Raw genomic sequence first — 72089 nt, 5'->3', positions numbered from 1 at the left:
ATTCTGCGGTTATACTGTGATCAGACACAGCAAACTCACTACTGAAAGCCACAAACACTGATACACACAGCAGTTACATTGTAACCACAAAGCAGACGCCTGATTAACACTGAAATACATTGCAATCAGAACCACAGTGTAGAAGCAATGAATACTGAAGTACTCTACATTTACAATGTAATCTCACTGAAGCTCCTGTGATTGACACAGACATACACAGCACGTGGATGTATGTGGAAATCTCTGACTGTTTTAATGTGTGTGTTGTGACCCATTTTGGATGCTGATTAGGACATAATGGAAATATATAACATAGGGAATGGTATCCCAGGACTGGACAAGAAGTGAACCAATCTCTACTAACAGAGCATCAACGTGGGCATGAGGGTAGGGACGGTGCACCAGAGATGAAGTCAAAGGAAACTGTGAATGTATTCAAAATATCCTTTATTCCATAACTAATCTTAAAATTTGCACCACAGCCAACGCGTTTCGTTCATTCGAACTTCGTCAGGGATCTGTATTAACATGTGGATTAGATCATACAGCGAATCCCAGCATATATGCAAACAATCGTTAAGTATAAATATTCATTTCCCCTCCTCCGTCTAGATTTGGAGGTTTTGCTCAGTTCACCTCAACATATATATATGAGTGACTGTGCCGAAATGGTGATCTGTTATCCTCCAGAAGTATAATCATAGGTGTAGCTGTTTCCCCAGTATGTAGATAGCAATGGTGTGTGCCAAAATGATAGCCCACCGTCCTGTATAACGTGGACACGATCCAAAAACCGGTCATTCAAAAGAGCATCAACGTGGGCATGTTTCCAGCTATCTCCTCTTGAACCTGACCTATTTGATAACTGAGTGGCAGTCTCACAAGCCTCCTCCAGGAGAAGTGGCATCAGAATGCCCAATCTGCTATGTCTGGATTATTGTGATTTACTGATCTCTGCACTGAAAGCACCAAATGGACACCAAAAAGTAACAGTATCTTATTTTGCTCATGAACTCAACTTTATCAAAACTGAAGATTTGTGGGATTAACATGGGTATGAAAAGCAAATCATCATTATGAATAAAGAACATTCAAACTAGAAGAGATCGACATTTTTCATATCTAGACTTAAATTAGCAAGAACCATTGTTGGAAACCATATTAGTTATGTGTAAAAGATAACAAGAAGGAATATCCATTGCATTTCCAGGAGGAACAGATCAATGTGAAAGTTGCAAAATGAGGTACATTTACATTCTAATAATCAAAATGGAATTCTTTAATACAGTCAGTCTTTATCTTGCAAGTCTAGTCTAGATCTCACCATGCTGCACGTATGTTGAACACCATTGGTATAAAGAAACATGTCTATACTGCAGAGTATACTTTCGAAAGTTCTAAAAAGTGGCTTCATTTAAAAACAAATATTAAGATAGGCATCAACACTGTTGCTTACATCAACGAAACAAGAGCAAATGTGGAAAACTTTACATATATCATTTTACTAAAATGTGGGGTTGAGGCAAGCAAAATGTATTATATTCTGGAGCTACAATTTTGTCAGGCAGCATAGTCAGTTATCATTAAAGATGTTTGTGTATTGCATACCCCTAGAAGATTGGAAGTTAAATGCCCCATTACTACGCTACAAAGTGCCAGTTACACAATGACGAAAGCTTGACCTGTATATTATGGAAAGAATTTGTTAACTTCAGCAAAATTCTCAAAAATAAAAATCACATAGGAGGAAACAAATTCTTTAGGGGTGGATAAAGTTCTGCAATAACAGTTGGGAGCTGGCCTAAGAAAAAAAGTTGATAGACCTAGCAACCTTTGGCATGGTTTCCCCTTTCTTTTGACTTCTGACCTCTTGTTTTTGACTGAGTGCTGCACTTCGCTTTTGCTGGTTTTGGGATTCTGGGCACTTTATCACTGCTGACCAGTGCTAAAGTGCATGTGCTCTGTGTCTAAAATGTAATGGCATTTGGTTTCTCCATGATTGAAAAATTTGATTTACCAATATATCCATAGTAAAGCACACTGTCCATGTCTAGAGTCTGCAAATCAAATGCTACTAGTGGGTCTACAGCACTCATTGTGCCACCCACATGAGTACCCCTTCAAACCTGTCTCAGGTCTGGCACTGAGGAGACTGCATGTATAGTTATAAACTGCCATTTCACTACTTGCCAAGCACAAACCTTCCCTTTTATTACACGTAAGGCACCCCTGAGGTTGTCCTTAGTTAGCCCCATGGGCAGGGTACAGTGCATTTAGAAGGTAGCACACATGTTTTTAAGTATTACATGTCTTGGTAGTGAAAAACTGCAGAGTTAGTATTTCACTACAGCAAGGGCTATCTCTCGCATAGGTAAGCATTGGAGGTGCCTTGTAACATCTTACATGTTTCTCTTCCAATTGGGAGCAGATAGAAAATTGGAATTTGGTGTTTCTGGACTCACAATTTAAAAGAACATCTTCTAGTAAAGTTGTTTTTTAAATTGCAGGTCTGAAAATGCCTGTTTTAGATATCTCAGTCTGAATATAACTATTGAAGGTTTTTTAACCTATTGCAGTGGAAGTCAAGCGCTACACTTTCCCCCTTAGTGACCACTTGTGCCTTTATTAATTGTCCTATCCAGGTCCATGGGTGAATGGTTTGCCCCTTATTCCTTAAAATGTCCTCTTGTGGCATATGTCCACAAAATTATAAGGCTTCTGAAAAAATATTACTGTTTATACCAATAACTTTAGCAAATTTGAAATCCCCTTTCTGCAATATATATATATATATATCATATCAGGGGCCATATCCTTGACCAGGTATGGACAACCAATTTAGATATTTCCCCCCCACTGGTTTACCCCTGCACCTGGTCTGATCATTTCTTCATCTCTTTTTCTCTCAAACTCTCACTACCAACCCGTCCCCCATCAGTATCGAACTTCTCGGCACGCAACTGGAAGCATGCTGACACTTCCCTTTTCCACTCGACCCTTGCTACTACACTTTCCTATGACCACTCTGATCTGAACTCTCAAACTGCCACTCTGGACCAATGGTTGTCTCAAGCCAGTGATGTGGTTGCCCCTGTGAAAATTATCAAATCCAAACGCCCTCACGACGCCCAGCGTTGGTTTACTGACCAACTAAAGGCGGACAAACTACTTCTCAGAAAAGCTGAGCGCCGTTGGAGGCGAAATTATGACCCTTCACTAAAGCCCATCTTCACTGATCTACTAAAATCATACAAAAAATCCATTATTTTGGCCAAATCTTCCTACTATTCCCAGAAAATCATCAGCGCGGCATCAAAAACTAAAGAAATTTTTTCCATCGTGGCTGAACTTTCCCTCCCTGACCGTGTCACGCCTTAGCCTCAACCCTCGCAGGCTTTGTGTGACTCTCTAAACTCTTTTTTTTATCGACAAAATCTCTATCATCAAAAGTAATATTCCCCCCACCTAAGCATGGGCGGAAAATCCGTTTCGCTCGCGGATTTTGCGGATTTTCGGGAAATTCGCAATCCGCGAGATTCGCGAATCTCCCGCAAAATCCGCAAATCCGCGAGCAGCGGATTTTGCTCGCACTGCTCGCACTGTTCGCGTGAGTTCGCGGCTTCCCAGTACAACTTCGCGCCCCGCGAATAAGTGCTAAATTGCAGAAATACGATCTTAGCAAAACTGAAACTACTTACCAGGTTCAAAAGTTCAGGCTCATCATTAGTAGCCATTTCCTGTAGTGCTTCCTGAGGGGCCCCTCCAGAGTTCAGTTGCCAGTTGCAACTATTATGTGACCCTGCTCTGAACCTCAGAATAGTTACACATATGCCACAAAGGTCCTGAATTACAGCTAAGGGAGACAAGCAGGAGCCAGGGTGGAAGTTAAAATCCATTAATCAGCCCCTAATTCATTATTGTCAGTTGGGGCAGGGCAGGTGTTGTAACTAATTTTGCAACAATGAAAGCACTTAGCAAGTGCAAAAGATCACTAATCAGGGCGCACTAAGGAAGCAGGTGCCAGCTAAAAAAGTATTCTGTGACACATTAATCAGCCCCAAATTAATTCAGGTCACTTGAGGCAGGGAAGGTGTGCTTTGCTTTGCCGAAAATAATGTACACTGGACAACCAGAGGGTGTGGTGATGAAACAGAGGGTGGCATGGGTGGGCCAGAGGGTGGCATGAGTAGTCAGAGAGTGGCAGTGGTGACAGAGAGTGGCAGTGATGAAGAAGAGTGTCCCATACAGGCTGGACACGTAGAAACAACAAGTTCGCAAAACTTGCGACCCGACAGGTAAGTTCGCAAATTGCGAAATTGTAAAAACCCTCGCGAACTGGCAGAAACACGGGCGAACACAAAAAAAAAATCCGCAAATTCGCGGGAATTCACGGATTTTGCGGATTGCGAATTCGCAAATCCGCAAAATTCGCGAACGCGAGATTCGCAAAATTCGCCCATGCTTACCCCCACCACCCTGCCCCAGGTCAGTGCCCTCCCTTCTTCGAATCCTTGTTCTCTGCACGAATTTCCTCCTATTTCTCTGGATGTATTTTTCTCGATACTACAGGCTGTTGGCTCCGGTTCCCCCCACGACTGCTGCCCCCCCCCAAATTTTAAGGGACGCCTTTATGGCCTGTCCTGGTCCTCCTCTTGACCTGCTGAACCGTTCACTCGCCACAGGCTCTGTCCCCGATGCTTTAAAAAAAGCAGTGGTTATACCCATTTGGAAAAACCTGGATCTGACCCTACTGTCTTAGGTAATTATCGACCTATCTCCCTTCTCCCCTATTTGGGGAAGGTATTGGAGACTTACGTCACCCGTTGCCTGAGAGCTTTCATCCAGGAAACTCATTTTCTTGATGATCAGCAGGCAGGCTTCAGACCGGCCCATTCTACGGAGGCAGTGGTGGTAGCGGTCATAAACACGCTGAGACAGGGGGCTGACAAGAACTTGGCCCAGGCCCTGGTTTTATTAGATCTCTCGGCCGCTTTTGACACGGTCGATCATGTCATTCTCATCGACCGTGTCAGAAATGCGGGCATCCAGGGCCTGGCCCTGTCATGGATTGGGTCCTTCCTTCAACACCGCTCCCAATCGGTACAGCTGTCCACCTTTTCTGCTCCCCAAATTTTTACTCTCCTGTGGTGTCCCCCAGGGTTCCGCCTTGTCCCTTCTTTTGTTCAATCTATATATGCAACCCCTTCTTGCTTCTCTACGTCACTCTTCTGTCACTATCTTCAACTACGCAGATGATCTGCAACTAATCTTTCCCATCGACTCCTCCCCTCTCTCTTGCGCCAACTTTCAATCAGTAATGCTCACCATCTACGAGTGGATGAACTTCAGCCAGCTGAAGCTCAACCCCAGCAAGACAGAGTTGGTTTTGATCGGTGGGCCCACGCACCCTTATACTCCTAATTTTTGGCCCCCAGCCCTTGGTTCCCCCCCCCGCCCAGTTAACTCTGTGAAGAGCCTTGGAGTCATCATTTCTAATGATCTATCGATGCGGCCCCAAATCAACGCTGTCACCTCGGCCTGCTTCTATCACCTTCGCAGAATTGGGAAAATCCGAACGTTTTTATCATCAGAGGCTCTCATCCTTGTCATCATGGTCCTGGTCACCTCACGTATTGATTATGCCAACTGTCTGTGCGTGGGGATTCCCGCACACCACCTTCACTGGCTCCAACTGGTGCAAAACCAGGCAGCCAGACTGGTTTTTCAACAGCCCAAATTCCAACATGTCACGCCTACGTTGAAAAAACTACACTGGCTCCCGGTTGCGCACCGTTGCATCTTCAAAATGGGATGCACTGTTTTTAAATCTTTATCTGCTTCGGCCCCTGCCTTTATTTCTCTTAGCCTTCACCCCCACGTCCCCTCACGTCACCTTAGGTCCTCTGCCCACAATCTCTTAACCACTCCCAGGTTTAAACGTAAGAAGCAAGGTGGTGCTTGCTTTTCTTTTCTCGCCCCGTTCACCTGGAACTCCTTTCCCCTTTCAATTCGGCTCACTTCTGACTACATCACTTTCCGCAAACACTTGAAAACCTACCTGTTTCATCTTGCTCATGGTTAGCCGCCCTTACTCCCCTGCGCCCTCCTTCCACTTGTCTCTGAGCACCAAGAAACCAATTGGTGACCGTGTGCGGTAACAAGTATTTTTAACATAACATAACATAACATAACATAACATAACATATATATATATATTTATATTTATATTTATATTAAGCGTGGGCGTAAAATCCCTTCTGTTCGCGGAATTTGCGGATTTTTTGCAATTTCGCAGTCCGCGAATCTCCCAAAATTGCAGAAAAATCTGCGAAATCGCGAGCGGAACGGATTTTCAAAAACTGAAGTACATGAAGCACTTATAGGGTTACAGCAGGTGCCCAAGTTGAAGCTAATTTCTTTGTAACCATTTACAAAATGGTTACAAAGAAATTAACTTCAACTCGGGCACCTGCTGAAACCCTGTAAGTCCTTCCTGAGCGGCGCCTCCAGAGTTTGTTGCCTACTTGCAACTATTCTCTGACCCTCAAAGCAGGGTCAGAGAATAGTTATAAGTATGGCACAATGCTCCAGGCTGTCACAAAAATTAAACCACGATAGGAAGAACTTACAGATAAGGAAGCAGGTGCCGGACTTGAATCTCAAATTCAGTAACACATTAACCAGCCCCCGGTTGAGGCTGGGCAGGTGTGCTTTTTTCCCATAATCTACAGTGGTGAACCAGAGGGTGCAGTTGTGAACCAGAGTGTGGCAGTGATGAACCAGAGGGTGGCAGTGATGAACCAGAGGGTGGCAGGGTTGAGCCTGAGGGTGGCAGTGGTGAACCAGAGGGTGGCAGTGATGAACCAGAGGGTGGCAGTGGTGAACCAGAGGGTGGCAGTGTTGAACCAGAGGGTGACAGTGATGAACCAGAGGGAGGGTGACAGTGGTGAACCAGAGGGTGGCAGTGATGAACCAGAAGGTGGCAGTGGTGAACCAGATGTTGGCAGTGATAAACCAGAGGGTGGCAGGGGTGAAACCCTTGGGTGGCAGTGGTGAGCCTGAGGGTGGCAGTGGTGAACCAGAGGATGCTGTGATGAACGAGAGGGTGACAGTAAGGGACCTCAGAACCTTTTGGCATGGTGATGTGCCAAAAGGCTCCGAGGTCCCTTGAGTAAACTGTCCATCATAGTGGGGAAAGGGCGGGAATACATTTCATAGTGCTAGTGTGTGTGGTGGGGCCAAACGGATGGGGCTTCAATGCGAGTTCACATGCCTCTTGCTTATAAAGGGTCAGACTCCGAGCAGGGCAGCAGATAAGGAGAAAGCAGGCTCCTGGCCACAGGAACTGCACGGGGATGGCGCTCGGGAAACTCATGAATGCAGAGACCTCCTCAAGGTTACAGCTCATTTTCGGCAGCAGATATGGGGATAAAGGACACTTGCCCAGCCTCGACCTTGCTCACAATTTTTTAGGGCTGAATAATACTTCACTGAATTTGAGCTTCAACTCGAGGTTTAATTTTTGTGACAGGAGCATCGTGCCAGAATGAATCCTGCCCTGCGTATTTGCCCACGAAGATGCCACCGTTTTGTACAATACATCTACTTAACTGGAGTACTTTCTACTGGCTAATAAGTAAGTGCTCCCTCGTTGGGTAAATGTATAGTGCTTTTACTACACTGCAGCTGTGTAAATGGCCAGAAGATGTGTCTCCAGTGACCATGTGTGCCTGTAACAAACTGCGTGTTTAGCCAGTAGAAAGTACTCCAGTGCAAATCGCAAAAAAATCCGCATTTTTGCATGTTAATAAAGTTTTTCCATATGCATGGAAATCAAGGCGAAGGGCTAGCAATAACATGTTTTGTAGATATGTCATCCCCTACAGATTTGTACTATAGGGATAAAAACAGATCCACGGCTGAATAATGGAAAAGTAACCACTTTTGAGAACTCTTTCTGTTAATCCCTGATGTGATAAGGTTTTAACATGAGTGCGACTATGTATATGATAATACATTAAGGGTTGTACGCGAAAATAGGTGCTTCTGAAATTCAATATTGCAAAAAACACAGTTGATGGACAGAATGTAGAACAATGTCATACATTCACCCCAGTACAAGGATCAGGGCCTAAATCCATCGTTTTTTTGCACTCCACACCACCCTGGGTTAGACACTGGCTATATGCAAATCAGCTCTGACCCTGTGCCCCATGGGAACAGTCCAGTCCGAACTACTGTATGACATTGTTCTACATTCTGTCCATCAACTGTGTTTTTTGCAATTTTCACCCCGAGTGTGCTGGGTATACTCAGACGTGAGTCCCAGGCTCTCCACACCACTGGAGTCAAGCTATCCAGGCTGAATGAAGGCTGATAGCCAGAAACCGGTCCTTGGATGCTTGATTCCAGTCTGGGAAAGACATGGCTTGGTAGTTCGGACTGGACTGGTACGCGTACCGGTGAGCGCACCGGGAGCGTACCATGGGGAAAAAGAATGACAGTTTAAAAAAAAAAGTAGCTGTTTTTAAAAAAAAATCTTTTTTTTTTTTAAATTTTATTTAAGTACCTACATGTAGGTACCAATGCAGAGTCTTAAATTTAATGTACACCGTCTCCTCTGTAGATATCTTGCATGTTGGTATAGAAGTTATTGTGGTATATGGAAATCATACCATAGTGTGTCAGGAAAGCAGAAACAGATATTTTAAGCAATCCCTAAGAAGTCCTAGGGGATCATGGGTAATCTATCCTGTTCTCTTATGATGTAAAATACACATTGGAGATAATATAGTGGGAGAAAGGTAGTAACTATGAATAAACTTACTATGTAACACAAAAAAGTTACATAGTATACTATAAGTCTCACTTTATAATATAAACATTTTAGTACTACTTCATGAAATACATATTAAAATGAATAATGTCTCAAACTATTTTTAATTATTAAATATAAATTTATTCTTCTGATTCTTTTTCAAAATTTAATAAAACTCCTAACATAATATCGTCCGGAATTTCCTCATAATCATTAGTACATGATTCTATTTGTTCCAAAGATTCTAGTAACTGTTGGTCGAAAGAGTCATCCATGCAATTAAATTCATCTTTTTGTTCTTCTGTATTTTCCACCTTTACTTCAAAAGAAATAACAGTTGATTGTTTTTCTCCTTCCATTTTTTTGCTGTAAATTGCATAAAAAATAAATATATCAGTAGAGTTAGGGCACTGTTGGGTTTAAAGTTCAGACAGGTACTTCTGAGTTTTTAACAGTGAAGTTATCTTTGGGCAGTGTATGGTTTCAAGCAGGAAGTAGAACTATTAAAAAGTGCATGTGATGAAGCCTAAGTAAATTCATAATTATACCAGAGAAGCCTAACTCAATTCATAATAACAACAGAGAAGTCTATCTCAATCTCTAGTTCTTACAGAGGGACAGTATATAACTATCAGAAAACGTTTTCTCAAATTACCTTAAAGTACATAACATAGTTCTCCTTTCATATTAACAGCTTACCTTTTTCAAAGTAGTTGAAGTTTTCTGTCAAAATTCTTTCCAAATGTATCTTAGGTAGTATTAGTCAAAATGGCTGTGTTTCCCTCTCATTTTTCATACATATTCATGTACTTAACCAATCAAATGTCAGCAAAAAAAGTACAAAAATGTAAGTAACATTTTAATTGGTTGAAAATTCAAACAGTTTCATATGTGTTTTTGTCATGTAATTTACCTCAGGATATTTAGACAGGGCTACAGCCCAAATGGCTCAATGGAATACCACCAAATTTGGGTAGATGGTAGGGACTGCTATGTAGTAGGGCCTGTTCTATATTTTGTGTAAGTGTCTCCAGTGGTTTTTATGTAAATTACTTTCCCACATTTTTTTAGGGAGCGCTTACCGGTGCGCGCCCCGGTACGCGTACCGGGAGCGCTATGGGAGTCCGCCATTTTGTGTTTCGGTCGAATTGAGACACAAGATGGAGGACAAACAACGTTGGGAATGGGTAGAAGGGGTCACAGTAGACACTTCCTGACACTCTAGGTTTTCTGAGGGGGGTTTAGGAGGCCCATTTATGTCCCCCCAAAAAACATTTTTAAATTTTTCACGGGGGGAGCGCCCGGTAAGCTCACCGGGAAGCGTACCGGGGAGCGTACTTTGGTGAAAAATAGTGAAAAAAGTTAGAAAAAGAAAATCATTATGAGTGATCAGAGGTAGGGTAGCCCTGAAAAGAGCTTTTGAGTTCTGTGGCTGATTTAAGTACCTACAAGTAGGTTCCAATGCACAGTCTTAAATTCAGGAGGAATATTCTATTCCCCTCATCTGAGAAGTGCACACCATCTCCTCTGTAGATGTCTTGCATGTTGTAACGCAAGTTATTGTTGTATATTGAACCCATTCCATAGTCTCTCATGTAAGCAGAAACAGATTTATTCACATGTTTCCGTGCTTTCTCAAATTGTGGACAAAATTGGTTGGACCAGTTCCATTTCTGTCTTTGGCATATATTGGAATATACCAGGGCAGTTTGTGGAAAAAGTGTCATCAATTGATCAAAGGTGTCCTTTAAAAGCATTTCCAGACCAACCCCAGTCAAAGTGCCCAAGTCTTTTCCACCACAGTGCACTAGTAAGAGGTCAGGGTTTGGCAGATGCAAAAAGGTTTTCACCAATGGTATCAATTGGTGACATCTCAATCCTCTCTGGCCAATCCACTTGATTTCCATATTTGATAAATCAAGGTTGTGAAAATTTCTGCTAGCTGCATACCTTTGAGCCCAGCGGATGTAGCTATGTCCAATAATCCACACAGAATACATGATGAGAGAAGGTTCTGGTGCAGTCAGATGAAGTGTGGGAATGAAATGGCAGTTGGAACAGTAGGAGTTTACAAAAAAATAATTGTGGAGTTTCCCTGCTCTTGAATCACAAGCAATGATTGGTGGATTCAGATAGTTGAAAACTGAAAGTTAGGGTGCATGGTTGTGTTGTGTGAAAGAAGCGATTTGAATGGTTAAGAAAAAGTCAATTAAAGCAATAATGCCCTGGATAAGCTGGTGTATTGAGGGGTCAAACATCCTTGCTGACTTAATTTGCAACATTGTAGAATAAACTTTTGAACCTGAGAGTTCAGTTAGGAGGGAGTTGCTATGGTAACAGATAGAAAGGTCTGAGAGGGGGAAGGGTGTTGGTTTGAAAATAGTGAGGGAAGAGTTTTGATTGGTTGAAATGAGGCATATATGTGTAGAATTAGAGGTTTTCTGTGCCAGTCTTGGTTTCAGTGTATTGAGTGCATACCTTTTGCTCTGCTAAAGAAAAATTGGTGTGTGTGTCTGACACTGTTCTCAATCTCCCAAAGCATTTGTAAAGGTAAGTAATGATTCGTTTAATTTAGATAGAGACTTGTTTGCTCTATGGAGAAGATTTGGAAGCAGATAGTGAGGTTTCAGTAGTGAAATTGAATGCTTGTACATAGGACTTGTGATGTGTTTGTAAAAGGTTATTTAAAAAACGATTTTGGGGTAAAAGAATGGCTTTTATATTTTTGAGAAGCAATTAATAGTGTCTGCCTCTGTAAAGAAATATATTTGAACCTTTTAGAATTATGTCACCTGCGTTACCTCAAATTAGGAAGCAGATTGAGATTCTTTCTTGTTGGTTTGTGACATGTTTTTTTGGAAATGCTTGATATTAAAATATGCAAGATAGAGGAATTGTCTTTTGTGAAATAGTGAAGTATCAGTAGTGAAATTGAATGCTTGTACATAGGACCTGTGCTGTGTTTTTAAAATGTTATTTAAAAACGATTTTGGGGTAAATGGATGGCTTATATTTTTGAGAAGAAATTAATAGTGTTTGCCTCATTAAATAAATATATTTGAACCTTTTACAATGATGTCCCTTGCATTACCTCAGATATGGAAGCAGATTGAGATTCTTTCTTGTTAGTTTGTGGCATGTTTTTTGGAAATGCTTGATATTAACATATGCAAGATAGAGGAATTGTTTTTTGTGAAATAGTGAAGTTTCAGTAGTGAAATTGAATGCTTGTACATAGGACCTGCGCTGTGTTCCTGAAATGTTATTCAAAAAACGATTTTAGGGGCAAATCAATGGTATTTACATTTGGGCCTTATTTATGATTGCCTTGTGCCGCCGGTGTGTCACTTTTAACATGGGAAAAAGTGACGCACCGGTGGCGCAAGGCCTTCATAAATAAGGCCCTGAGTTTCTTTGCTTTTGGTTTGTGTCTTGCTTTTTAATAATGCTTGCTATCAACATTTGCAAGATAGAGGATTTGTATTTTGTGAAACAGTGAGGTTTCAGTAGTGAAATTGAATGCTTGTACATAGGACCTGCGCTGTGTTTCTAAAATGTTATTCAAAAAACGATTTTGGGGGCAAATCAATGGTATTTACATTTGGGCCTTATTTATGATTGCCTTGTGCCGCCGGTGCGTCACTTTTAACATGGGAAAAAAGTGACGCACCGGTGGCGCAAGGCCTTCATAAATAAGGCCCTGAGTTTCTTTGCTGTTGGCTTGTGTCTTGCTTTTTAATAATGCTTGCTATCAACATTTGCAAGATAGAGGATTTGTATTTTGTGAAACAGTGAGGTTTCAGTAGTGAAATTGAATGCTTGTACATAGGACCTGCGCTGTGTTTCTAAAATGTTATTCAAAAAACGATTTTGGGGGCAAATCAATGGTACTATCTAATCCTTGTCAATAATGTAAAACCAATTCATGTGCTGAAAATATTTTTTTTGAATAACATTTAAAAAACAGAGATAAGGTCATATGTATAAGCATTAAAGTGTTTATATTGTTTACTTATTGTCATTGCTTTGTTGTTTGGTAATAGTGGTCTATAATGTGTTTTTTTTTGTTTACCACAGATTTAAATCAACATTTCAATAGTAAGGAAATATGCCCTCAAGGCAGAGGAGAAGGAAAGATGCTATGCGAAGAAAAAAAAAACAGCAACGGAATTAAAGCAGTGTCCTACAACAAATACTACAAAAAACGCCAAAAAAGCTCCTGGTAAGACAACAAAGTCTTTTCTTCGGAACATATGTAGATAAAAAAAAATGATTATGTACATGTGAATTTACAGAAAGAGAGAGCAAATTTGAGGAGAAAGGAGAGGCCCCCCCCAAAATCTTACTACTGCAGCAGGAGACAATAATATGTATAGTAATAGAAGGCAAAATGAATTTAGGGACATTCGTAAACGAATGTTTCGCAATAGGGTAGTTTTAAATTTATTAAAAAACATTAAGAAAGGTACACAGAGAGCTGCTTTTTATAAGAAAAAGAAAAATGTAGAGAAGATTGTTGATCAAGCTTTTGAAGGTAAGAACAAATTATTTATTTTAGTTATCAATAGAATTAGGACACTTAACAAGGCTATTGATGTTTTCAAATCAAACAGTAGATCCAAAAGAGTAATTAATCGAACACATTTTTGTAAAGTTTTTTCTGGAGAATGGATGCATAGTTCAAGTTGTGAGCCATTTTTTAATGAGGAGAGTTACTTTCAGGAGAATGATTTGGCGCATGCACTTGACACCAGTGGTCGAATATCAGGTGAAAGACGGTTGTCCGATTGAAAAAGAGAAACTTGTGTCTAGAGATGTAGAAGAGGTATTAAGGGATGAAGTTTTAGGAAGACGTACTAAGGGTCCAGTGTACAATTGGAAGTGTAGTAGTATTTGTAGTGTGCAACAGGATTCCATCGATGTGCTTCGTAATTTCTTACCTACATATAGTAAGAAAAGTCTAAAACAAAAAATGAAGATGTTGCAAGACTTAGATCCTTGCAGAGTGAGAGAAAACACAGGTTTGCATGGACATTCATTGGCTTGTCTTTCTAGAAAAGTATGTCAGAGTGTTTTTCATCATTTTAGGATGTTAGCAGTACATCATAACAAAATGAGGAAATTAGTGAGAAGGTTGTGTTATGCAAAAAGTCCAGCACTTAAGCTTAAACAGATAAACAGTGCTCTTTTGCATGGAACCGAATTAGATGTGAAGAAGATTTGTGAAGAAATTGAGATTTGTTATTTTTGTGAAAAAGAGGACAGTGTAGAAATTGACACAGTAATAGAAGGTAATGTGGAAGACAATGTACAGATTTTCAAGTACAGAAAAGTTTGACCAGGAAATTAGCAAGTTTCAGTTGAAATCAAGTGAAAGGCCTAATTTTACTTGTGTGTGTTGTTGACTGACTCATTATAAGATTCAAACTAGGTTAGTTGATTTATATGCAAAAAGTGAAATGGAAAATAATAGTGAATGGAGGAATTTTGCAACTTATTTGTTGGTGGAGAATTCTTTTGATTTGAGTTTTGATCAGCGTATTTGTAAATATTGTTATAATAAATCAAATGAAAACAGAATGCCTGCTAGAGCTGTTTATAATAATCTGGAGTTGGTAGACATTCCTGCTGAACTGATGGATTTAAATACATATTAATCTATTTTGATTCAATGTGTCCATCCATTTCAGGCAATTGTTCGTATGGAGCCTAAGACAGGGAAATTGCCTCCTTCAGATTTACAGAGAGGATTAAAGGGAAGAGTTGTTTATTTGCCTCTAGATTTCAAGAAAAATATTGATATAATTGGTGTAGAAAAAGTGGAAGAGGAACCTTTAGTTATTCTAGTTAATGGGGTTCCGACAAAGAGTAAGAAAATCTGGCAAGATTTAGTGGATGTTAGGAAAGTCAAAAAGGCAACGTTGTATTTGGTCAAAAACAATGAGTACTACAAACATGTATGTGTTGAAGCAGAGGAAATAAATGCAGAAGAAGGCAGTGATTGTTCAGTCGGCCAAATTGAAAAAGTTGATGTGTCTAGAGGTGAACAAATATATGAAGGTTATACTGTTCATCCTTTGCATTCCAAAGAAGTAATGGGGAATGCAATTGACTTGTTTCAAATGAAAGCAGCAAAAGGAAGTCCCATTAGTGTATGGGAAGAAAGTTTGGAAGCTCGTTGTTTTCCACAGCTATTTCCAACAGGCCGAGGTAGACGATATGACGATCGGCCAGTTCAAATTCCTGCTTCTGAATACCAGACTTTAAGATTATATGCTGAAGATTCAAGGTTTCGTCAATGCATTCCATATTTGTTTCATCTACTGTATGAAAGTGACTTGTCTGGACTTTCATATGCAGTAAATCATATACTGAAAAGTGGAGCACATCTGCAAAATGTTTCGGCGAGGGACTTTATGGAGAAAGTCAATCTGCAAGATAATATTTTAGAATCTCATCTAATCAACCTCATGGCATGTCAGCGTGGTACAAACGAGTATTGGTACCGTCGTCATGGGGAATTGAAATGTATGCTAAGAAACTTAGGAACTCCTACATGGTTCCTCACTCTTAGCTGTGCTGAGTATGCATGGGACGACTTACTTGAATTTCTACGCGAGGCAAATGCTAATATACCAAAGATAGAATTGAAAACACCAGGAGAACTGTGTTCTTTGGATCCAGTGAATGTATGCAGATATTTCAATCATAGATTTGAAGCTATGATGTCTGTTATTACCAATAAAAAAAATATCCTGCTCTTGGAGAGCTTTTGGATTTCTTTTGGAGAAAGGAGTATCAAGTGAGAGGTGCTCCTCATATACATATGTTGTTGTGGATTAAAGATGCACCCAAATTTGGATCAGATTCGGATGAAACAGTGATGAGTTTCATTGAAGAGTATTCAACATGTGCTGTTCCGAAAACTACTGAAGAAAACAATTTAAGGCAACAAGTTTTACGCTTTCAATCACATCGTTGTGGGAAGTACTGTCGTCGAAAATTCAAAAACAAGGAAAAGTTTTACACAAAATGTCGTTTTGCGTTTCCATGACCAGTGATTTCTAAGGGAAGAGTAAATAATTTGATGTCATCTCTACGACATACTGTGACGAGGAAATCACCAAAAAATACATACAATGTAAAAAGAAACGAAGAGTCCAAGTACATCAACGACTACAACCCAGTGATTTTGTCCATGTGGAATGCTAACATGGATATTCAGTTCGTTGCTGACAACTCTATTGCTGTGGCTCGATATGTGACATCTTACATCACAAAAAAAGAAAAGACAGAACTAAAGGAAATGTGGGAGGACATTTCAGATGAAAAGAGTCTAAGCAAGAAATTATACAGTTACAGTCTGAAGATGCTGTCGCATCGAGAAATTGGAGCATATGAATGTTCTGATCGATTATCATCAGCAAGTCTCTATACCAAATCTAGAACAATAATTTGGGTGAGTCTAGGTCTTGCTGCAACACGAAACCGAGTTTTGAATTCTGTACTAGAAATTGAGTATTTGGCGGAGAAAGAACCAAATAGTACAGATATTTTGAAGACAAACATGTTGGATACATACTATCCAAATAGAAGTACTCACCTTGAGAACACTTGTTTGTATGAAGTTCTGCAAAACTATAGTTATAAAAGGAACATCACAGAAGATATTGATAATGGAAAATATGCTGTCATTGGAAATGAAGGATGTCTAGTGAAGCAGAAAAAAGGCCATTTGATTAATCATCGAAAATTGAGTTGTGAATCTCCAGACAAAAGAGAATTTTACTATTTAGCTCTTTTGCAACTCTTTAAGCCATGGCGTACAGAAGAGGAACTACTTGGAGATTTTCTCTGTTACGAAGATTCTTTTAATGCAACAAAGGATACCATAGAATGTCCTGTTTTTCTAAATTATCTGCAAATGTTGAACGAAGAAATAGAGCAAGAAGCCACAATTGCAGAAGAGATTGCCAGAGAAGGTTCTCAAGACAGTCAGAGTTCTACTTCATTGAGTCAGGATCCACTAGGAGGACCAATTATCCAAAATGAAGCTGCCACTGCCATGGATGGGGTGGAAAGAGCTATGGAACAAGCTCAAGAGGATGTAGTTAACTTAGAAGATTTGGTAAAGCAACTAAACGTTGAGCAGAAAAAGATATATGATGAAGTCACAGAACAGATTGAACATGGATTCAGACATGAGAAAAAAGAGTGCTCATGTACATCATTTAAGCCTGTCCGACTGTACGTAAGTGGAGAAGCGGGGACAGGTAAAAAATTTCTGATTAAAGCAATTGCAACTTATCTGCAGAAAAGGACTGAATCACCGCTGTCTTGTGTTGTAACCGCTTCAACTGGACTGGCATCTACATCTACGACTCTACATCGTTTACTGATGCTGCCAGTTGAGCATGATAATAAATTGCATTACAACAAGTTATCTGGAGATGCGTGTTCTGAAGTTTCCAGAGTCCTGAAGAAAATGAAACTTTTTATCATTGATGAAGTAAGCATGGTCTCAAATCTAATGCTTGCTTTTGTGCATTTGAGAATGCAAGAAATTCTTAGAACAGAGTATGATGTGTTATTTGGAGGAAAACACATTATTGTTTTTGGAGATCTATTGCAGTTGACTCCAGTAAAAGGACAACCAGTGTTTAAAATGCTTACACATGAAGATACCAGGAAGTCCCTTGGAAGCATTGGAAAAGTTAATATATGGTTAAATTTCAAATATGCAGAACTGCTTCAAAATATGCGCCAGGCAAAGGATGAAGATTATAAAAAAATTCTACAAGATATAAGAATCGGAAAAGTAAGCGAGCATGGGAAATAAGCTTTACATGCACGATTAATTTCAAATTTGTATCCAAATGAAAACATTCTTCCAGAGAATATTTTTAAGAAAATTACTGAGAACAAATCTGGAATATGTTTGATGCCAACTCTGCAAGAATGTTCCATCTTCACCAACAAAATGTTAAAGTTAGAAAATGAAGAGATTGTGAAACTAGAAGCAATAGATAAAATTGAGCATATGGGAGCAACAATTATTTTGTCAGAAAATTTGAAATCAAAATTAGATTCATTAGAGAAGAATATATCTAAAACAGCTGGTTTTGTAAAGACTCTGAATGTGTGTTTTAATTGTCGTATTATTTTGAGAAGGAATTTAAATGTTGAAAGAGGTCTGTTAAATGGAGCAATGGGTCATGTTGTTGATTTTATGAATTATAGAAATAGAGATGGAATTGAATTTTTAAAAATTAAATTTGATGGCATTGAGTAAGTACAACAAATCAGTCGTTGTTCTGCTAGATTTTTGCTTGTAAAAGACTTATATGTTCACCGAAAACAGTTTCCTGTTTGTTTGGCATATGCGGTGACAATTCATAAATCTCAAGGTTTAAGTGTAGATAGTGTTTTGGTGAATATTGGAAGTTCTGTGTTAAAGAGGGTATGGCATATGTGGCATTATCACGTGTCAGAACTTTATCAGGATTGTATTTGATTAAGTGTGATGACACAAAGATTTGTGCAGACATGGATTGTGTTAAAGAATACAATAGATTAAGAAGAGAGTATACTCCACATTTGCCACAATATCCTCTGTTTGAAAAACGTGTGGTAGGCCGAAAAAGAAGAAATGAGAGTAATTGCAGTGAGGTAGTAGCAAAAAGACAAAAAGTAGATGAAAATGTAATTGAAAACAAAAAGAAAAAGGATTCTGATGAAAATGTTGTTGGATTTCAGTTAGAAAAAAGTTCTGGTGTCAACTGCTATGCTAATGTAGTGGTTAATGTTGTTTTTTTTCTTCAAACTTTACAAGAACAGATTGTTGAAAATCGGGATCAAAGATTGTGCAGTTTATCGAATTCTGTGTTTGAGAAATGTAGCAGTGATAGAGCAAAAATAGAAAGTGTAACAGAAATTCGAAATATTTTAGACATGTGTTCTGGTCAAGAAAATTTTTCACAGAACATTCAGCAGGATTGTCAGGAATTTTTAATGTATATGTTTGGTGTTTTGGAAGATGAAGGTGTAGATGTAGAAAATCTTTTTAGCCTTTCTTATCAATGGCAGCATGACTGTGACAATTGTAGTTTATCAAGTACTACTGGAATAGACACTGAAAGATTTATATATTTGACTTTACCAGACTGCAAATCAGTGTCATTTAATAATCTAGTTAAAGCAGCTGATCATAATATGGTGTGTACCCAATGTAAGTGTCCAATGCTGTCCACATTATTTATACAAACTTATGGTCAGTATGTCATTTTAGTTTTCCAACGATGTAGACCTGATGGAACTAAATTGACAACTTGTATCAAAAATTTTGTGGCTTCTCAGTTATCAATTTCAGGAAGAACCTTTACAACTGTAGCTATTATTTATCATGACGGTCCTTCGACAACATCAGGACATTATACATGCTACTTAAAATGTCAAAAGGGTTGGAGTTACTGCAATGATTCTCATTGGACTTATAAACAACGTTTGCCTTTTGACTTAAAAAATTCTTACCTAGTGTTTTTAGATCCTAAATTTTAGTAAAGGTAATTGGCCTATGAAGACGGGTGCAGTTAATAAAAGTTAGTTATTTAGTTAGTCTAATGTTTAAAATTATTTATATCATATAGGTACTGTAAGTGGATCTCATAGTAAGTGATATCAGTATTATAGGAAATGTTGAACATGAGTGATCAAAAAAGGGAATATGAATTTTTAAACATTGTGAAAATGTTATATGAGCTTTTCTTTGAAAACTTCGGGTAAATGGTAATTTCAGAGTTTAATTAGAGAAATTTCAAAATATACTCATATATCTGACACTATTTGGCCTAAGGAAAGTTGAAGGTATGAGCAATAAGTTATAACTAAACACAAGGAGGAAAATGAAAACGTTGAGAATTATTTCAGATGTTCTTAGAGCTTTTTTTATAGAAAGTCGATGAAATGGAAATTTTAGAGAACAGCAGAGTATTTTCCAACGAAAAGGACCTTCACTATCTACTATTTGGCCTCAAGGAAAAGTAAGTGAATCAAAGATTAGTGTACATATATGATTTGTAAGTTTATATGGGTTTTTAAAAACACAATCTTTTAGATTGTGTTTTTTATTCCCCGCTGTTATATGATGAAGAGTTTGAACTCACTGTTTTTAGTGAAATTCAATATATTCTGAGAACAGCAAAAATAAACTATCTAACATGTTGTATAAGTTATTCTATAGTTTGCATTGTGTAATTTATATTGTATTCCCATTGTCTCACACTCTTTTTCTATTTTTCCACCCTTTTTCAGCTCTTTTTACTCACTTGCACTGCCTTTTTTTCACTTTGTTTCATCGCTGTTCCTTTACTCCACTTCTTTCACAACTCTTCAATCCAATTTCAACTGTCTGCATTTCCTCTCTCCCTTGCACCACTTTTCAGCTTTCTCACATTCTCTCAGTACCACTGCTTTAGTTCTCTTCCCCTCTCTTTCCTTGTTTTGCTCCTTTACTCTTTTTCCTTTCTTCACTCATTGTACTGCACTTCATTCAGTCCTTCCCTTAGTCTTTCTGTGTACTTACTTCCTCACTCCTTTTTCCTCTATTGTTCTATATTAACCTCATTCCCTTCATCCCTTCACTCTGTGACTCCCCTTCAGTCACTCTCAGTCATCTTCCATTCCTCTTTCTTGTAAATGGATCCTCATTTAGACTCCTTTCCCTTTCCCTCATTCTCCTTTTACTTACTTCTCTTTCCTGATTTCGTTTTGGTATCTCACATTCTTTTAGTATCTTACTTACCTTCAGTAATTAGCTCTCCTTCTATTTCTTTTTCCCTCTTTTTGTCCTTGTACATTACTTTATTTCCGTTTCTGTATCCTTAACTCTTGCTTTATTTATTAGTACATTTTTTTTATTTTTAACCTCTTGACCTGTTTCTTCTATTCTAAAATATATATTTTACTAATTATAACTTTTTTTTTCTTTTGTCTTTCACAGATACAAAATGTAGTTTAAACATGCAATTAAGTTTACATTAATTATATGGTAAGTGTGACTAAAAAATGTAGTTTGTGATCACCCTTTGTTTTAACCTCACTACTTTTCACTCACCCTACCTCACTCCTGTTTCCTTACTCTGCTTCCCTCACTTATTCTTATCCTCCATGTTTACTTCTCTTTTCCTTACTTTCCTACCACATTCAACTTCTTTCAGTGCCCCAGAAAATTGAAACAATCAACTCCTCTTTCCCCCTCCTCGTCACTCCACCCACAGATTTCGTCAACACAGGTAGCCCACCAGTTCTTCCCCAGGATCTGAACAGCTTTCCTCCTTTAGAATTTACTAATTTGGAGAGACTTATGGGACAGGTCAAATCTGGATCACCCGCCGACCCTGCTCCCCCCAGTACCCTCACACAGATCACACCTTTGATCTCGCCTATTATTCTAGACCTGCTCAATTCCTCACTCCGTACTGGGATCGTCCCTTCCCTAAGGAAAAAAGCAATGGTCAAAGCCCTTCTAAAAAAAAACAATCTCGGCCCATCTAACCCCGCCAACTACCGTCCCATCTCCCTCCTGCCATGGCTCAGTAAACTCCTCGAGAAGCATGTCAACTCCGTTCTCACCAACTTCTTAGAAGTCAATAACATCCTCCACTCTTCCCAGACCGGCTTTAGGCCCCGTCACGGAACTGAGACGGCATTGATTGCAGTGACGGAGGAGGCACGAAGGATCCTGGACGATGGTGGTTCTACGGCCATCGTCCTACTCGACCTAAGTGCCGCCTTCGACACTGTCAATCATAACATCCTACTCCATCGTCTCGGAGAAATAGGAGTGACCGGGACCGCCCTCAGTTGGATGCGTTCCTTTCTGACTGACAGATCCTTCAAGGTTTTTGAGAGAGACTTCTCCTCTACCAGTAGACCACTTAATTGTGGAGTGCCTCAGGGCTCGTCCCTGAGTCCCACCCTTTTTAATGTCTACCTGCGCCCCCTAGCTGATGTCGTCCGCCCATTTGGTGTAAAGATCATCTCCTATGGGGATGACACGCAGCTAGTGGTATCTCTGGACCCCCCCTAAACTCTCAACACAGCCTACACAAATGTCTGGAAGCAGTCGCCACCTGGATGTCCAGCTCTTGTCTTAGGCTTAATGGGGAAAAAACTGAGATAATGCTCCTGGGTAATAACATCGCCAAAACCATCGACCCCCATCTGGCCCTCCTGCTTAGGCAACCCCCCGCAACCCAAGGAGCAAATCAAAAGCCTGGGCATCTGGCTTGACCACACTCTGTCCTTCAACCATCAGGCCACTAAGCTAGCTGCGACCTGTTTTGGCCTGATGAGACTGCTCCGCAAAATTCTCCCTTTGCTTCCATTCCACTCGAGACGAATCGTGGTTCAAGGACTGATCCTCTCCCGCCTCGACTGTGGAAATGCCTTATATCTTGGAGCACCCCAATCCACAATCAACAGACTCCAGGTTATTCAAAATTGCGCAGCAAGAATTCTTCTGGATATCCCCCGCCGAACGTCAGTAAGAGCCAGACTGAGAGATCTTCACTGGCTCCCGGTGAGATCTAGAATCGAGTTTAAGAGCATGTGCATTGCACACCGCTCTTACTGGGGAACAGGCCCCCCCAATAACTCTCCCCTTGTGAAAACCTACCAGCCCACTCGTTCTCTCAGATCTGCGACCTCCTACCTCGCCTCAGTACCACGCATCAGGAAGGCCAGATGTGGTGGTCGTTCGCTCTCCTACAACCTGGCCAAGATCTGGAACTCCCTCCCTCTCAATCTCAGATCTGAACCCAACCTCCTCACCTTCCGAAAAACTCTCAAAACCTGGTTATTCAGCAAAACCTCTGTTTAAAACCAAACCTAGCCTCCCTCTTCCTACCCCTCCGGATTAGCTCAAGTTCCCTACAGCGCTGGGACGCCCCTGGGTAGCCATCGCGCTCTACAAATCCTCATTCCATTCCATTCCATTCCCCTGCTCACCCCCACTCCCTCACTTACCTTTTTTTTCTGGTTCACTTAGTGCCTTTCTGTCACTCCTTCCTTTACTCTCTCTGTTCTTTCTCTCTGTCACTCGCCATGTCTTACCCTTATTCACTTTTATCCACCCTCTTTCACCCCTCTTTACTTACACTCACTGCTCTTTTCCTTCCCTCCGTCACCGCTGTTCCTTTTCTCTGGTTCCGTCACTACCCGTCATTCCCCATCCTTTACTTTCCTTCCTTTTACTTTCATCACCCATTCACATTCTCCCAGAACCTCTGCTTTAGTCTTCTTCCTCTTTCTTCTCTTCTTTTGCTCCCTTATTCATTTTCCTTTTCTCAGTTACTTCCACTTATACCTTTTCTCTGTTTTTCTATCTATTACACAGTCCCTCTGTGTTCTTCCCTCTAGCACTCTTTCTCTTTACACCACTGTCTCTGTCCCCTTTTGGTCATGCTCACTCCTTCATTATTTTTTTTTCTTTTTTTTTTTGGGTGTGCTCCCGGGACGCCCCCTGGTACGCGCAGAGTGAAACATAATAAAATAAATTTTAAAAAATGAATATATTTTTTTAAAAAAGTATTATATTAATATACAATATAGGATTCATTTTTAGAAAAAAATGCCTTTCTTAGCTATAGACATTTGCTAATAAATAACCTTAGAAATTCAATAAAAAACACATAGGTATGAGGCCCTATATAAAGTTAGGAATTAGCATTTAAAAAACCTATGAAATTCACTGAAAAAACCATAGGTTTCACACCAGTTATAGTTAGGAATTAGCATTTAAAAAACCTAAGAAATTCACTGAAAAAACCATAGGTTTCACACCAGTTATAGTTAGGAATTAGCATTTAAAAAACCTATTAAATTCACTGAAAAAACTATAGGTTTGAAACCAGTTATAGTTAGCTGGAAATTTTACCGACATAAAACCATTGAAATTCCCACGTTATAGTTAGTTGGACTCACTATAACTTGTGCGTGTAATGCACTGCTGATGACATCACATATTACATCACTCATAACATGATCAGTGACATCACTCATGACATCACTGATGACACCATCCTTGTGACAGAGTGACAGACCTCCTTTCACTGTAAAGTAACCCTTGAAACACATATTCAAAAATAGAAACTAACATTTTCAAAAATGTGGAGATACCCATACCAGTTACAACAACCAATTCAGTAATTCCACCATTTATATACACATCCACTCATTCACCAACAGTTCTATATAGTCACTCATACATATCCTCACTCATCATATGTAGTGATACACCTATACATCCTGTAACACACCGACAGTCTTCCAAAAGTTGATCACACACATACTCACACATGCAAATAAACTATCAAACATCCATTTATTTGCATATACAGCTATACACACACTACCACCTTACTTCTAAGGAAACCTACACATACTTACTCTCTTAAACAATCACTTATAGAAACACATACTTATTAAAACAAGAACTCTTTCAATCTCTCACTCTCACATATACTCACTTATATACATCAATACTCACATATATTAGATTAAAACATATGTAGTTACTGATAAAGACAGTAGAGACAGTCATTCACTTACTAACACATACACATACACACTCATCCACCCATACAGTCCTGCACATATGCTGTCTTCAAAACACATACAAACAGTGAGTCAGTCATTGATGCATCTATGTGCTAAGTAACACCCCCACCAAACCATACAGACACTCATACTGATACTAAAAAAAACATCTAATAACCCATATACACACACATGTAGCTACTCACCAATCCATGCAGCCACTTATACACAAAGTAAAACACTGATACAAACATTTAAATATTTAAACAATACTTGCTAATATATGTATTCACTATGATACACTTAATAAGCCAGTTAACCAATCAATTTTTTTTTAAAAAAAACATCCATTGAGACACTTATTTAAACATTTATTCTTCCATCGACCTTTACATATACATATATAAAACATATTTATTTTTCAGAAAGACACACATTCACTGGATGGTGTCATCAGTGATGTCATGAGTGATGTCACTGACCATGTCATGAGTGATGTAATATGTGATGTCATCAGCAGTGCATTACACGTGCAAGTTATAGTAAGTCCAACTAACTATAACGTGGGAATTTCAATGGTTTTATGTCAGTAAAATTTCCAGCTAACTATAACTGGTGTCAAACCTATGGTTTTTTCAGTGAATAAATATATAAATATATATATATTGAAGCTCCTGTGTTCACAAAACACGCCACACTCACGGGGGTAAAAAAGAGACAGGCGTTTATTCTGCAGCAGCCTGCTGAATAGCGTCAGGGTCCATGAGAGAGCCTCCGAGGGTTCAGAGGCCGAGGGTTCGTGTCAAATTGTTCCGACGCGTTTCGAAGGTTCTGTTCCTTCTTCCTCAGGGAAATGACGAACAACACATATGGTGTCAGGTACGAGTCCAGCTTTAAATACATGACACGCCCTCAGCGGGCTGGGCTGATGCCGTGGTGTCTTCTGGAACAGGTATGCTCTCTTTAATATTGCACGTATTGCAGTCCTCGTCAGGGATCCTGTGCCGCTGCTGGTAAACACCCACTCCGCACCCCCTCGCCTGCCACAATAACATCTGAGCGTGGAGGAGGAGTGGTATATATCCGGTATCCTCAGAATCTGTATGATCCCCTGTCAAGGCTCCAAATCAGGCAAGTACTGTGGCGGTGCTAGGCATGTGCAGGGTCACTGCTACGCTCCAGTTTCCGCCTAGATGCCCATGCACTCTTAAAGGCGGGTGCGGTAAACGGTGGCGGAACCGTTGAAATATTGAAGCTCCTGTGTTCACAAAACACGCCACACTCACGGGGGTAAAAAAGAGACAGGCGTTATATATATATATATATATTTATTAACTGAAAAAACCATAGGTTTCAGCCACGGTATAGTTAAAAATTAGCATTTAAAAAACATTAGAAATTCACTGGAAAAACCATTGGTTTCAGCCATGTTACAGTTAAAAATTCGCATTTAAGAAACCTTAGAAATTCACTGAAAAAAACATAGGTTTCAGCCACGTTATAGTTAAAAATTAGCATTTAAAAAAACCTTCAAAATCCACTGAAAAAACCATAGGTTTCAGCCATGTTATAATTCAAAATTAGCATTTAAAAAACCTTAGAAATTCACTGAAAAGACCATGGGTTTTACACACGTTATAGTTAGGAATTAGCATTTAAAAAACCTTAGAAATTCACTGAAAAAACCATAGTTTTCACACATGTTATAGTTAGCTGGAAATTTCACTCATACAAAACCATTGAAATTCCCCTGCTATAGTTAATTCAGCTAACTATAACTCGAGCGCCCAAAATGCACTGCTGATGACGTCACATATTACATCACTCATGACATGGTCATTACATCACTGATGAAATCTCAAATTACATCACTGATGACATCACTGATGACATCATCCTTGTGAAAGAGTGGCAGACTTCCTCTCAGCATAATATATCCCTTGATACACACATTCAAAAATATAAACAAAAACTTTCAAAAAAATTGAGATACCAATTCCAGTTGGTAGTGGTCCCCGGGGCAGTGTGAGGGGGATTGGGGCCCCCGCCACACTTCTTTTTCACTATGCCCCTGGGATTTGGTCTCCCCGGGGGATAATTTGAAAAAAAGCAGACCGGGTTTAAAAAAAAAATTGGGGGGGCCTTGGGGGTACTTGTGGGACCACTGGAGCAGGCCTAGGAGTTCAGGGTGTTTCTACCCTGCCCCCTTTTTGCATTCTACACGTTTGTTTTTCTGCTTTCTTGTGCCCCGGTCTACCGAGCACAAGATGGCTGCCAACACTTCCTGGTTTGGAGTGTTCACAGCCAATGAGCATGCAGCTCGTGCTCGAAAAGGTACGCGTACAGTACTCGTACGGTACTCATACGGTACTCGTACGTACGCGTACCCCGCGATTTTTGTAAAAAAAAAAATTGGGGGGGACTTCAGGGTCCTTGTGGGATGCCCTGAGCAGGCCTAGGGGGTCAAGGTGTTTCTACCCTGCCCCCTTTTTTGCGTATTACACGTTTGTTTTTCTGCTTTCTTGTGCCTCAGTCTACCGAGCACAAGATGGCTGCCAACACTTCCTGGTTTGGAGTGTTCACAGCCAATCAGCATGCAGCTCATGCTCGGAAAGGTACACGTACGTACGCGTACGGTACTCGTGCAGTACTCGTACCGTAAGCACCTATAGATATACTTATGATTATACTTTTGATTTACTCAGGAACTACTTAACGGATTTACACCATTTAACAAAAAGCGTGATCTGGAAACCGAACTCTACCTTTTTGCCAAATTTGGTGCAATTCCGTTCAGCCGTTCGGGCTGTAGCCCTGGCTAAAGGACCTATGGAAAATTGCATGGGGAAAACACGTTTTGGGACCCCCCTTTTTTCTCACCCCCCGCTGCACGAATCACCCCCGAACTTGCAGGGAAGGAGCAGAGCGGAGCAGGCCATTTTCTTGGAGAAATTCGCGAAGACTTGGCCACTGGCGCCAAAGTTATTCCAAATAGAATGTTGAGCGCCAATGTCGCGAACGAAAACATGATCGTGACGTATTGCGTAGCCACGTCCGCGTGATACGCACGGCGCAAGCGCACCCGGAAGCACTCGAGCGAATACGATCGCGCAACGTAAACTTCCGACGCGCTTACGCGACGCGACCCGGGGTGCGCCCCCGGGCACATCACGTAATCGCGTCGGTCATGTGACCTGAAAATAACACTTTTAATTGGTGCAGAACAGTTTTACTTTCATAATGATGAAATCCCTGGTCTTGTGACCTGAAAATAACACTTCTCATTGGTTCAGTCCTTTTTTTTTCCAAATGATGAAAGACCCCACCTTTTTTCCTTATTCTGACTTTGTCCTTTGACTGAGGAAGACCTGTTTCAGTAATAGAGAGAGAACTATTTTGTACTTTCTAATGGCTACTGTAGCTGCAACAGCTGGAGTATCTGCACCACAACCACCAAGAGGACCACCACAACAGTACATTGGTGGTCAAGAAGAGGAGGAGGAGCAAGAGGAAGAGGAGGATGGGAGAAGATGGCTGCCTGAACAAAATACCCCATACAAGCCCAAGTCACACATTGTATGGGAGTTTTTTTCACTCCCAGAGGGCAAGAAAAAAGTGAATACGGCCAAGGTAACTTGCCTAATCTGTAACGAACAACTCTCAAGGGGCAACACAAACAAAAAGTATTCCTTTGGTAACAATACCATGATTCGACATATGATCCGTAAGCACCCTAACAACTATTCTCGTGCAGAGCTCAGGGAACTGGCCAGTAACCTCCCCCAGTTTTCAAGGACCACCTCCCAAAGAAACGAACCCACTTCATCGGGACCAGAAACATCAGAGATGATGCCTTGTATTCAGCAACGATTTGCTGATTTTAAAATCACTTGTACTGAATGTGGCAAGCTTATCGCCTATGGTGAAAATGGCGTAAAGCTCATCGTCCTTGCTGGTGACAATCACAAGTGCCCCAAAAAGAAGTATTTTTTTCCGTTTTTGTTTTTTTGCTCCAGTTGAGCCAGTATCAATTCTCTTTTTTTTGTTTCTCCCCCTAAAAAAATACAAAAAAAATATAAAACTGTTTTGAAAAGCCAAAAAAAGTACAAAATGTACAAAAAACATTAAAAAAATAAAAAACAACAAAAAGAAGAAAAAAACCAGTTCTTTTTAGGACTACCTCCAATTTATAAAAAAAGGCTTCATTTTTAAAAAACTCTGTCATTCTTTTTTCCTCATCGTCCTTGCTGGTGACAATCACAAGTGCCCCAAGAGGAAGATGGGAGAAGATGGCTGCCTGAACAAAATACCCCATACAAGCCCAAGTCACACATTGTATGGGAGTTTTTTTCACGCCCAGAGGGCAAGAAAAAAGTGAATGCGGCCAAGGTAACTTGCCTAATCTGTAGCGAACAACTCTCAAGGGGCAACACAAACAAAAAGTATTCCTTTGGTAACAATACCATGATTTGACATATGATCCGTAAGCACCCTAACAACTATTCTCGTGCAGAGCTCAGGGAACTGGCCAGTAACCTCCCCCAGTTTTCAAGGACCACCTCCCAAAGAAACGAACCCACTTCATCGGGACCAGAAACATCAGAGATGATGCCTTGTATTCAGCAACGATTTGCTGATTTTAAAATCACTTGTACTGAATGTGGCAAGCTTATCGCCTATGGTGAAAATGGCGTAAAGCTCATCGTCCTTGCTGGTGACAATCACAAGTGCCCCAAAAAGAAGTAGTTTTTTCCGTTTTTGTTTTTTTGCTCCAGTTGAGCCAGTATCAATTCTCTTTTTTTTGTTTCTCCCCCTAAAAAAATACAAAACAAATATAAAACTGTTTTGAAAAGCCAAAAAAAGTACAAAATGTACAAAAAACATTAAAAAAATATAAAACAACAAAAAGAAGAAAAAAAACAGTTCTTTTTAGGACTACCTCCAATTTATAAAAAAAGGCTTCATTTTTAAAAAACTCTGTCATTCTTCTTTCCTCATCGTCCTTGCTCGTGACAATCACAAGTGCCCCAAAAGAAGTAATTTTTTTCCGTTTTTGTTTTTTTGCTCCAGTTGAGCCAGTATCAATTCTCTTTTTTTTGTTTCTCCCCCTAAAAAAATACAAAAAAAATATAAAACTGTTTTGAAAAGCCAAAAAAAGTACAAAATGTACAAAAAACATTAAAAAAATATAAAACAACAAAAAGAAGAAAAAAAACAGTTCTTTTTAGGACTACCTCCAATTTATAAAAAAAGGCTTCATTTTTAAAAAACTCTGTCATTCTTTTTTCCCCCGCGCAAAACGAAAAAAAAAAATGTTTTTGCCCCGAAGGGCCCTTTTATAGCCCTATGGAAAGTAGATCCTAACTATAACTACCTATATATATTGCAATTTATATAAGGCAAACACAGCCCAAGGTCATTGGATCACTTTACATGAGCACCAGATTACAGTACATTGGATCAGATGCATTTTATTTTAAGCACAGTAGATTACGTGATTATCCCAGACCCGGCGCAGGACTTCAACCTGTTTCCTCACATCCAAACTTGGCAACTCTGGCCTTTAAATCACATCCATATTTCTCAATTTATGTTTGAAATTCATACACAAGTGGGATAATTGTGTATGATCATATATAGGGGCCGATTACGATGAGTGTCAGAAAGCCTCCTACCTCAGGTCGGAGGCTTTCCGACATTCATCGTCGGTTTTACCTCCGACCGCCAAATTACAATATAGGCAGTCGGATTGAAACCAGCAAGTCATTCCGGCTGGCTTCCGACAGGCTCAAGGAGCCTGTCGGCCAGTCGGAGACCAGCCAGTAATCCCAATGGACGGCGTTTCTGCGGTTGGGATTACGATGCTTGGTCTTCCACAGCCTTTCCATGCCAGGCTTTCTGAAATGGAAAGACTGTCAGAAAGCGAGTGTAGGGGCTCCTAGCATGGCCCCTTTTCCTTGTAGCCTCTGTTTAGGGGGTGAGGGGGCACTCTTTATCCCAGCAACGTGTGGCAGGCATCTTGAGGTGCCTGCCACGCAGTGCAGGGATAAACACAATCTACTATTTCTCTATGGGAGCTTGTGCTACAGCCGGTTTACAGCTGTAGCACAAGCTCCCATTGAGAAATGGGAGTATGCGACCGCACCATATGTGGTCGCATTGAATTACGGTGTCTGGACCACCGACCAGGGGTCAGTTGGTCCCAAGACCGCAAAGGTGTTAGTCGGAGGCAACTCCGACCAACATCGTAATAAGGCCCATAGTGTGCACATACTCTATTGAAATGGCTTTGTGAAGTAAAAAAAACAGCAACAAAGATTAGTGGAAGGTTCACCCAGATTCTTCCTTGAGAATACTTGCATGTTTTTGTTTGAAAGTTTGACTTAGGGACTTAGTTTAGCACCTTTGAATTTGTGGTGCTGGAACAATTTGCAGAGCGGGCATGTTGACATCCATTTTACATGACTGAAGTCACTGGGATTGTGAAAAATCCTAGCTTCATACAAAGTGTAGCAATTATATTCACAAGCAAGTGGTAAGGATGTGGTATGAAGCTGGTTGTGTATTTTGTAAAACATTGTTTCAAATCTATTACTAAAGCACCATGCAATAGCGCACTGTCATTTACAGATAACACATTTTCCATTAACCTTTCACAGACGTACAAGTTTACTGATAAAACTTTGTAGCACATAAAAGATAACAAGTAGAAATTGGGTTTCAGTAAATATTTATGAGTTGCGCATCACCATGTAAAGTGTCTTGACTTATTTTTGTCTTGTTAAAATCTTTGTTTCTATCACACTTCAGAATTGAAAAAAAGTGCTTAATTCTTTGCTTCCTAACTGTTGAAATATTCTGAAATATGTGTACAGTTAATTTGCAGGTATTTATAACTTGTCGTTTGTTACAGAAAAATGACATCCTACAGCCTTCATTTTCAGACTCCCTGTACTCCATCAGAATTGAAACATGGGGGTTATTACAATGGCAGAGGGAACGCCACTGACAGCCTGTCGGTGGTGGGCCCACGGCCATCGTTCTGATTACAATGGGGTTCTGACAGGCGGTCATTTTCCGACCGCCTGTTGCAGCAGCCGCATTGCTCAACATGGCAGCGAAGCCTCTCAGGCACTCACGTCGAGATTATGATATCCCTTTTTGCCTGTTGTTTCGCGGTGGGCAGACCCCCTTCATGTCTGGGCCTGGGCAAGAGCACTAGAGGCACCTATGGTGCACCCTACCTTTCCCTGTACCATGCAGCAGGCACCGCATGGTGCCTGCCATGTAGTGCAGGGATATATAAGTGCCATTATTTTTGTATTGTGGCGGGGTCTGTTAATCGCATCCCCACCGCAATACAAGAGAAAGGGTATGCAACCGCTGCGGTGGCAGTCACATTGTAATGCGGTAGGTGGATAGGCCGCCTCATAGGGTCACACTACTGCAATGATGGCAGTCGGAGAAATGTCCGACCGCCATCGTAATTAGGCCCATCGTTCTCATCAGTTCCACTTTGCAGTCAGAGAAAGATAAGTAAACACTAATCCCATATTAAAAGAGTAAGAAGTAATTTGTTAGAAGATGTAGCCTTTATTAAAGGATTTGGGGAGGGAGAGCTGTTTGTAGACGTTTTATTCGTGTCACTGGCAAAGTGTTTAAACAAAGGGTGAACCAAAGAGGAATCGGTCTTTAGACATAACATTGAGTCTTAAATATCGAGCTACACAAATATCGAGTTTTAAATATTGTGTCACATAAATATTGTGATGAAGTAATATTGTTGACAAAAACATCACTTTTCTAAGGTAGGTAATATCATTTTCAAGAATATCGCTGTTGTTAATATAGTTTTTAATAATGAAGATGCGAAAAAATATTTTTTTTTTAATTAGCAATGTGTTTTGAAAAATATTTTAATTTGATATGTTTTATATTGTTTGTATAATTGTTGTTAATGTTTTCAAATATAGTTTGTAATTCTAGCTTATTTATAATTTTTATTTAAATGTTAATAGTAATTTATAGAGTTGCAGTGGGTTGTGAAGTATGCAGTGGTACAGGATGGGATGTTAATTAAATATAATTAATTAGTAATTCGTTTTTAATTCATATTAATTAATTATGTTAATTGTGTAGTTATCATTTTATACGTTATATTTCAGGTTCAGATTGTTGAGTTTGTAATGGTAAAGGGTGGGAAGTGAATTAAGGAATAATTTACTAATAATTTATGATTACTTATTACCAATAATTTTTTTGATAAATAGTTAAGTAAATTGTGTGATTCTTATATCTGTAAATTATATTTTAAGTGTGGGTTTTTGCATTTGTAGGGATGTTGGGTGAAAGTTAATTAAATAATACTTGATTGGGGCATCAAGCCGAACATCAAGATGGCCGCCTGATCTGTCGGCTCCGCTGACCGAGCATTAAATCCGTCTACCATCCGTCCAGTTTTGCCTAAACTGGGGCTTACCTTGCTAAAACGGTAACCGGAAGGGTTGCGGAGTTCATTGATACCTCCTGTGGCCAGAAAGAAGGTGTGGGACGTCCGTGATGAGATCTACGCCATCAGAGATGAGGAACGACCGTGCGGTCCAGCAGCTGTGCGTGCTCTGGGCTGCAAGTGACCCTCGAGGAAACTGCCTCCTGCACCTGAACTGTTTAACATTTGCAGGCTGCATCCTGGTGAAGTTTGGCGGGGACCTTAGACGGCCATTTTCAACATCTGCAGACATGCGGCTCATTGTGGGCGTGCCACCGATGCCTCGGCGTGGGGACAAGCTGAGAGCCGCGTAAGTGTTGGAGCGCCCGCAAGGAGGCACAGAGCTATGTCACAGCGCTGCTGCGCTTGCAAAACAGCCACACATTAACGTGCCTGCATCGAGTGCCCACAACGAAGGCTGACTAAGGTTTGAAATATGTATCAGCACTTGTGACTTAACATATACAAGTCTGCTGGATCTGATGCTGTAAAGCCCCCTGTGGCTGCTTAGTAATATCGCACTGCGGCCCTGTTTTACTGGCCTCAGTGTCATTGCCAGGAGAAGCATTGACCTTTGCTGAACTGCTCCTGTGGGGCAGATCCTCTTTCCCCAAACGAGGACTCTGATGCCCTGCTGAGGAGCATTCTCTGAGCAGCCCTGACGCACACTTGGCACTACTCAAGCACTGGAGGATTCCACAAATATGTCACTGGGACGCCTGCTCCTGCTGTTCCACGGGCTGCATCTCGCCACAAGGTGGCCATTGGTGGATTACTTGCCTCTGCCACGTATAGTAACCGGTCCCAACCGCAAGTAGGCTCCATTGGAGGGATTTGCTGCAAAGGCAGTGCTCCAGGCCAGGCTGACAAAATACGCTTGGGAAGAGGGACCTGGTGCGAGTCCCAAGGGAGGACTGGCGACATCCGACAAGTCTGAGTCCAGGGGGAAACAAAAGGAACCAACACTGCAGAACATTCTAAAAGCCATCACTACCTTCCGCACATCCTTTGAAAAGTACATTAACACAGTGTCTACTGAGGTCTCCTCATCAGAGAAGATTTCCAATCAATGAACTTGTGCATAAAAGATGTTGAAATCAAGGCAACCTCCCTGGTTGACGACACATCAGCGTTGCAGAGGAAGGTGGATGACCTGCAGACGTGCGCTGCGAAGCTCGAAGCACATCTGGATGACTACGAAGGGCGCTCCAGGCGCAATAACGTCCGCATAATTGGGGTTCCGGAATGAGCAGAGGAGCCTTCAGCGGACCTTTTCATGGAAGAGCTGATCACTACTCACCTCAAGCCGCGGGGACTCTCCAACTTCTTCTTGGTGGAGCGGGTGCACCAGGTGCCGGGCGGTCGGCCGATGCCTGGGGCCTCCCACGACTGCTCCTTGCCAGGAGCTTCAACGACCGCGACAGAGATGTTGTTCTGCAATGTGCCCACTCTGCCCTGCCAGTGGAATTCCAAACCAGTTGCATCACTTTCTTCCCGGACTTCGCCCTCAAGGTACAGACACAACGACGGAGCTTCTTGGAAGTTAAAAAGGCGCTCCGCGACAAGGACTTGAAATATGCCATAATGTTCCTGGCCAAGTTGAGAGTGGAATCGGAGGTTCGATCCTGGTTCTTCACCAACCCGGAGGAGACCTGGGATTGGCTTGAGGGATGGCGCACGGCCAGCCGCCGCAACAATCAAGGCTGTAGCGTGAGGACGGACGGAGACGCCTGAGCTTCTGGTGGTGAGTTACTGCTGCAGGACTTGAGTGAAGTGGCGGGTGATGCCGAATGACTGGTCGGTATGTTTTTCCCTGGGGGAGAAGGAGCGGTCTGGATGGCTGGTGGGTGGTGAGGATAGATTTTCCTCTGCCATAAGTATCATACTTTGTTCCTCTGAGTTATTCTGTCATGTATGACTTGGCCGGACTGCCCCCCCAAATTTTGCTGCTCCCCACTTGGACAATTGGGCATTGTGGAATGTATCCTTGGCCCTAGCCTAAACACATTAGACATTTATTGTTATTGTTGACATAGCAACAATTTCTCAAAACTGTGTACTCAGTTCGGCTGCACAAGTGCTGAATAACTGATTTGTATATTTTCCCTTGGGGAAGTGAAATGTGTTCAGGTGGTCGGAGGACTGTGGGGAGGCAGTTGCCCCTGTCAATTGGTATAGACTTTTATTGCTTGGTGTTTGAATGTTGTAAATGACTTTGTCAACTCTATCTCCTTAACCTTGCCTGTTCCAGTGCCAACTCTCTGGGCAGTGTGGGGACTATACTGGGCCCTTGCCAAGGCTCTTAGCATAAATATGGTAAGCCTCAAAGTGCATACTGGTAAAACAAAATTTTTCAGGGACGAGTGCTCGGCTCAGCTGCACGAACCCATAAGTTCTTGGAAGGGTGGGCGAAAGGCACTCTGCTAGTTTGTGGGGCGAGAGGTTTTGTTACCGCCGAGCAGGGAGGCAGGGTGGGGGTTTGGGATGATTCATGTTGGGGTTGTGGGTTGGGAGGGAGGGAGGGGATTGGAGTTGGGGATTGATTTTAGGGTTCCTTTTGTTTCGGCATGTCACTTTTGATTGGTCTAGTGAGCAGGAGGCGACTGATGAGGCGCTTGTGGTGTTCTCATTGACAACAGTATTCAAGAATGCAAGGACATTCTTCCCTTTCTCCCCCTTGATGGGCTCTTCAGTGGGGTGCCTCGCATCTGTGACGTCGGGTGATGGGTACCATGCATAGACAGACACTCCAACTGTTATCCTGGATTGTGAATGGACTAGGTGACAAAATCAAAAGAGCGGTGGTACTGCAGTTCCAGAAGCGGCACTCACCACATATCGTTCTTTTGCAGGAGACCCACCTGTTGGGTAATGGTTGTAAGGCCCTGTCTCGGTGCGGATTCCAGATGGCAACCCATTCTGCCTTTGGCTCTGGTTCTCGGGAGTGGGCATTTTAGTTTGCAAGTCCTTCCCCTTGACTGCTAATAAGATCCACACGGACCGCCTGAGCAGGTTTGTGGTGGTATCCGGGGTGTGGGAGGGGGCTGCCCTCAACCTGGTATCTGTGTACTTTCTGCCAAGACTACACACAAGCATTTATAGACCTTGGTCATCTTCTCCTGAATCTGCCAGACAGAAGATTGTTGATTGACGGAGGCTGTGACTGGGTTTAAATATCTGGGAATCTGGGAATCTGGGTATCCAAAGATTTGTCTTGATTCTATGAGACTAACCTCCGGCCTCCGCTAACGCATCCTAAATCTGATGTCCAGCACAGGAAGTCGCTTCCCCTAACCCTCCTGGGGCGTGCAGCACTATTTAAAATAATGCCCTCCCCAACTTTTATATGCATTGCAGAACACACCAATTCCGGTAGCAGTGTTGATTTTCAAGGAAATAGAGTCTTTGGTGCAGGAATTTCAATGGGAGGGTAAATCCCCTCGCATTGCCACGCAGAAACTCACGTTGGGTTGGTTAAATGGTGGAATTGGACTTCCTGATATGAAACGGTATTATTGGGCTTCGCTGCTCGTTGCCCTCAATCAATGCCGATTTAGACGACACGATGATCCGGCCTTTCGGATAGACCGATGGCTCCTCCCAGGTGGCGGCTTCATAGGGGCGGTGTATAGTCAATCTCCGATATCCGTCCTGTCCCGTCTGACTAAACATGCTGTGCAAGTGTGGAAAGGCGCTACTAGAAGCCTGGGTTGGTATGGCAAGCTCACCAGGGCCACACCGCTCTGGCACTGTGACCAGTTGGGTCGATTGTCACCGTCCCAGGGATTCGACAAATAGGAAATCATTGGCATCTCCAGAATTAGGGACGTATGGAAATCGGGCGAGGTCATACCATTCTCCAACTTGCAGCAAGAATACGAAATGGCCAATTCTGAACAGTTTCGGTATCTCCAAAACAGGCATGCTTTGCTTGTAGTTCTCCCAAAAGGGGCTGACCTCCCAGAGTCCTCCCCGCTGGAGAACAGGATATTGAATGGTGATTTGCCTGAGAAGGTTATATCCCTTATATATATAGGAAGCTTATTAACAACGTGCCGGATCCCCTGATCTGCCTCAGATGTAAATGGGACCACAACGTGGCTGGGCTGGATGACGAGGGGTGGCTGGCTGCAGTGGCATCTCTGCGGGAGGTCGCCATTTCTTCTAGATTCCGATTGGTCCAACTCAAAATCCTTCACAGAACGTATTTGTTTGGACCCTCTTTGGTTCATATGGGCAACGCCCAAGACAGTAATTGTGTCCCGCACTGTGGGCAGGAGGGCACCTTTATTCACACACTGTGGGAATATGCAAAAATAAAGAAATATTAGGAGAGAGTGGTACGTATGATGGAGGAGGCGATGGGACAACAGATACCATGTAACATCAAATTGCTTTTGTTGAACAATTGGGACCCCACAGAGCTCAGTGTTAAGGAGAGAATTTGGGTGGCTCTGGGCTTCATGGTAGCCAAGCACAAAATTGCACGTCTATGGAGGGCCCCGAACCCACCCAATATTGCTGATTGGGCCAAGGACATGGACTGGTGTATAGTGACGGAAGACCCTGTTTATGTCTCTAGGGGGTGCCCGACAAAATGGTCGCAAATATGGGGGTCATGAAACACTTTTCAAATGGGATATATGTGAACCACCAGGGAGCATGGATGAGGGTGCTGCAGTAGTTATATAATATGTGATTTGTTTTACAACACTTGTAATGTACTGTGCCATGAGCTATTACTGCTGTATCAATGTGCTCTACGGACCATTTGCACATTATGGTGCTTTGATTGTTTACATGTCTTTATCAATAAAAAAGATTTAAAAAAATACTTGATAATTAATTATTAATTTATTATTGATTATTTATTAGACAATTAACTCTGTAAATTGTGCAAATACAATATTTTTAGAGTTATATTTTAGGAGTGGGCTTTTGGGTTTGTAAGGGTATTGGGTGGGAAGGTAATTAAGTAAATATTAAGTATTGTTTTTTAAATGTGTATATATATATATATATATATATATATATATATATATATATATATATATATATATATATATATATATATATATATATATATATATATATATATATATATATTTTCCAAAATGACGATGTCATGTACGGTACAAGCAATTTCTTTATTTTATCTTGCCGCTGCCAAACTGGACAGTGAAGTAACGGAAAGCTGCAATTTTAAACAATCATTAAAGTTACTATGAAACTACACATTAAAAGACATAAAAAACAGACTCGTAGTTCACATCCCCATTACACGGACACTATTGTAAAACATTACCAATTTTTACAATATACGTAGCGATCTTTGTAAATATTTTTTTTAAACAATGTTCTTTAAACAAGTATACACGTCATGCAGACACGGTTCAAATTTAAAACTGATTTCAGTGATAGACCAAACCGCAATATTAACACTCCCGAATTTCGCCCATGTGGGCAATTAATTAAAGGTGTAGTCACAAAGTTTTGCACAACAACAAAACGGTTGGTTTGATTCTTAAACTAACCAGTCTGCACAATTTCCGACATTTGTGTTTAAATATTTTGAACGCATGTGGGTCCTGTTCAATATCTCAAGCAGATGTCCCACATAGTTGCTCTGTGAACTACAGAGCCCGTGGCCCCCAACCTTAGTAGGGTGGTGCGTCTTTCGCGGCTGGGGGCCGCAACAGAGCAGCCCATCGAAGGGTGGAAAGCAGCCCGCCTGAGCCACGGAAAGTATTCCGGTGCCTCACAGCACTCCAGCAGCGACGGTGAAACACGCCGCTGAATATTGGCCAGGGGCTGGTTTGTTGGAGTATGAGATTGCTAGCGAGGATCTGAGCCATGCACCACAACCCACTGGAGATTTTAATCATTGACAATTTGCGCAGGCATTGCTGCTCACTTGAGATTTATTCAAGACTACAAGGACCATGCAGCCACAGGAGCGGTGACGCCCTGTGGGCGCGGCTTACAGTTCAAATTGATGCCGTAAGGTACAGCGCCTGTGCTGGTAAAGTCTGTTGCCCATGAAGAAGTGAGTCATCACGAAACGCGTCGGCGAAAAGGACTAATCTTGGTGATGCCTGCCTCTATCCTGTTAACGCCCTCCAATAAATAATTTGTGGCTATGAACTTACCTGGCGAGTGATCTTTCTACAGCAGGCACCTTTTGTTTGATGGAAGCGATGGAAGCGGCCCGCCTGAGCCGCAGAAAGTATTCCGGTGCCTCACAGCACTCCAGCAGCGACGGTGAAACATGCCGCTGCATATGGGTCAGGTGCCGGTTTGTTGGAGTATGAGAGTGCTAGCGAGGATCTGAGCTATGCGCTACAACCAACTGGGGATTTTAATCATTGACAATTTGCGCAGGCAGCGCTGCTGACTTGAGATTTATTCAAGACTATAAGGACCATGCAGCCACAGGAGCGGCGACGGACTGTGGGCGTGGCTTACAGTTCAAATTGATGCCGTAAGGTACAGCGCCTGTGCTGCTGATCTTGATGATGCCTGCCTCTATCCTGTTAACGCCCTCCAATGAATAATTTGTGGCTATGAACTTACCTGGCGAGTGATCTTTCTACAGCAGGCACCTTTTGTTTTATATATATAAGTATATATACATATATATATATATATATATATATATATATATATATATATATATATATATATATATATATATATATATATATATATATATATATATATATATTGTTTACCAATCCGATTCCCACACGATGAAAGGAAGGCACTGACTCCATGAATTTGACTCAAGGAAAAGTATTTAATCCGACATGCTGCACAGACGCGTTTCGGCGGAAGCCTCCGCCTTGCTCACTTACTCTGCTGTGAGTAACATCAGTATATATAACACTTCACATAATGACACATCAAAAACAGACCCTATGGCATGATTGGCTATCCATTACCATAGTTACTATGAGTCATGATCCAGGCAAACATAAACATAGAAGATTTTGTTGTCTCTGCGACATGCTGCAGTTACCGTCTTTAACCATAAAGTAGAAACAACCTTTCAATCGACTGAAAAATGAACAGCGACTGTTAAGCCATGATAGGTTACTACAGTTTACATGACGGTTGCGAAAATAATCTCAAATTAATTACGTATATTGTAACGTTATATATATATACACGAACATCACAATTCTTCGCAACCAGCTATACAATTACTATCATTGTATGGTTAATAACATCCTCAGCCAGGACACGATTACTGCATTTTCATGCCATTGTATCATCATGGGTCAACAGATCAACAGTAAATAATAGTGTCATGCCGAAGCTACGGAAGCAAATTTAAAACGTAGCACAAATATATATTTTTTAGAGTGCTTAGAGTAAATAGCCTATTATTTGCAATTATGTATCAATACACATCGTCTCCAAGTGGAGTAGATAGCTCATAAGCAGGTATGAAGCGCTGCTGGAGTGGCATCGTACACTCTATAACAATTGGCATGGCAAAAAGATGACATCTTTTACATATATACAAGGCATACTGTTAATGATTGTGTGTCATACAAATATAAATAATAAAGTTTAAAGTAAACCATAAAGTTTCTCAATAAGTTTATGTGTGCAGAGTTGTTCATGGAATGGGTTTTAAAGCAGGAGACGCCTATCACTGGATTATAAATGTACAGTTAAGGCCTCGTCCAAGTTCAGCCCATTGGGAATCTTTGAGTTTAGCAAGATAATGTATCTTGATTCAAGACGTCTTAGGGCTAGTCTGCGATTCCCTTCCCTGGGATTTTTAGGGACACTGTCTATGACATAATAGGAGATATGCTTGATATTCCCTTCATGTTGTGTGTTTATGTGTCTGGCCACTGGATAGGTTGGGTCATTATTTGTGATCGCGCGCAGATGTTGGAGAATTCTGATGTGGGCTTGATGGATTGTGCTCCCAACATAGCGTTTACCACACCTACAGATCAGAACATATACGGCATACTCGGTCTTACATGAGTATCCGCCCCTCATGATATAGGGTTTTTTCCTGAATGGCACGGTAACCTCTTTCATGTTTATACCTTGTTTACAGGCTTTGCACTTGGTGCATTTTCTGAACCCTTTCTGAGGTGGAGGCCAAGTGGCGGGTTTTACCAGTGTTGGTGAATTACAGACTAATTGGCTGCGCATTGACTTCGCCTTCCTGAATGTTATGGAGGGTTTGTTGCCATTCAGATGTCCTATCACTGGGTCATTTTTATCATATATATATATATATATATATATATATATACGAAACGCGTCACAAATAAAAGACTTTGGTATTTACTCCCAGAGCAAGTCCTTCTTTCAGAAGATTTGATGTGTAATAAAATATATATATAATAGTATTACTCCTGCGGCGGAAGCCGGGAGCTGTGTAATTCTCTGGACGTTTTTAAAAATTATCCTTTCACGTTTTTATAACAGTTAAATTGTACAGCAACTCGCTACCTGTACTATTTCTGCCGCAACCACTGCCTGCATTCAGCCGATTAGGCGCTGAGTGTTCCTGCCCTCGGAGGTTGCCGGTGAGAGCGAGCGGCCATCTTGGGGAGGCACACAGGGGGCGGACTAGTCTCTGGGACGCGCTCTGAGGGAGTATTAAGCAAGATGGTCATGTCTCCGCGCAGCGGACGCGAGCAGCGGATGCTCCCTCATCGCGCCAAAGGAGTACCAAAGGAAAGCCCGTCTGAGCCCGTCCGCGCCAGGACAGGGCCAGGGGCCGGTACTCTGGGACACATTAGATCAGGTAATCTTAAATATAGTGGGGAGCAGCTTTGGACTTGAGAGGAGACTTAACACCCACATGCCCCCATTCTATCGCGCCGGAGGAGCTACTGACTTCTTGCCCTCACGGCAACCCTGCCATTGGACTAGTAGAAACACCCCCTCCTAAAAATGAGAAAGTAACGTTGTACTCCCTAGCGCTTCTCAACTGCCGTTCCCTCCAAAAACATGCGAGTGAAATTTGCATGAAATTTGCATGCTGCTGGAAGATCGAGACCCCGATGTTCTCTTTTTATCTGAAACTTGGCTGAATGAGTGATCGGACGCTGATGTAGTCCGAGCATTGCCGCCAAACTATGCGATTAGCAGGCAGGATCGTTTGAGTGAGTGGGGAGGAGGGGTCGCTATTATCTATAAAAATACGTTCGGATGTCGAACTACCAATAGTCCCCTATTAGATTGTGAGAGTATGGCGTTTGCCATCTCCTTTTCCCCCACTTGCACCTTTTCGGGTATCTTGGTGTACCAGGCCCCTGGAGCACATACTAACTTCTGCGACAATCTTCAAGACACGATCACTCATTTCACTAGCACCGGCCCCAATTTTTCCATCTTGGGTGATTTTAATATTCACCTTGATGAACTGGAGTCCCCCCTCACAAGATCTTATGGAAGGGCTTGTGATGCTACAGCTCAAACAAGTTGTTGCTGAACCTACCCATATAGCAGGCCACCTGATTGACCACTTTTCTACCAACTTGGATATTCTCTATTGGGAAGAGTCGATCTTTGTCCCTTGGTCGGACCATGCTTTGTTAGCCTTTACATGGATGATTCCGGACCAAAATTGTCCTGTTAGACTATCCAGGCAACTGAGTCGGACTTGGTCTAGACTCTCTCTTGATGATTGGGTAGTGAACCTGAATAAGTCCCCCCCAGTCTTTCTGTGAGGACCCCTTAATGGCTAATTCATCCATTAATAGGTGGTTAGAGGCCTCTTTAGATATTACTCTTCCTAAAAGAGAAGTCTAATAATGAATGTAGGTGGAGGTCGCACTCAGTTAAACAGTGTTTTGTTGCACGGCTCAGCGTTCCACGTGTGAGAAACTTGCGGTCAAGGCGGCTATTGGAGAACGTTTGTTGATCGTCGGGTAAACGCGACTCGTTCAAATTTAAGGCAACTTTCCTGTTTGCTACTCAATTACATGCCACATGTCATATTGAAATCGCCACAGCATTAGACGCAGCTTTTTGTTCCTTAAGGAACCCCTGACGAAGGGACCTCGTGTCCCGAAATGCATTGGGTATAAAAAACTTGTGGTTGTCATCATGTATAGGCTAAAAATTTGTGTATTATAACATGCATTTGAAAATGTATTGTTGAAAATTGAATTTCTGTACAGCTTTGTAATGTTTAAACACTATGATGAATATGAATTAAATATTCAAGATTGAGTATACACACTACTGTTTTTGCGTGCTGAAGTCCTAACAGCCATTAGTTTGGGGTCAGGCTTCTTTCATGTAAAAGAGAAGTCTGCCATCGCACTGGCTCAACTTGGCAAAAAGGTAGAGTTCTGTTCACAGATGGGCCTTTTTGTTAAATGGTGTAAATCCGTTCAGTAGTTCCTGAGGAAATCAAAAGTAAAATCATAAGTATATTTAGAGGTGCATACGGTAAGCTTACTGTAAACTTACTGTACTCTGTACCTTCCCGAGCACAAGCTGAATGCTAATTGGCTCTCAACTGTCTGTCAACACTCCAAACCAGAAAGTGTTGGCAGCCGTCTTGTGCCTCAGTAGACTGAGGCACATGAAATCAGAAAAACAAACGAGTAGAATGCAAAAAGGGGGCAGGGTATAAACACCCTGACCCCCTAGGCCTGCTCAGGAGGTCCCCCAAGGACCCCCCATGGCCCCCCCCCCAAATTTTACTTTTGACAAAAATCACGGGGTACGAATACCGCACGAGTACCGTACAAGTACCTTTCCGAGTACGAGCTGCATGCTCATTGGCTGTGAACACTCCAAACCAGGAAGTGTTGGCAGCCATCTTGCACTCGGTAGACTGAGGCACAAGAAAGCAGAAAAACAAACGTGTAGAACGCAAAAAGGGGCAGGGTAGAAACAGCTTGACCCCCTAGGCCTGCTCAGGTGGTCCCACAAGGACCCCCAAGGCCCCCTCAAATTTTTTTTAAAACCCAGTCTGCTTTTTTCAAATTACCCCCCAGGGGGACCAAATCCCGGGGGCATAGTAAAAAAGAAGTGTGGGGGGCCCCAAACCCCCCCACACTGCCCCGGGGACCACCACCACCCCCCGGGGCAAAGCAACGCAGCCCCCTGGTGCATACTGTAGGTTCCAGTTGGGCTAGTTGGCACCGACGGACCCCAGTATGCAAGGGGAATTGGTTCCCCCTCTGCAAACGCGCCAGGGGGCTGCGTTGCAGAGAGGTGTAAAAAGGAGGGTGGCCTCATTACACCTCTCTGCAATGCAGCCCCCTGGCGCATACTGGAGGTTCCGGGTGGGCTAGTTGGCCCCCATGGACCCCCAGTATGCAAGGGGAATTAGTTCCCCCACTGCAAATGAGCTGGGGGCTGCGTTGCAGAGAGGTGTAAAAAGGGGCTTGGCCTCATTACACCTCTCTGCAATGCAGCCCCCTGGCGCTTACTGGAGATTCCTGGTGGGCTAGTTGGCCCCCAGGGATCCCCATTATGCAAGGGGAATTAGTTCCCCCTCTTCAAACGCGCCCGGGGGCTGCGTTGCAGAGAGGTGTAAAAAAAGGGCATGGCCTCATTACACGTCTTTGCAACGCAGCCTCCTGGTGCATACTGGAGGTTCCTGGTGGGCTAGTTGGCCCTAAGGGACCCCCAGTATGCAAGGGGACGTAATCCGCCAACTTAGAACACTCTACAGGGCGCGTTAGCACAGTGGTGAAGGTAGGGGACGGGGCTTGAGGTGATGTGAGTGCAAACATGCCCTGAGGCACGTTTTAAGTTGGGGAATAAATTCCTGTTCAATCCAGAGGTCTTGTAGGGGGCAACTAGTCCAACAGGTATCTCCAGTAAGCGCCACGGAGCTGCGTTGCAGAGTGTTGTAAAAAGAGGGCGTGCCCTTTGAACGACTTTCTGCAAAACAGCTGCCTGGCGCATACTGGAGGTACCAGGTGGGCTCACAGGGGACCTCAGGATTGAAGAGGAATTAATTTCCCAATCTGGCTCACTACTATTCCTGAAAAGTAAATTTAACTGTGCTTACCAGTAACTTGAATTTCCTTCCATAGGATATCATTGCCTGCTATATAATTGATATATAAATTAAAAAACTATTAAATAAAAGAAAGAAATATTACAATTTCAATATTTTTTAAAAGTTTTTTTCCAATTTATATTAAAAATGTGTAATGTAATTTAAAAAATAAAATATCTTAAAATAAATAGTTTAAAATAATGTAGTAAATTAGTATAAAAAATATAACAATTAATACATTTAAAAATTATCATTTACAAAACCTTTGAAATTCACTGATAAAACCAGAGGTTTCAGCCATGTTACAGTTAAAAATTAGCATTTAAAAAACCTTAGAAATTCACTGAAAAAACCAAAGGTTTCAGCCATGTTATGGTTAAAAATTAGCATTTAAAAAACCTTAGAAATTCACTAAAAAAAACATAGGTTTCACACACGTTATAGTTAAGAATTAGCATTTAAAAAACCTTAGAAATTCACTGAAAAAAACATAGATTTCACACATGTTATAGTTAGCTGGAAATTTCACTCACACAAAACCATTGAAAGTCCCCCGTTATAGTTAATTCAGCTAACTATAACTCGCGCGCCCGCAATGCACTGCTGATGACGTCACATATTACATCACTCATGACATGGTCAGTGACATCACTTATGACGTCACTGATGACATCTCAAATGACATCACTGTTGACATCACTTTTGACATCATCCTTGTGAAAGAGTGGCAGACCTACTCTCAGCGTAATATAACCCTTGACACACATATTCAAAAATAGAAACTAAAATTTTCAAAAAAATAGAGCTACCAATTCCAGTTCAGTTAAAACATTCTATTCAGTAATTCCAAAATCTGCATACACATCCAGTCATTCAGTAACAGTTCTATATAGGCACTCATACATGTACTCACTCATCATATGTACTCATACACCTATACAATTACACACGGACACTCATATATAGAGTTACTCACACACAAACTCACACATGCAAATAAACTATAAAACATCCATTTACTTGCATATACAGCTATATACCCACCACTACACTTACTTCTACAGAATCATAAACATACTTACTCTCTTAAACAATCACTTATAGAAACACATACTTATTTATACAGGAACTCTCGCTCTCACATATACTCACTTATATACATCAATACTCACATATACTAGTTTAGAAACCTTTTTTGCATAATTCTTTTGACCCTACCTTTGTTGGGACTAACAGGAGCCCTGCCGCAGGACCGGCTCTCCTGCCGAGGAACCCGCCGCCCACGCAGCACCGGGAGACTAGCACCACACTCCCCAGGATGCATTGGGGCCGCGCGCCTGCCCATCATCACAGCAAAGCGCCCGGAGGCGCTTAAAAGATCAGAGCACCTCCAGCAGCGCGGGAAACCTTTTTTGCACAATTCTATTGACCCTACCTTTGCCGGGACTAACAGGAGCCCTGCCGCAGGACCAGCTCTCCTGCCGAGGAAACCGCTGCCCACGCAGCACCCGGGAGACTAGCACCACACTTCCCAGGGTGCATTGGGTCAGCGCGCCTGCCCGTCATCACAGCAAAGCGCCCGGAGGCGCTTAAAAGATCAGGGCGCCTCGCGCGGCGCAGGACGCTCGCGGGCGTAGCCCGGGCCATGGGCGGGCCCGTCCGCGCCCATCTGTGACTGACAGAGGCTGGGCTGGACCAGTCCTCTAACCCTCCAACCATGGACTAGGACTCAATTGATGTTAAGTAAGCTACAGATATTTTGGCTGCAACATTGGACAGTGAAGCTGCATATTGGTATTTATCTATCTATTTAGTTTTAACGTCGCCGCAGTTGATATCATACTCCTTAAAGTTCAGTGGCTCTAGCAGCAGTGTTTGGCTTGAAGTCGTCCTTCTTCTGCCATGACTAAAACTATACGTAAGGGGGCACTCGGGTAGGGACTGGGGGTGTGGGGACGTTAGATACCTTTTTTCAACGGGTTGAATCAGCATTAATAAAGGAGATGGAGCTTACTGAGAGGAGGCTCTCTTTAGATCCACTTACTTTGCTTGCCAACCCAGTATCTACAGCGGAGTTAACTGCAACTTAACAAGCTTGCTCCTTAACCCCGCATGTGATAGTATCCTCTCCCCAGCAGGGTTCCCTGCAGCCTACACAGATGGTCAATACCCCATGTTCTTCCCCACCTACTTCTCCCCCCTTTACACGCACTAGGCAGTCAAGGGCTTTATTAGCTACCAGAGGAAGAGAACCGCCTGGGAAAATGAAAGCACGTAGTGATCCCAAAAGTAGCTATCAGAATTCAAAACAGGCAAGGCATAAAAATTCTGTTCATGGGCTGGGGACTCAAATTCAAATAGCAGTAGATTCAGGAAATAATCCAAGGGCTAATGGATGGAAAAAGACCTTGGGATCCATGTTAGGTCACATCTCTTTAAGTGATAAACATGAAATTATAAATTTACTGGAGGAAAAACTGTTGGGGCTCATCAACCCAGTCATGGCAAAACTGGAATTAATTGATTTAAGATTAAATAATCTTGAAAACCACCTATTCAAAGAGCACCCTATTATTACCAGGCCCCAAAATGATATGCAAACTATTGATGTAGACAGAACCCCCATCACTATTAGTCAGAGGTGTCCCCTACCTGCTCCAGCAGCCAACTCACCGGTCCCGCAAACATACAATGATCCAAGAGCGAGGTCGAGGCCTCAGGGTCCCACAGGGAGATTGCAGGGGGTGGAAAATAGCACGACTAAGGACGTGTACCTTCATCTCCCCCCGGAAGCATGTCCCTATTCCGTCATTTTGGCTTATGTCCCGAAAATCCAAGATGGTGACGAGGAGCATTGGTCTTCCTCAAGAAATAAGGTGTTACACTTCCTGAATGGGAAAACAGTGCTTGGGGATAGTCTATTCAAGGAGTTTAAAATGGCGAGAAGGGTTGCTTGAGTAGGACAATCATGGAAGGGCATGGCAGGTGATTGTGTTGTCCTATGTTTTAGGTCCCCAGAGATGGTGAGGCATATCCTGAGGCAGGCAGGGACTTTCAGGATACGTTCAGATGGTATTAATGTATTACCCCTGGGCTTCTTTTACCAGCCACGGAGCCCTTTTGGGAATAATATAGGATCACATTACCCAACCCAGGAAGGTCCCCCCATTAGCACAATTGCACTGAATAATAGATTAGAGGTCTTTAGTACGCTGGATGCCAATGACTGACTGCCATGTAGACTTGATAGGAATCTAATAGGGACAGGCTTAGCTCAAGCATGTAGAGAACCGATAGTCCCAGGACCAAGTACCAATATAGCAATAACTACATCCCTGGTAAAAGATGTATCATTGGGTAGAGCCGACATTAATAGCTCGACCCGAGAAATTCCGAAACATGGCAAATAGTTAATAATATGGTACCAGGCGACAGTGTGTATCAGGGAGACCCTCCTATTGGGACGGGTCCTGGGGTAACAGCTTTGGTCTCATGGAACATCGCTGGGCTAAAAAGTAAGGTAACTTCCCAAGACTGGCTGTCCTTTAAGGATAGTAATGATTTAATATTATTCCAGGAAACATGGTCGGTTGCACCAGAGTACAGACTGGGTTACTTAACATTTTTTAAACCAGCGATTCACAGTTTGCCGGGGAAACCAAAGGGGGGTCTAACTACATGGGTAAGGCAGGATAGTAGCTATAAAGCTAAGCAATTGGACTCTAAAAGTAATGATATTTTACTGATACAAATTAAGTCCCTAGAGTTCAAGGATCTTTACATTTTTAACATTTATGCAAGGGGTCTGTCCGGGGGGAAATCTTCAGGTACTATTGTTCAGTTAGAAGCACTCCTTGCTTTTTACAATGGCAAGGGTAACATTCTAGTCGCAGGAGACTTCAACTGCTGCTTTGAACCCCTCGATAGTAATGATATTGACCTTACAATGGAAGAACCTTTCATGGAATATCCCTCAGTTGTCCTTATTACCTATTAAAAGGCGGACCAAGGCTGCACTCCAGCTCAAAATGTTATGCATTGAGCAAGGGTTACGGGCATTAAATGGCAGAACTCCTTCGGATAACCTGGGGGTTCCTACGTTTAATAATGGTTTACGAAAGAGCCGCCAACAAGGATAATTGGCCCTCTATTAAGGATATGTCAGTAGTCGAAAGAGTAGAAAGCGATCACGATCCACTACTCTTATCCTTTTAGTTGTTTAAATCTAATCACCAAGAGGTATCTAAAACGTTGTTAATTGATATCAAATAAGTTGCCTTGACAAGGTTAGGTCGGTAAGTGGGTTTAATAACCTCATCCACAAACAGCAAAGATCAACTGACAAAACATAGTATGATGTTCCAAGCTAGAATACAGATCAAGGGTTCTAAGGTCTTAGAATACAGATCTAGGGTTCTAAGGTCTTAAAGGAGAAGAAAGAATAATATCACACATCTTCCTTCCTAACAATATAGAAGAAAGAAAAAGAATGCAAAGAAAAGAAATAAATAAAAGAAAGAACAATTTTCATGAGATGTAACTTCAGTATAAAAATTAAACATAGTCTTTCAAATAAGTAGGAGCCCTACGAGCTCTTTGACTCCTCTTGTGTGTTACCAATATGTTGGACCCATCAAGAGGGCTGTTATTGACATGATGAAATTTGCTACATGAGTGATCGTTGTGCACAGAAGCAACAGAAACAGACAACTTAGGATCAACCACAACCACACGACTCTTATTCCATATTCTCCCATCTTCCGTCTTAATGACGTTCTTAAAAATCTTAATAACAGCTCTAACATCAGTGTATTTAGACCACGGTTTACGTCCTACAGGAGTCTTAATTTTTTCAAAATCACCCACCTTGACCTCTTGATATGCCACACACTTTCTCTTATCAAAATATACCTTACGAGCAGTTTGTTTAACTAACTCTTTGCTTCTCCATTCTCCAATGTCATTATCCACCAGACCTTTATTGAAACTCATCCACCTTGGACACCACAAAGTATTGGGAACCCTCCCCTTGAATAACTCAAATGGAGACCTCCCAGTAGAAGAATGAGGAGCAAATCGATAAGTATTAATCCTGTCCTGAAGAGTTGTCTTCCAGTTCAAACCAGAAGACCGAGCTAACTGTATTGACTCCTTAAGAGTCTTGTTGACTCTTTCAACAGCACCATTAGTTTCAGGATGGTATAAGGAACACCTCTTATGTACCACACCACACCACAAAAATCAGTAAACAGAGTAGAACAGAATTCCGGTCCATTATCGGACAACAAGCTATTAGTAAAACTTTCCTTATTAAACAGACCCTCAAAAAACTTAATGACAGAATCAGAGGTAATCTCTCTAACAGCACAAACTTCAATCCATCTAGAGTAAAGGTCAATGAGGACAATTAAATACGGAGTATCTGAAACACCAGATAAAGGACCCAAAATATCAATCGCAACCTCATCGCAAGGGTGACTTGGCAAAACTCTTTTAACCATAGGCATTTGTTTTGTCTTTAAAATTTTGTCACTAGCACAGCATTCAACACAATCCCTGACCATCCTCTCTATTTCTAAATCCATGCCAGGCCACCAGAATTGCATACGAAGAATCTCCTTCGTTTTCACAATGCCTAAATGACCGCAATGGGCATGAGACAACAATTTTTTTCTTATACCAAGAGGAGGAACAAGTTTTGTTCCACGAGTTCATAAACCTTCAGTCACAGAAAGTTCATCAGAGACGAACAACCACGGCTTTTCCAAACGAGCATTGTTCTTCAAAGAAGAAATGACCTTACAGATCTCTTCACCCTTCTCCAACTCCTTCATCCATTCAGACTCTTCTATTGCCCCATCAGTCACCTCACACACATTGACGTATTCATCCGACTCATTCATATCATCCTCTTGAAAATTCTCAGTATCAACCAATCTAGATAAACAATCAGCTGACCTATTTGCTACACCCGGAATATACTGAACTTCAAAATCAAATTCCTGTAGAGAAACAATCCATCTTCTGAATCTCGAGGATATAGCATCCAAACCTTTCTTCAAGGAAGCCTCTCTCAAGGGCTTGTGATCAGATAGAATGCACGCTTTTGTACCCCAAATCAAATTTTTAAATTTCCTTAATGCCCATAAAATAGCAAGAGACTCCTTCTCTATCACAGAGTAATTACACTCTGAACCTTTAAGACATCTTGACGAACAGCAAATAAGAGAATCTTTACCATCTTTCTTCTGAACAAGAACAGCTCCAAGACCTTTGTCACTTGCATCCGTAAATAAAACAGTAGGAAGACCTGGAACAAATGCATGTAGTGAAGAAGCCTTGTTTAACTCTTTCTTGATACTCACAAATTCACTCATGCACTCAGGGGACCATTCAAAAACAACATTTTTTGCCGTCAACTTTCTTAAATTATGAGTTTTGTATGCAAAATTGGTAATAAATTTCCCATAAAACTCAACCATCCCAAGAAACTAGAGTAACTCCTCCTTATAAATGGGTTCTTTCACCTTGTCGATAGATTCAACCAAATCCTTCTTAGGAAAAACACCATTACCGGTGATACGATGCCCCAAATAATTAACTTCTTCTACTCTAAACTTGCGTTTGGCTTTTTTAAGAGACATGCCCGCCTCATCTAAGCGTTTCAGTACAGCACATACACGTCTATAATGTTCTAGAATATCCTTACCATAGATCAAAAGATCGTCTTGACAACATTTAACACCACCGCTGATACAAGGCCAAAGGGCATTCTTTTAAACTTAAAAGTGCCCATGGGTGTAATGAAGGCAGTTAGATCTTGAGAGGACTCATCTAGCTCCACCTGGTGGTAAGCGGAAGCTAGATCAAGAGTAGTGAAATATCTTGCACCTTCCAGGGTACCAACCATCTCATCAATGTTGGGAAGGGGAAATCTATCCACCACAACCTCCTTATTTTAGGATCTTAAATCTATGCATAGGCGAATTTCTCCTGTTGGTTTCTTAGCGATTACCACAGGAGCGAGCCATTCTGTGGCTTCAACAGGTTCAATAATATCATTCTTTACTAGCTTATCTAATTCTTCTTGAACTTTAACTTGCTCCATTAGAGGAATCCTCCTTACCTTTGCCACAACAGGAAGTGCATTATTTGTTAACCTAATGCGATGTTTGTACCCTCGCAAACATCCCAAACTTTCTTTAAAGACATTTGGAAACTGTTTTGCTAATACATTTGACAAATTATCGTTACTCTTGGCTTGAACAGAATTTGAGACTTCCTGAATTTGTACCTGTGGAGAAGCATTAGGATCAAGTGTCACCCCAAGTTGACGTTGATGTAGCAACCCTAACAATGCATCACCTTTTTTGCAACATACACTTTTCCAACAATGATGTGGCTACCCAATTCTATTTCAGCCATAAAATAGCCTAACATTCTAATTGGTTTCTCACTATAACCCAAAGGGGAGATATCACATTTCATCAACTTTACTTTTTTTGAAAAGAAATCATTAAATCATTTCTCATCAATTATCGTTATTTTAGAGCAAGAATCACATTTAAAATTTATCGTTGAATTTTCCACACTAACTAAACAAGAGGGATGATCTGTCTTGTCACTATTCACCTCAAAACACACAGATCTTACTTGAGGTTGAGGCCATCTTTTTTTAGAGCTATCACCTTTATATGTTTTCGTTCTGCAAAATTTGGCATAATGCCCTCTTTTACTACACAAGTTACATATAACTTTCAGAGCAAGACAAATAGGTGAATTCGCTAAATGACTAACTTGTCCACACCTAAAACAAGAAAACTTGTTATTCAAAGTGACATTAGATGTGTTAGGAAACATGCTTTGCTTCTCTTGTAATCCTATGCCCTCCTGTTTCTTAATTTGACATACAGTCTCCTCTACTTTTGTTTCGTCCTTTGAATCTGAACAAGATGGTTTCTTTCTTTAATTCTCCAGCACATTTAGTCATGTGTTCAACTTGTTTTGCAATAACTAAAACTTCTTCAAGAGGAGGTTCATCCTTCAACCAGAGCTCCTTCCTAATGTCATCATGTGCACATCTCAAAACAAATTGATCACGAATTCTTTCGTCCAATGTTTGACCAAAGTTGCATGAAGATGCCAACTTCCTTAGAGAAGATACATATTCTTCTACCGTTTCATCTTTTTTTTGTTCCCTTAACCCAAAGTAAATAATGCCGATCAAGTTGAAGAATAGCAATCTCATACTCATTTAAGTTTCTTTGTTCGGCAGCAGATAAATCAGGAAAATGCTCTGAAACATCTTGTCCCTCTCCGCCAAGACAATGTAGAAGAAGAGAATGTTTTCTTTCTGCACTTTGTTCCACAAACTCTTGCATAATTTGAAAAGATTTTTTTCCATTTTTTCCATTTTACATTTGGTTCTCCGGGACTTGTTAGGAAAAACGCAGGTTGGGTAACATTCTGCATTTAAAAATTTTAAAGAATATATGTATCTATATATTTAACAGAATTAATTCTTTATTTCTTTAACACCTTCAGCGCGGCGCGAATTTTCGCGCTGTGCTGAAGGTTCTAAAAACGGGCGTAGTCGTGACGGAACGGTTCCGTCATCAGCACAGCCCAACCGACGCTGATGACGGAACCGTTCCATCATAAGCATCGAAGGGGTTAAAAATGAATATGTAGTTAATATTTAGGTTTGTATTCTTGAATTTTCAATAAAGATAATGTTTTCTCCTTATGTTTTTTTTATGTACATCAAAAGAGTGTTCTTTTGTTATGTAAATTGTAAAGATGATTTAGTACGAATCACAGCTGAATTCTCTGTAATACAATTAGTTGTTCCACTGTGCAGAATAAAGTAGAATTTTAATCCTCCTTAGATAATTGTTTCACAAAGAGTGTTTGTCTTTTCTTCATTTGCCGAGTGAAAACGTCATAGAAGAATGCGTGACAATAGGAGAATGAAACACTCGCATTTTATTATTGGGAGCAGTGTTAGAATACTCAATTGTCTCAGACGCGCGTCTTTTGCTGGAACGCAACGCCTAAGACGTAGAGCCGAACAGCATTGTTTGACGTGTACAGCTGAAACGTCCTTTGTTGGAAAGCAACGTCTTGTTGGAACGCAACGTCTGAGACGTACAGCTGGACCGCAGCGCTCGTACAGATGAAACGAAGCGTTTTCACAACGTCAGCAAAGTCGTTCCACGCGCACAGCCTTAACTTTAATAATTCACCAATTTAATTTAAAATAAGTCCGGTAATATCTTTTTAGCCAAAGCTTTTTCTCCCTCCGCTCTCCTCACCGTTACAATAAGCCTATTCAGCCGCTGTGAAGACAACGCTTCTCTTCTCGATCGAACAGCCGCTGGAGGAGAGGCAGGGTTGATTTCCTTTTTAGGTTTTGCCTGGCGAAAAGATACGCTCTGCGCATCTTTTTTGCGCAGGCAAAAACCTAATGAGAACTGTAGTGTGGGTTTGGGTCGGCCCTCGTCATTCATTGGCTGGCTCCATAAATGGAGCCTAGCCATTGGACGAGGGGCCTGTCCGTCAATGCCGGAGGAGACACGGGAGCGTTCCCGAGATTCTTTGGCTTTTGCCGACGTCACGCGACGTCAGGCGAAAGCCGGGAACGCCCCCGAATCTGTTCCGGCATTGCCGGCACTTCTGCGTCTCTCCTCCCCCGTTTCCCGCCCCATGACTGGCCGGCCGGCCAATCCTAGCGCGGCCGGCCGGAAGTGCCCGCCCCCCGCAGCCCGGGGGAAGAAGGAAGACGGCAAGAAGTATGGCGGCGCCCGCGGGGCTCCCGTGGCCTGGAGGGAACCCCGGGAGATGCGGAGGACGTTGCCGGTCTCCCATGCCGAAGAGGGAGACCGGAGAAGTGCCAGAGAGATTGCCGCCGTCGACGTTGCCGGTCTCCCATGCCGAAGAGGGAGACCGGAGAAGTGCCGCCGTCGCAAGGTGCAGGTGAGTCGATTTTTTTTTTTATTTGGGGCTAGAGGAGGCTCCCTCCCGCTACCCGTGGCAGCAGTGGGTGTGGGGGGCACGCAGGAGTGTTGAGGTACGCCCCTGTAGCGGTGGGCGGGCCCTGCACTGTCACCCAGGCTCGGCCCCCTTGTTATGTCAATGAAAACATGTTGTGTTTGTTGTTGGTGGCGGGAAGTTAGTGTCTGTCCCGGATCCTCCGGATCCGCAGTTCCTCGTCTGATCTTTCCCGCGGAAGTGGCTATCCATGACGTACCCTATGCCACCGGGGCAGATCCGGTCTCACCTGCAGCCCCCCTGCCCCTAGGCAGGCCTTACATGCCCCCTCCCCTTCGCCTAACTCCTTTTGCCACGTGTCTAGTGCTTCTTGCCACTGGTTAATAATAAGCTGTCGCCCAAGCTGTCATAATAGAATGACATGAATACATTAATGTCATCATCGTGCTTGAAACAAGGCACCTTAGTAGCCTTCAAGGCGCATTGAGACTCTCATGTACCTTCCCCACAAACAAATAACTTTCGAGCACGTTTACCTTTAATGATATGCACGCACGTACTTTATCTTATTATGTTTGCATTTTTTTTTAAATTTCCATATGCATGATTTTCCAACAGTATTTAATTTGCATTAACTCGTCCTACGCCTAGCCTCGTCAAGGCAAGTCATGCTCCCTGTCGTTCCCTGGTGGTGGTAAAGTGCGTCGACTGCCATCGGCAGGGGTGTGAAGAGGCTGAGCCACCTATGGGGCCCCCTGATGCTTAGGAACAGCTGCGCCCAGGATGAGGCCCGGGTGTCACCCCCCGCCCCCCCTCACCTCGAGGTGCGGATTAACGGGTGTGGAGGGGTTATTTTGGAGTGGTGTGCCCGGGCTGTGCCCCTGGGGGAGGGGAATTCCTCGCCTCGCCCTCCAGGCCCGGCTATATCGGAAGCCCGCATTGCACAGTTGTTCATTCTGGTGTGGGGCGGCGGATACTCGATCCCTCCCCCGCGCACCAGCCGGTCTCCTTTATCACACATCTGTCTCCAGGTACACTTTGAACCCTCGTGAGAACCCTGCAGACTGCGCATACTTTAAAAGGAGGGCTCTTTAACTTGTATACATTCCCACGTAACCCCGACAGCTGGTCTGCTCTACATTCCACTGGCAGCATGGGAGGGAAGAGCCTGGAAGTGGCTCCTATGGACACGGCTTTCCCTGGGCTTGCACCCCCACCCTCCGTCACATGTGTGTGAACCTTGCCTCTGCATAACAAGCTGCCATGGAAACAAAACAAGGATCCCTCCTTGCCTATTGCTGCACATATATAGGGCGTATGGACCCCGTGCAATATTCTCTCTCGGGTGTGCCTTCCCCGTAGCCGATGTCCCACCTAAACTGTTTTCCATCCCATGCACAACATCACGGAGTGGTGCCTCACTTACCACCTCCCACACAGGCGGATTCCAGGTCAGTGGCGTAATGCAGGCCCCCTGTAGTCCCTGCAGTGCAGAGAGGCCTTCAACCGTTGAGGGGGGCCCTAATCCTTCAGAGGGTCACCATTCAGCCCAAAGAAAATGAATATATGTGAGACATGGGAGATGCAGGGCCTCCCATCACATTTTGCAGGAGAGGCCCCATCTTTTTACCCTTACACCACTGTTCCAGGTCAATGCATGCGCAGCTCTTCAAATCAAATGTTCTTTTGCATCTTTGGATTTATAACAGGATCAACAGGATCACAAGTCCCAGGATGCAATTAAAAGAACTGGGCTGGATGAACTACTCACGCATGGAATTAAGAAACTTACATTCGGCCCCTCAGAACAGATGTGCAACACATTTATCAACTCGACTTCGCTAGCCCGCTACAATACAGTCTGCCTCATACATGTTCAAGTTTTCACCAATAGGGTTGAAATTCAGGCTTCCGGACTCAGAGATTTCAAGTTTCCCAGGCCCATGCATAAGTAGATCATTCAGTCTAGGGTTTCTCTTTGCCATCGGGTCCTTGATAGCTCTTTGTAAAATTGGCACTACAAGTCCCAGAATGCAAAGAAAAATACTTGGTAGAGTGAGCTATTCAAGCATGGACTTGCCAATCTTGAGAGGTCTGTGTGGCCGAACTGTTTGATTCTGACCAATTTACCCAATTTTACTTTGCATCTGGTCTAAACTCTTCTAAAAGAAATGGCTTTGCTATGTGGGCAAAAACAACTAGACGGTTCCAGAGTAACTACAGAATAATCACACACCACTGCTAAATTTTTAAACAATTGCATCTACCTCTACACAGTGCCGAAAATCTAAGATTCCCTAGTTAGTCAGGGAAGACATAGGCTTCCTTGTATTTTGCGATTCATCTTATTTTTTATGGAAAATGTATGCTGATGAATGCCCAAGTAGTTCACCTCATCCTGATTTTGACTCTAGCAAGAAGACATGTGCCTCAATAGCATCATGTATTAAAAAAAATAACATGAATACAAATACTTGCTTTGGGTCAGCCCTCTTCATCCACTGTCTGTTCAACTGCCATTCACATTTTGATTCCACCCACTGCCGCACAGTGGGTCAGCCCATTTGAGCCACTGGCTCTCTCACACTATGCGTGATGGTGTATTATTATCCCAGTCACATCTGCCTAAAAAAAGTGTGCCTCAGTGCCAGGGCCTGTAGACCAAAATGTTTGACTTGGCAAATGTTGTTTTCTTTAGTTTTCTTTTCCATATATTTTTCCATCATTCTGGTATGTTTGAACTATGCTTTTAAGTTACAGTATTTCAAAGCCATTACTATATTTTCTTTGAGCCAATAAGAACTGTATTTTCCTGTGATGTGCACTAAAGCTACAAAGGATTTCTACACCTGTACTAAGAACATCGGCCTCTATCGCCACTTCCTATTTCACACTTGCACACAGCAGCACTTGTGAGGGTGGCTCAGGCCACTAGGGTGTGTGTGTTTGTGCTCTGTGTGTCCCGGCACCTTGTACCGCGTCCCGCTCGGTTGTTTAGCGGTTGTGCTGAAGCTTTCTTAACATTTCAAGAGCTTTTGTATTTTGTTGGCTCACGATTGTCATTTGTGCTTCATTTAATGTAACGTTTGCTTTTCTATTTTGTTCACTTGTAATGTTCTCATGTATCAGTTCTGTTCCTATTGTGAAGCGCTCTGACACCTTCGGGTAAAGTCCGCGCTATATAAAAACGCACAAATAAAAATAAAAAAATAAAACGGATCTTTCCATCCCACGTAGCAGTACTATGTCGATAGGAATCCTTCATGGGGGTGGTGTGTGTGAGGGGGGAGGGCGGGGGCTGGAAGCGCTGCTTGCCAGAGGTTTCAACCTCAGCCGCTGACCTTGAGCGGTGTCTTTTCTTCCTGGGCCTCGGCTACACGGGACCAGTAACATGCAGAGACCCTGGGGCTGCCCCGGAGCAAGCACGGGAGCCCTTTTCATGGACTGGGAAGGAGGGGACGATATATATATACACACCCACACACACCCTTATTACTTATAATGTGATTATTATTTACACATCTGTGTACATAGGCTGGCGTCATACCATCATATATGTGCTGGGGTCTGGCACAAGCGAGCTGCACTGCCTCGCAAAGCGTCAAGATATTGCAATGGGGGAGGGGCAGAAGTTAAGCCCATCAGTGCTGAAGCAGAGTCCACAGCTCGAATGATTGACTGGTCAGGTGTGGTTGTCAGTGAGATGATTAGAGGGGGAGGCAGATGTCTAGATATGCAGAGAGAGTACTTTGAATTCTTATTTCAGAAGATGTGGCTCTGCAACCCAGGGGGAAACACGTGCTTTCTCACTAAAGTCGCCCCCTTTCATAATTTTTCTTACTATGTGAATCCTGTAGCATGGTGAACATGAGGTGTAGGCTTTTAATTGGCCAACAGGGAGTGCAGATAGACGTGGAAAAAGAAACCAATTTAAAACAGGATGCACTTAGCATAGTGACTGTTACATCAAACGGGGCCTGTGGTTGAAAACGGAAGTATCCTTGGGGTAGCCGTGTTTCATGGTCTTATAATGACATCGAGGTTTCCCGAAGTCTGACTGATTTCACAAGAAAACCGAAATGCCGTTTCCCAACCTGCCCTCTCCCAGCCTGTCCCCTCCCTGCCCTCTCCCAGCCTGCCCTCTCCCAGCCTGTCCCCTCCCTGCCCTCTCCCAGCCTGCCCTCTCCCAGCCTGTCCCCTCCCTGCCCTCTCCCAGCCTGTCCTCTCCCTGCCTGTTGTTGTGTCCCGGCGGCAGCAGGCAGGAGCGTGCACTGCGTCCCCGAAGTAACAGCCCTAAAGGAAGCAAGAAGTACGTCCCCCTCCCACCAATCCCTGTTAGGTAGTGGAAACTGTCCAAACTGGGGTGCAGACAGCCCCTCTCACCTTTTGGCCTGGTACCACTGCACCAGCCGCACTACTTCCCTACTGACCGTTCTCCACTTAAGCCCCGTCTAAATTACAATTCCTGCTTGTGACCCTTTTGTCTGCTTGTACTTGTTTTCATGACCCTGTTGCCTGCTTGTGCCTCCGTGTGCCCCTGTTGCCTGCTTGTGCCTCCGTGTGCCCCTGTTGCCTGCTTGTGCCTCCGTTTTCATGCCCCTGTCGCCTGCTTGTGCCTCAGTTTTCGTGCCCCTGTTGCCTGCTTGTGCCTCAGTTTTTGTGGCCCTGTTGCCTGCTTGTGCCCCTGTTGCCTGCTTGTGCCTCCGTGTGTCCCTGTTGCCTGCTTGTGCCTCCGTGTGCCCCTGTTGCCTGCTTGTGCCTCCGTGTGCCCCTGTTGCCTGCTTGTGCCTCCGTGTGCCCCTGTTGCCTGCTTTTGCTGTGTGGGTGTGTGTGGAAGGCTCTGTGTGGGTGTGTGTGGAGGGCTCTGTGTGGCTGTGTGTGTGGGAAGCTTTGTGTGGCTGTGTGTGTGGGAAGCTTTGTGTGGCTGTGTGTGTGGGAAGCTTTGTGTGGCTGTGTGTGTGGGAAGCTCTGTGTGGCTGTGTGTGGGGGGGCTCTGTGTGGCTGTGTGTGGGGGGGGGCTCTGTGTGGCTGTGTGTGTGGGGCTCTGTGTGGGTGTGTGTGGGGGGGGCTCTGTGTGTGTTTGTGTGTGTCATTTGCGAGAGATAAAGCTAGTGGCATTGTAAATGACAATGCCATTTATTTATGCTAAAAAAAACATAAATAAAAATAATGTCAAGAGCAATGCCAATAGCTCTAACTTTAACAAAGGCAAAACCATTGCATTGTAAATGCTTGTTCTTGCTGTCGTGTTGAGGTCGTTTTTCCAATCGTAGCCAATAAAAAGTTGTTAATTGATATCAAATAAGTTGACTTGACAAGGTTAGGTCGGTAAGTGGGTTTAATAACCTCATCCAAAAACAGCAAAGATCAACTAACAAAACATAGTATGATGTTCCAAGCTAGAATACAGATCAAGGGTTCTAAGGTCTTAGAATACAGATCAAGGGTTCTAAGGTCTTAAAGGAGAAGAAAGAATAATATCACAGTATCATTGGATGTTGCTGACATTTTCCTTTCAAATGATACAAAGAGAATCAAATGGGCGAACTGTCTATTGAAAGAGGATAACTTAGGGGCTATGAGGGAACTTTACAATCTGCTGTCTCCGGGGATCACTGGAAGCTGAAATCGCATTTATTATTGGGCACCATTTTAAGAAGGACTTCACCATCCATAATGCAATGCATAGACTCATAACTGAGCAGCCAATCATGGCGTGCTATCGAGCATAACAGAGAAGGTGGGGCTCCAATGGTGTTCACGGACTGCAATGCAGCCAAAGAAGGGAGAGACCTGAAACACGTCCCGATGTGCAGCCCGATGTTGAATTGACTGGCGAGAGCTGTTGTTGACCTAATAAAAGCCTATGGGAAAAAGCTCTTGTGTGCCTGAGTGCCCCTCAGTTTGTTGGATATCTCCATGAGCATGAATGTTTAAGCGGCCGTCCTGCCGCCGAGGGGCACCACTTTGGAAAACTGAAAGGCACGAAGTCATGAAGTAAGTGGCTCCATTGTGGGGCACATAAGGAGGACTTCACAATGTGCTGTCTCCGGGGCTCACTGGAAGCTGAAATAGTATTTATTATTGGGCACCATTTTAAGAAGGACTTCACCATCCATAATGCAACGCATAGACTCATAACTGAGCAGCCAATCATGGCGTGCGAATGTACATAACAGAGAAGGTGGGGCTCCAATGGCGTTCACGGACTGCAATGCCGCCGAAGAAGGGAGAGACCCGAAACGTGTCCGGATGTGCAGCCCGATGCTGAATTGACTGGCGAGAGCTATTGTTGACCTAATAAAAGCCTATGGGGAAAAGCTCTTGTGTGCCTGAGTGCCCCTCGTTTTTTTGGACATTCCCACGAGCATGAATATATATATATATATTTATATATATATATATATATATATATATATATATATATATATATATATATATATATATAGCAATTCACAGTCCTGCAGGCACGAGGGCTCCCACAAACTCCGGTGCAAAAAACACGTACAGACCACAGTGAAAACATACTTATGTTGTCAATACACATCCATCTGCTAAAGAGTTGTTTAAGTATATTAAAACCTAATAACAACATAATAACAATGAAATAAAATGTTTGCAATAATTTGCAACAATATTAGATTTTATAATGGTTAATTAGGGCAAGTGCCCTTGATCGACACAATTCGAGTATGTACACCTGATAAAGTCTGCAGTACATTTATGAAGGAGAGCTAGGTTAGACCACCAGCAAAAAAGTGAGTAAGTGCTAAAGTGCTAAACATTATTTTCAAATATTGATGAGCAAAATTACTAATGATGTAAACAGTAATGGCAACAGATACTCTAGAAAAAAGTGCTTTAAAGTGCAAGAGTGCTAAAGTGAATCGATGGTAAGATATATAGCAGCTTTATCAGAGCAATTTTCAGGTCCTGGTCAAATAATTTACGTAACAACAATCATGGCATTTCATATTTATACATGTATCCAAATCCAGTATTAGTCTGATATAATATCCTCAGCGCATTCCCAAAAAGTAGGTAAAACCATAAAAACAGTAAAACCTTAATTTCATAAATACGCTAAAACAAGGTTTTAAAAAGCCAAGATTTAAAAAGCTAATTAAACAACCATTGTACATATGAGGAGAAGTTTTTGGGGATGGACTATATTTGATATAAATTTACAAAAGGTCCTCCCCCATATTAAGTCCATTCGGAATCTTACTATTAAGTAGCACTATATACTGGCTTTCCAACTGTCGAAGTCTTTTCTCCCTATCTCCACCTCTCTTAGATAAGGAAACTGCGTTTATAACAAAATACTTCAAATCATTTAAATTGTTATTGTGGACTAATTCGAAGTGACGCGCGACAGGATAGCTTGGATCAGAGTTAACTATTGCACGCAAGTGCTGCAAGATGCGGTTGAACACTTGTAATTTGGTACTCCCAATATATTGGAGACCGCAAGTACATTGTAGAACATAAACCGCATGGTCTGTTTTGCAGGTGTACAGATTATTAATCTTGTTACTAGTATTAGAGAAAGCTGGTATAAACTCTGTTGTATTAACTCCAAATTTGCATGCTCTACAAGAGCTGCATTTAAAAAAGCCAGTTCTATTGGACAACCAGTTAGTTTTAACAGTGACTTCTGGACTAGATTTAACTAGTACATCCCTCATTGAGGGAGCTCTACGAAAAGTTATGGATGGACATGTCTCCAATAAGGGAGCTATAGTAATGTCTGTCATGAGGATAGGCCAATTGGAATGAATGATTTGTTTAATTTTCCATTCCTGGCAGTTATATGTAGTGATGAGTCGAATTTTAGACTTGACTGAATCCCCTATCTCAGTTTCCTCAGAAGTTATAAGAGGAACTGATGTCACCAAAGGATTAGTAGATTTTTTGTTCATCACTAGTTTCAAAGATTAGCCCCTAGATGCATCAACGTTGTCATTTGCGATTCCTTATTTGCGAAAAATAAGGAATCGCAAATAAGGAATCGCAAATGGCAATGCATCATTAATTTCGCTATTTTATTGAGATTCGGTAAAAATCGCAATTTTTACCGAATTCCAATAAAATTGCGAGTTCCAAATAGCGAATCCGCAATTCCCATTCATTCCTATGGGCTGAAATGCCCATAGGAATGAATGGGAATTGCGAATTCGCAATTTCAAATCGGAATGCATCAAAGCCTTTCAAGGGTGGAGAGGGGGGTCCAAAGGACCCCCCCCTGCACCCATGAAATGCACTTTTACATGTGAGTTACATACACACATGTCCTAAGGACATGTGTGCCTGTAACGTACACGTTTAAAAAATGCATTTTTATGCGTTTTTAAACATTTTTGCAAATTACCACGAAGTTCAACTTCGTGGTAATTTGCATTTGCAATTTGTAAAATCGCAAATGTTTTGAGGATGATGCATTGCTTTTAAGGAATCGCATATTTGCGATTCCTTAAAAGTAATCGCATTTTTGGAACTCGCAAAAAATAGCGATTTTCAAAAAATGCTTCATGCATCCCAGTAACCAATTTAGGAAGTGCAAAAGGCCGATTTTTGCGAATCGCACCGTTTGCACTTCCTAAAAAGGTTGATGCATCTGGGCATAAGTGAGTTCTATTTTGTCATATCCTCTAACTAAAAATCTTTGAAAGGATTCCTCTAGACAGACAATTAAATCCTCCTCATTGTTACAGATTCTCTGGATTCTTAAAAACTCTCCATAGGGAATGCTTTTAATCAGATGCCGGGGATGATTGCTTTGGGCATGTAATATGGAGTTACCTGCCGTAACCTTTCTATGCATCTTAGTCATGATTGTGTTATTTAAAATGTATACTTCAACATCAAGGAAATTCACTTTGAGGTTACTAATGGTGGCTGTGAATTCTAGGTTCAGTTCATTGTTGTTAATAGTGTCCACAAATTCTTGCGCTGAATTTTCTCAGCCCTGCCATATAATAAAGACATCATCTATGAAACGCCACATTTTAATTATGCCAGTAGCAGTTTGAGCCAGCTCCTCGGGTGGACGCCCAAGGACATGCTTCTCCCACCAGCCCACATGTAAACATGCGTAGCTGGGGAAGAAGCATGCCCCCATGGCAACCCCACGGAGTTGCTGGTATACCTCATTGTTAAACAAGAAGTAATTGTTGTTCAAACAAAACTCTATCATTTTAACCAGCATGTTGCTATGTTCATAGAATTTGATGTCTTTCTCACTTAAAAAGTGTTCAATTGCTCTCAGGCCGTCTGCATGATTAATAGATGTATATAGAGATGAGATGTCCATAACCAAGAACCGATATTCCGGCTTCCAAACTACCTCTTTTAATTTGTTTAAAAAGTCACTAGTGTCTTTTATGTAGCTCGGTAAAGCCTCCATAAAGCCATGCAAGAAAAAATCCACGTACTTAGAAATAGTCTCAAGTAATCCTTTTTGGGCTGAAATAATTGGTCGCCCAGGTATTGGGAAGGTGCCTTTATGAATCTTTGGTAATAAGTAAAAGGTAGGGGTGATGGGATGATCCACTTTTAAAAATTCAAATTCCTTTTTACTTATAAGGCCTTTCTATAGCATTCTGTATCGTTCAATTGTCTCTCAGCCTCTGTAATATAGACATCTCGCGGCCACAGAACTACATTTCCACCTTTGTCAGCTTTATGTACTATGACATTCCCATGTTTAATGATCTTCCTCATCAGGCATGAATATTGTTTGTCCTTAAAACTTCTACGTTTCTGATTGTTAGTCACTACTACATTTAGTTTCTTCAATTCCTCAATCACCCGGTCACTGAAAATGTCAATGGCGTCCCTCGGCATCACGGGGACAAACGAGAATCGGGGACAGAAAGGACTACTTTCAGAAGCGCCTCCTTGAATGCCCATGGATTGGAATACTGTTTGCGTGTTCCCAGCTAATTCCTCCTCCTCTGTTGTGAGAAGAGAATGAGCAACTTTGAGAGATGTAGCATCAGCAACCACAAATGTTCTACTTGGTTGTGAACTTTGTATGATTTTATGTGCTTGATCGCTTCTCTTATTCAAAGTATGAAATTTCAACAGTTTAAGTTTTCTCATAAACTTAAAACATCAATCCTTGATTGTAAATATTTAAACTGTTTTTCGGACAAAAAGAGAGGCCCAAAGATAACAATTGGATTTCAGCTTTGTTGAGATCCAGGTCCGTTAAATTAATCACTGTATTTTCTGAATTTTTTGTGTCTTTTTTATTTTCATTTTTGTTTATAGTGTTTTAATTTTTATCGTTTTTTAATTCATCCAAAGTATCCACCCTGGCTGATATATCCGTAACTGTGGTTGAAGAGAAATTTTCAATGTTCACAGAATTCACTGGGGATTCCCCTTCCCCCTTCTCCTTCTCGTGAAGCCGCCTGCATTTCCTCCTCTTTTTGCGGCATTGGTTCCTCCTGTGGCGCCTTTCACTTGTAGTTGTTGTTGTTGTTGTGTACCCCTCGAACGCAGGGTGTTGCATCTGTCTTCCACCATAAAACCCAGCTCCTCAGATGGAGTGAAGCTGCTGGTATTTATTTGTTGTATAGGGGTTTCATCCTCTGAGCCTGTGCTGCTATATACTGAGCTTAAGTCGGTTTCTGATATAGCAGGGGCTGGTGTAGTGCTCACAGATACCATGTTGGTTAGGGCCTGTTTTTTTACTGACTCGAATTTCCTCGAAAAAGTGAAAATCCTTCCATTCTCATAGTCAGCCTTGTCCCTTGCAAATTTAAAAACTTTCAGTGTTTTAATCATGTTTTCATGCTTTTCCAGACGTTTTTTTATTTCCTCACGTCCTTTTAGAATAGCTCCATTTTGCTCCCTTGCCTTAAAGTTCCATGTTCAATGCTTCGATTTGAGTCAATAAGTCCACTCTATCTATCTCGGCATATTTTATTAATAGACAAACCATCCCCATTGATGCATCCAAGTAATTATTCGCCCACTCCTTCAACATTAGGGGGTTGGGATTTTCAAAGGAGGGCGCTATAAGTATCCTTAAGCCCCGTGGCACTCGCCCTGCTTCCTTATATTTCTCCAGGCTTTTTTTCTCCCACCACTTAGTCAGTTCGGTAGGGAGTAATTTTTCTAGTTTTTTTACTTTCGTTTTAACACTATCCGATTCAACAGTGTTCTCTTTATTTTTTGCGCTGCTTGAAACCACCGGTAAATTAAAAAAAAGAGCATCTGCTGCTTGCTCTCAGTCTCTGAATACATCAGCTGCCAGCGCCATTTTATAGGTAGTTAGAATAAAGTGTTTGGTTCTCAAGTGGCTTGTCTTGCGTGTAGCGTAAGAGTACCGCAATAGATCTTCGTTCTCTCCTTCCCGCCAATAACCACTTTAAAGGGGCAGCAAACTGGGGCAGAAGCTCACCTCGGTCTCGTGACGGTGAAAATCCCCTAGCGTCCTCCGACTCTAAGAGACCTCCTACGGCACTCGTCCGTGCAACTTCACGCCGCGTTGCAATCCTCTGGGTTTCTTTCGGTGGCGAGGGGCTGTGATGAAAGACTCCTTCCGGGTCAAACAACAGATCGCTTCCGCGATATCGGCCAATGCTTTCCACAGCCACAAGCGAAGAGAGGGTCTGTACAAGACGGAATTGGCCAAACCGTCTATTAAATAGCAATTCACAGTCCTGCAGGCACGAGGGCTCCCACGAACTCCGGTGCAAAAAACAGGTACAGACCACGATTGAAGAGTGCAGAAGTGAGAGTTTATTCAAAAATGGGCAGCAGCATGACGCGTTTCGTCCGGAAAGACCGGACTTGATCACATGATCTACCCAGAGACATATATATATATATATATATATTACCTACTGGCGGTCGCCAGTAGGTAGTTATAGTTAGGATTGTTTTCCATAGGAAATCCGCAACATTCTATTGGGAATAACTTTGGCGCCGGTTGAGGAATCTGCCTGTAATTTTCCTTAAATTTACCTTGCTGCACTCCGGGGTGATTCGTCAAGCGGGGGCCTAGATAAAGGGGGGTCCCAAAACGTGTTTTCCCCATGTTAATTTCCATAGGGCGGTTGGACTCACTTTTAGCCCGAACGGCTGAATGGATTTCCACCAAACTTGGCAAAATTGTAGGGACTGGTAGCCTGATGTGCCTTTGCTATGTCTCAAGATATGTGCTCCAGTGGGTTTTGAGTAATTTAGGTTAAAAAAAATATATATATCTATAAGCGCGCCCTGGTACGCGCACCGGGGCGCGTACCAGCGCGCTACGCGAGTTCGCGAGCGGAAAGCTGATTGGCTCTCGGGTGTCTGTCAACATTCCAAACAGTCCGTAGCATCCGCCATCTTGTTTCTCGGTAGGATCGAGACACAAGAGGTGGCAAAAACAAAGGGGGAAATGACCAAAAGGGGGCAGGGTAGACCCCCCTGACCCCCTAGGTTTGATGTGGGGGGCAAACATTTATTCTTCCATCGACCTTTACATATACATATATAAAACATATATTAATTTTTCAGAAAGACACACATTCACTGGATGGTGTCATCAGTGATGTCATGAGTGATGTCACTGACCATGTCATGAGTGATGTAATATGTGACGTCATCAGCAGTGCATTGCAGGCGCGCAAGTTATAGTGAGTCCAACTAACTATAACGTGGGAATTTCAATGGTTTTATGTCAGTTAAATTTCCAGCTAACTATAACTGGTGTGAAACCTATGGTTTTTTCAGTGAATATATATATATATATATGTACAAATCCAGCCCGTCTTCGAAGTGCTTCCCACACAGAAAGGCACGCAGACAGCACAATTAGCACTCCAAGGCGAGGTATGTTATTCAACTGCTACATTTTATTGTGCAACATGTGGGTAAAAAGCTGCCATCAGACGCGTTTCGGGCACGTCCGTGCCCTTGCTCACTGACAATCGACAATCGACAGTCGGCGTTGGCACACTTTTAAAATCACAACAACTGCGCGTTTTCGCGCCAAAGCTAAGAAATGCTAGACATGAGACAATCTGCATGCACTGTTTTCGGGCTAAGATTGCGGGCGCCATTTTGTAACATTGCATTTTATGTAAAAACCATAGCATGGAGTATGAACACAACACCTCGTATCTTCTTTCTTTTCTGTACACATACTTAAACTATGCACATTGTATGATATTATAAAGTGACCTAATAGGCCATACTTTTATCTTGCACAAATGCGTAACTATGCATATATTAGTTGATATACAGTGATTATCGAGGTGTAACCAATTCGGTGATGCCATTAAAATACTGTGCCCGCAACTGACCCTACAGAATACATATCAGCATATACTACAATGTGATAATGATATTTCGTCAATATGGTATACCACGGGAACATGATCCCATGTCACCGTACTATCTATGGCATTGCAATTGATCAAGGGAACGGGAAACTTTTCAAAACATCGATGCTATGAGTTATAATGTGTGCAAATACGCATATGTGCAAAATTATCAATGTATTAATCAGGATCAATATATTGCATGACATATTGTATACATGCTTATCAAAAATGATTATAATAATCATTGTGTCCCATGGATAATATAAAAGCAAAGACTTATTAAAATGGATTCCCTTTAGATGGCCATATGTAAACATGCTAGAAAACTACATGGTATCATAATGCTGCCTTCTCGTTTTGTTTGGTCTGCGTTCTAGGCTTTGTGTGCTCTAATAGTGAGTAGACTAATAAATGAGGAAAAAATGAATACAAGTTAATAAAAGTGCAAAAGTGCTCGTGCTAGCTGATGTGACAAATATCACTGTCTCAACTATGGGGGAGTTCGGATTATCTCACAGTTATAATCATGTACATACGTTCTGATGCTGCTGTAATGGCCTAAGATAAACAGGGTTTTATAGAGTTGGTATACACTCTCATGCTACAGCGATCTCTATAGGGTTCAGCTCATAGAAAATTATGAAGGTCTTCTCCCATATTGAGACCTCCAGGACTCTTGCTGTTGAGTAGTACTATGTAGCGTGACTCAAGTTGCTGCAACTGTTTCTCATAGTCCCCACCTCTTTTGTTGGCGACTACCGCGTCTATGACAAAATATTTCAAGTCCGACAAATTTTTGTTATGCGTGGCTTGAAAATGTCGAGCTACCGGGTAGCTCTGACCTGCATGCAAAATCGCACATAAGTGCTGCAATATGCGTTGGCGCACAGGTAGCTTTGTGCTGCCAACATATTGCAAATTGCAGCTACAAGTAAGGACATAGACTGCTAGTTCGGTGCGGCAAGTGTAATGGTCACGCAAAGGAATGGGGTTAACTTCAAAAGGAGTCACATACGATCTGGTGTTGACTCCAAACTTACAAGCTCTGCAAGAGCTGCAGCGGAAGAACCCATTGTGGGGGGATAGCCAGTTGTTGGCCTTGATGGTCTCAGGACTACTCTTCACCAAATCATTTCTCATAGCATATGCACGTCTAAATGTGACGGTTGGCGTTTTAGGCATAATGTCTCTGAGAACTTGGTCTGTCAAAATGATAGGCCATTGTTTTTTAATGATCTTGGTGACTTGTCTGGCCTGACGACTGTAGCAGGTAATGAGCCTAAGGGTACTGCTGTCATCTGTCTGTGTGGCAATAGTGATTTTCTCCCTATTGGGATTCAACAACTCATTTCTACACAATTGGTTTGCTTTCCTCATTGCTGATTCTAGCAAAGCTGGCTTGTAACCACGGCTAACTAGCCTTGCTTTAGCTTCCTGCTGACATTTTTCTCTCAATTTTGGGCAGCTGCATGACCTATGGATTCGCAGGAACTCCTATATTATAATTGCTGTACTGAGAGTTTTAAATGTTTATTCAATTAATACAAGTATTAAAATATGGTATGTGTTTGAAGTGACATACTTTCCCTACTGCTGCACAGACTGGAGTGAGAATAGTACACTTTACCCCTCCTGAGTCCAAGACTTTCCCTACTGTTGCACGGACTGGAGGATAAATAGTAAATGTTACCTTTACTGAGTTTAATGCCTTCCCTACTGTTGCACAGACTGGAGTGGGAATAGTAAATTGTACTCCACCTGAGTCCAATGTTTTCTTTACAGTTGCACAGACTGAAGTGGGAATAGTAACTTTTACTTCTACTTAGTCCAATGCGGATTGGGGTGGGAATAGTCATTTATACCCCTCCCTGGTCCAAAGCACTCCCTAGTGTTGCACAGACTGGAGTGGGAATAGTAAATGGAACTCCTTCCGAGTCCAATGCTTTCTTTACTGTAGCACAGACTGAAGCGGGAACAGTCATTTTGATCTCTCCTTAGTCCATTGCTGACCCGGAAATCAATGTTTGATGGAGGCATTGGTGCTCCTGACCTTTATAGTCAATACCTCACCACTAAAATGGATCTGGTGAATGAATGGTTTACCAGGGGCTGGCATGACCTCGTCTACCATCTTGAACTACAATTTCTGGGTTTTGGTGGGCTTCTGGATGTCCTCTAGTCTATGGCACCCATCTGTCCTCCACTGTTCCGTCCTCCACTCAAGTGATGGTGCTCTGCTGGAGAGCGGCCCTATACCTCACTCGCTGGACACGCACCCTCACAGATATGACACCCCTGTGGTGGGGGACCTGGCTGGACCAGGTGGCTGGCTTTGAGGGGTGCTCCTAATGTCCTTTCAAGAATTGCAAGACCAATACAATTTATCACATATGCAATTTTCTTCATTTCTTAGTTACTTATGTCATGCCCTCTTGACCCACTGCCCAGCAGACATGCAGATCCCTGAATTCAGCCCTCTTGAAGCAAATCTCATGACAGGCCGCCTGGGCAAAGATGCAATCTCAGCAATCTATTGTTCCCTAATGATCAACACCCAGGATCTCCCCTCGCATTCTGCCACATTTGGGAGGATTGGGTGGGAGATATGAAGGATGAGGACTGGAGAGTCTCCTGTCTAGCTGTGATGGAACTAGCTATTGCCTTAAGGTTGCGGATAGTCCTAATTAACTACCTTCATGCCACTTAGTTGTCACCATGGAGATTGCAGCAGATGGGTTGGAGGGGACACACTGTTTGTGCCCGCTGCCAAGCCCCAGGTGCCACATTTTGTTTGTGTCTTGGTACTGTCTGTGCCTGACACCTTTCTGGAGTGGAGTGAACCAGATCTCTGAGGTCCTGGGTCACTGTATTGAGTCTGGTCCCTGGGGGGCATTATTGGGAATGTTGGAAGTGATTTGCGAGTCCTGTGCATAGAGAATATTTATTGGTGTGGCATCTTTAGTGGCCAAGAGAAGCATTGCTTGCTGTTGGATGCATCCAGAGCCCCCCTAGCTTCAAGTGTAGTGGAAGGGCTTTGATTGGTGTGCACGCCAGGAATTACGAATTTATGAGGACCGGCTGCTCTCAGAAACACAAGAAAATATGGAGGGGGTGGTGCACTTATCATGAACTGAAAAGATTTATGACGTTATTATGAACTTATTATCATTGCGGCGGTCTGACCACCGAAGGACCGCATCGCATCCACAACTGCTAGGAGACCGCTGTGCCTTTGATTGTCCGACTGCCATATTATGAGTGTGCTGAGGGATCAGTGGTGAGGCTGCGGCAGTCTTGCAGTGTTGTGCAATGTATTTCAATATATATTGATGCCTGTGTGTACATTCTGACTACATATGTGTTGAATGTACACATATGCATGATATATGTTGAAAACTACCACCTACCCCTTGCCGGAGTCCGACCCATATATGTGCCGTCCCAGTAATGGGTACATGGTACCAAAACACTCACCTGTATTTCATTGCAGATGGGTTTGATTTCCTCAGGGTGAAGATGCTGCTGTGTAGGGGGGACCTGGAGAGAGGGATCTATCTCAAAATCTGCTATGAATAACTGGATGAAAGGTGTATGCACCCCAAATCCTTCGTCTCTGCGGACCTTAAGCAAGCTGTCTGATCCCTGTGGTTGGCACATAGGAAAGCCACCTCATAATACGAATGGTGGAGTTGTGCCTCTGTACCGCCCAATAAAGGCTGCCTTCCCCCGACAGTGACCATGTTCAAGCCCATACATTCCATGGCATCACCATACTAAGATTCCATAACCAGAAGGCATGCAAATAAGAGAACCCAACAGTCACAACTTCATTCACATGTAACAATGTCCCTAGTGCCATCAACCTCG

The sequence above is a fragment of the Lissotriton vulgaris genome, chromosome 2_1 (assembly GCF_964263255.1).
Source record: "Lissotriton vulgaris chromosome 2_1, aLisVul1.2, whole genome shotgun sequence".
NCBI lineage: Eukaryota > Metazoa > Chordata > Amphibia > Caudata > Salamandridae > Lissotriton > Lissotriton vulgaris.
The sequence above is the reverse complement of the archived record's forward strand: the minus strand, read 5'-3'. Positions refer to the sequence as shown.